The sequence below is a fragment of the Cupressus sempervirens genome, chromosome 1 (genome assembly GCF_028749045.1).
Source record: "Cupressus sempervirens isolate cs-2001-9-10 chromosome 1, ASM2874904v1, whole genome shotgun sequence".
NCBI lineage: Eukaryota > Viridiplantae > Streptophyta > Pinopsida > Cupressales > Cupressaceae > Cupressus > Cupressus sempervirens.
This window is the reverse complement of record NC_143118.1, coordinates 855,000,264-855,072,352: the sequence shown is the minus strand read 5'-3', so window position 1 is coordinate 855,072,352 and position 72,089 is coordinate 855,000,264.

Here is a 72,089-nt window from a genome sequence, read left to right as displayed (position 1 = left end):
AGTGCCTCTTCAAGGTTCTTCATCAACTGTTTCATATTCATAAAAATCTTACTCAACCTGTTAAGCCTCTTCTGAGTAATTGTGCTCTAATACCAGTTGTTAGAAATAGGAATTACTAAGAGGGTGAGGGAGGGGGGAGGGGGTGAATCAATAATTTACAAACTTTAGTCACCAACTAGATATTATTTTTACTTTAAACCATAAATAACAAAGAAATAAAGTAATACTGAATAGTAACAATAACCATCCACAAAGATAACTCATAATGCCATATTTTGTTAACTAGGAAAACCCTAACCAAGGGAAAACCCTAGTGGGGATGATACCCACTAGATAATATACTGATATATAAGTTCCTTGTCAGAGGATGGAACCTCTTAGGAGTAAATAAGAAAATTTAGTATAGAAGTCCTTGTTAGGAGACTTTGAATCCTTGTAAGGATATTTCAACCTTGTTAGGAGTTGAGCCAACCCTGTTAGGAGTTGTGGTCCAATAGATGCAAGATGAGCCCATTGCCCAAACATGCACTTCCAATTACAAGAAGAGGTCATTGCTTAAAAAAGTAATAAAACTTATAGAATGTAGGTACTATGACTTATTCCCTGACTAATCTCTAATCTTTAGCTCAATCTCGGATCACAAAATTATCTTTACAAAACTTTGCATATAATTGCTTTCACAAAAGTTCACAGGCAATCCTTCAACACAACTATTAAAATACTTCACACACATCTTATCACTAGAAGTGCTTTACATAAATACCATGCCTTTGCATAAATTATTGTTATGTTGGCTAAGACCATAATACACTTTTCCAACTTAGAGTAAGGGTATGTGCAGGATCACGGTGTACCAAACTATGGCCTTAAATGGTAGTGAAAAATTAGCAAATCAGGGTTAAGTCAACTTGACACATATTTTTAAAGTGCATATGGAATTTATATAAAAAAGTTGTAAGAAAATAATCTGTAGGAAATTGAATGTAGTTTCTAAACTACTAGGCCTTATTAGGAGAAAAAAATAATTGATTGGTCAAAAGTTTGAATTTTAATGCAGTACTACGAAAAAATTTAGGGCAAAAAAAAAAGTAGGTGTATGACTGACCACCTTAATCAAAATCAAATGATAATATTTTTTTAATATAATTATAGATATAAAAAGTGGGCTCATGCCTTGATGTGACACATATTTTTAGTTATTTTTATTCCAAATAGATAATTAAATATGAATTTTCTACCAAAACATTTTCAGAAAAAAGAACTCCCAGGTCTAACCACCTTAACTAATAGAAAGTCTTACCAAATTTAATTTTTAATTTTTTTTTCTTATACTAGAAAAAGCATAGAATGTGACACAACTTTTATATTTAAAAAATGTTATACCATTCAAAAGTTATAGCTATTTTTTAGTCAGTATGTCAATCAACACGTCACAATAATCTTCATTGATAATTAAATATTAAATAATTATCGAACTCAAAATTTGACAGAAATAATATCGATGGAATCTCAAGAGCAAAATTTAAAAACCTTTTTCATTTCATTCAATTTCGATCAAAATAACATTATCAAATGGCTACTTGAAGTCTGAGTGTCACTAAAACTCTCCTTAAACACATTTTTTGGGTTGACTAGGCAAGGTTGGTAAATACCAGGCCTAATCGAATATCTGATCTCAAAATCAGATATATGATTTCAGATTGGATATCTGATTTGGAATCGGATATTTGATTAGGCTCGGTGACTTCCCATGCCTATTTGGTGGGAAATTTCAAAAGACAAGTTTTTTTATAATTTTAAATATGGATGGAAACAAATTTACAGGCAAATGAACATAAAACAATAACTTTAGACTATTTTAGAAGAAATTATATATTTTGTGACTATGTGAAAATTAACATTATAATTATTATTACATTATACTAATATATATGATTATTATTATTAAATATAATATAGTGATATATATAATATATATTATTATTATATTAAAATATTAAATATAATATTGACATGTAATGGCTAGAAGGGGGTCATAGGTCACCCTATGACCCCCTTTGACCCATAATAATGATTCTAATATGTCCCTAGTGGTCCTAGGACCCCTAGGGACATATGTCATCATGTATTGAGTCAAAGGGGGTCATAGGTCAACCTATGACCCCATTTGACTCATATGAATGATTCTAATATGTCCCTAGGGGTCCTAGGACCCCTACAAACATATTTCATCATGTAATGGATCGAAGGGGGTCATAGGTCAAACTATGACAAAATTATTCTATATAATAGTATATATTGTTATTATTATTATTAAATCTATAATCTAGTAACATATATGATTATTATTGTTATCTAATCTAATAATATATTATTATTATATTAAAATATTAAATATAATATAATTATTAAATATAATATAATTATTAAATATAATATTGACATGTAATGGCTAGAAGGGCGTCATAGGTCAAACTATGACCCCTTTTGACCCATATGAAGCATTCTAATATGGCCTTAGGGGTCTTAGGAATCCTAGGGACATATGTCGTCATGTAATGGGTCAAAGGGGGTCATAGGTCAACCTATGACCCCCTTTGACCCATAAGAATGATTATAATATGTCCCTAGGGGTCCTAAGACCCCTAAAGAATTATATCATCATGTAATGGGTCAAACGGGGTCATAGGTCAACTTATGAATCCCTTTGACCCATAAGAACGATTCTAATATGTCCCTAGGGGTCCTAGGACCCCTAGGGACATATGTCATCATTTAATGGGTCGAAGGGACCTATGATCTCCTTTGACCAATAAGAATGATTCTAATATTTCTCTAGAGATCCTAAAACCCCTAGGGACATATGTCATCATGTAATAGGTTGACGGGGGTCATAGGTCAACTTATGACCCCCTTTGACCCATAAGAATGATTCTAATATGTCCTTAGGGGTCCTAGGACCCCTAGGGACATATGTTGTCATGTACCCTTCAACCCATAAGAATGTTATGTTTTCATGTAATGGGTCGAAGGGGGTCATAGGTAAACCTATGACCCCCTTTGACCCATAATAACGATTCTAATATGTCCTTAGGGGTCCTAAGACCCCTAGAGAAATATGTCATCATTTAATGGGTTGAAGGGAGTCATAGGTCAACATATGACCCCCTTTAACCCATAAGAATGATTCTAATATATCCCTGGAGGTCTTAGGACCCCTAGGGATATATGTGGTCATTTAATGGGTCGAAGGGGATCATAGCTCAACCTATGACCCCCTTTGACCCATAAGAATGATTCTAATATGTCCATAGGGGTCCTAGGACCCCTAGGGACATATGTCATCATTTAATGGGTCGAAGGGAGTCATAGGTTAACCTATGACCCCCTTTGACCCATAAGAATGATTCTAATATGTCCCTAGGGGTCCTAAGACCACTAAGGACATATATCATCATGTATTTGGTCAAAGGGGGTCATAAGTCAACCTATAACCCCCTTTGACCCATAAGAACGATTTTAATGTCTAAGAATGATTCTAATACGTCCCTAGTGGTCCTAGTTTGCTTAAGGACATATGTCATCATGTAATGGGTCGAAGGGGGTCCTAGCTCAACTTACGACCCCCATTGACCCATAAAAAAGATTCTAATATGTTCGGGCATATGTCATCATGTAATGAGTCGAAAGGGGTCATAGGTCAACCTACAACCCCCTATGACCCATAAGAATGATTCTAATATGTCCCTAGGCGTCCTAGGATCCCTAAGGACATATGTCGTCATGTAATGTGTCAAAGGGGGTTATAGGTCAACCTATGAACCCCTTTGACCCATAAGAACGATTCTAATATGTCCCTAGGGGTCCTAGGACCCCCAAGGACATATGTCATCATGTAATGGGTCGAAGAACCTATGACCCCCTTTGACCCATAAGAACAATTCTAATATGTCCATAGGGGTTCTAGGACCCCTAACGACATACATCATCATTTAATGAGTCGAAAGTACCTATGACACCCTTTGACCAATAAGAATGATTCTAATATGTCTCTAGGGGTCCTAAGACCCCTAGGGATATATGTCATCATGTAATGGGTCGAAGGGGGTCATAGGTCAACTTATGACCCCCTTTGACCTATAAGAATGATTCTAATATGTCCTTAGGGGTCCTAAGATCCCTAGGGACATATGTCGTCATGTACCCTTCAATCTATAAGAATGATTCTAATATGTCCCTAGGAGTCTTAGGACCCCTAGGGACATATGTCGTCATGTAATGGGTCAAAGGGGGTCATACGTTGAACTATGACCCTTAAGAATGATTCTAATATGTTCGTAGAGGTCCTAGGACCCCTAGGGACATATGTTTTCATTTAATGGGTCGAAGGGGGTCATAGGTCAATCTATGACCCGCTTTAACCCATATGAAGCATTCTAGTATGTCCCTAGGTGTCCTAAGACCCCTAGGGACATATGTCATTATGTAATTGGTGGAAGGGGGTCATAGGTCAACCTATGACCCCCTTTGACCCATATGAAGCATTCTAATATGTCCTTAGGGGACCTATGACCCCTAGGGACATATGTCATCATGTAATAGGTTGAAGGGGGTCATAGGGTTTAATGGGTTGAAAGGGGTCATAAGTCACCCTATGACCCCCTTTGACCCATAAGAATTATTCTAATATGTCCCTAGGGGTCCTAGGATCGCTAGGGACACATGTCATCATGTAATGGGTCAAAGGAGGTCATAGGTCAATCTATGACCCCCTTGGACCCACAAGAACAATTCTAATATATCCCTAGGGGTCCTAGGACTCCTAGGGACATATGCCATCATTTAATGACCCATATGAATAATTTTAATATGTCCTTAGGGGTCCTAGGACTCCTAGAGACATATGCCATCATGTAATAGGTCAAAAAGGGTCATAGGTCACCCTATGACTGCCTTTGAACTATAAGAACTATTCTAATATGTTCCTAGGGGTCCTAGGACTCTTAGGGACATATGTCATCATGTAATAGGTCAAAGGGACCTATGACTCCCTTCAATCCATAAAAATGATTCTAATATGTCCTTAGGAGTCTTAGGACCCCTAGTGACATATGTCATCATATAATGGGTTGAAGGGGGTCATAGGTCAACCAATGACCACCTTTGACCCATAAGAATGATTCTAATATGTCCCTAGGGATCCTAAGACCCCCATGAACATATGTCATCATGTAATGGGTTGAAGGGGGTCATAGGTCAACGTAGGGGTCCTATGACCCCTAGGGACATATGTCATCATGTAATGGGTTGAAGGGGATCATAGGTCAATATATGACCTCCTTCAACCCATATGAAGCATTCTAATATGTCATAAGACCCCTAGCAACATATGTCATCATTTAATGGGTCGAAGGGAGTCATAGTCAACGTATGACCCCCTTTGACTCATAAGAACAATTCTTATATGTCCTTAGGGGTCCTAGGACCTCTAGGGATATATGTCATCATTTAATGTGTTGAAGGGGGTCATAGGTCAGCCTATGACCCCCTTCGACCCATATGAAGTATTCTAATATGTCTCTAGGGGCCTTAGGACCCTTAAGGACATATGTCATCATGTAATGGGTCAAAGGGATAAGAATGATTCTAATATGTCCCTAAGATTCTTAGGACCGCTAGGAACATATGTCATCATGTAATGGGTCAAAGGGGGTCATAGGTCAACTTATGACCCCCTTGGACCCATAAGAACGATTCTAAGACATATGTCATTATTTAATGAGTTGAAGGAGGTCATAGATCAACCTATGACCCCCTTTGACCCATATGAATGATTCTAATATGTCCCTAAGGGTCCTAGGACCCCTACAGATGATAGGTCATAGGTCATCTTATCACGTCGTTCGAATGATATAAATAATTCTAATATTTCCCTAGGTGTCCTAGGACCCCTAGGGACATATATCATCATGAAATGTTTTGAAAAGGGTCATAGGTCATCCTATGACCCCCTTTGACCCATATAAATAATTCTAATATGACCCTAGGGGTCGTAGGACCCCTAGGGACATATGTTGTCATGGAATGTGTCGAAAGGGGTCAAAGGTCATTTTGTGACCCCCTTCGACCCATATAAATGATTCTAATATGTCACTAAGGGTCCTAGGACCTCTAGAGACATATGTCATCATGAAATGTGTTGAAAGAGGTTATAGGTCATCCTATAACTACTTTCAACCCATATAAACAATTCTAATATGCCCCTAAGACCCCTAAGGACATATGTCATCATGAAATGTGTCGAAAGGGGTCATAGGCCATCTTATGACATCTTTCAACCCATATAACTTATTCTAATATGTTCTTAGGGGTCATAGGACCTCTAGGGACATATGTCATCATAGAATGTTTCAAAAGGGGTCATAGATCATCCTATGACCCCCTTGGACCCATAAGAATGATTTTAAGACATATTATCATTTAATAGGTTGAAGGGGGTCATAGGTCAACTTATGACCCCCTTTGACCCATATGGATGATTCTAATATGTCTCTAAGGGTCCTAATACCCCTAAGGACATATGTCATCATGGAATGTGTCAAAAAGGGTCATAGGTCATCCTATGACACCCCTTGACCGATATAAACAATTCTAATATGTCCTTAGGGGTCCTAGGACCCCTAGGGACATATGTCATCATGGAATGTTTTGAAAGGGCCTATGACCCCCTTTGACCCATATAAACTATTCTAATATGTCCCTAGGGTTCATAGGACCCCTAGGGATATATGTTGTCATGGAATGTGTCAAAAGGGGTCAAAGGTCATTCTATGACCCCCTTCGACCTATGTAAACGATTCTAATATGTCCCTAGGGTTCCTAGGACCCCTAGAGACATATGTCATTATGAAATGTGTTGAAAGGGGTCATAGCTCATCCTATGACCATGTTCGACCCATATAAACAATTCTAATATGTCCCTAGGTCCTCTATGGACATATGTCATAATAGAATGTGTTGAAAGGGGTCATAGGTCATCCTATGACATCCCTAAACTCAAATAAATGATTCTAATATGTCTTTAGGGGTCTTAGGACCCTTAGGGACATATGTCATCATGAAATATTTCAAACCCGCTTCGACCCATATAAACAATTCTAATATGTCCCTAGGGGTCGTAGGTCTGCTAGGGACATATGTTGTCATGGAATGTGTCGAAAGGGGTCATAGGTAATTCTGTGATCCCCTTTGACCCCATATAAATGATTTTAATATCTCCCTAGGGGTCCTAGGACCCCTAGAGACATATGTTATCATGGAATGTGTTGAAAGGGGTCATAGTTCATCCTATGACCCCTTTCAACCAATATAACCAATTCTAATATGACCCTAGGGGTCCTAAGACCTCTATGAACATTTGTCATCATGGAATGTGTTGATATGACCCCCTTTGACCCATATAAATAATTATAATATGTCCCTAGGGGTCGTAAGACCCCTAGAGACATATGTTGTCATGAAATGTGTCAAAAGGGGTCATAGATCATCTTGTGACCCCTTTCAACCCATATAAATTATTCTAATATGTCCCTAGGGATCCTATGACCCCTATGGACATATGTCCTCATGGAATGTGTCGAATGACCTATGACCCTGTTCGACCCATATAAAAAATTCTAATAGAAATAATATTGTAAAATAATAATAATATAGTATAATAATGATGGGGTAGGCTAGGATAGACTAGCTAGTCTATGCTTCTCATCCAACAATAGGATCTTGGTGTTTTCTCTACACCTATATGGTCTATAGGATTTCTTGCAATTTAGAACATCCCTTGACCTTCTCTAACCTATATGGAGTAAAAAAATGTTGGGATACATGAGTATCCCTTAAAAATTCATGAAATAAATTTCATTCTTAGACATCACATGAGGCAAAACAAAGAATTTTCCAACACAAAGTCATCAACCCTTCTTGAATTGCATATATTGACTTCTATACCCGTATACATTATTCATAACTTTCAATCCTGGAATTTTCTTTCAAAACCCTTTGAATTATTTGTTCTAAATTAGAAATATTAAAACATATTCAAATTTGAGCCAAAAATATTCAATCCATTACATGTTATAGTCTCTGCATGTAGACCCATTTTCTCTATCATAAATCTAAAGTAAAACCAGTAACCCTTCCTTCTGTGTTTAATAACTATCTCAAAATGACTCCAAATAAAACTAAACTAATTTTCCATAAATCCTATGTGAGTCTAGTTTCTGAATATATAAGCCATTAAATTTTCCAAATCATAAATTGTTTTAGAAGCATCAATCATTGCCTATAACTTTAAAACAAATCCTTACAAACCAGTCTTCATTAAGATAAACATAACTGACACATATCTAAATGAAAATGACTCAAATCAATTGGAAATCAAAGCTGGTTCATATATCTTTCCAATGAATACAACTATAGTTTCTGTTTCATCCAGATATATCCGTGCCAAACATATAAATCCGACGATAGCTAGGCATCCTCAAATCTGCAAATAACCACTTTTAGAAAAACTAGCATAACTTCTTCAAAACTCATCAAAACCTTGGTTGGACTAGGTATTACTATGGAACCCATGTAGACCTACATATGCATTTTGGAAGAATTGCACTCCTAGGAGGATAAGTGAGTCATAGAGCAAGATTTGATCATTTCACCTGGTGGGAAGCTTAGGGAAGGTCAAGGGATGTTCTAAGTTGCAAGAAATCCTATAGACCATATAGGTGTAGAGAAAACACCAAGATCCTATTGTTGGATGAGAAGCATAGACTAGTTAGTCTATCCTAGCCTACCCCATCAATTATATATAAAACTTATAGATTATAATAATAATAAAATAATATATTATTATATATTAATAACATAGGTCATAATAATAATATATTATAGATTATAATTTATAGATGATAATAATGATGATAATAATAATAATATATATTAATAACACACACACACATATATAACGTTATTATACTTAATAGAAATATAGTAAAAATAATAATAATATAATATAATAATATATATTATATTTATAGATAATAATAATAACATAATATATTAGTATATATTAATAGTTTCGTTATTATATTAAATAATAATAATAATTTAATTTAATCTAATTTCATATATATATTAATATATGTTATATATTTATAGATTAGTCATAACTCATTAATTAGTCATATTATATATTTATAGATTATATATTATATCTTTACATATTTCATAACTCAAATTAGTCATATAACTCACAAATTCATTTTGTCCCTCCAAAATTTCTTTTTCCTTCCAATGTGTTTGTCCCGCAAGTATCAGATATCATAAATTCATTTTTCCCTCCAAAATTTCTTTTTCTCTCCAATGTGTTTGTGCTACTAGTATTGCATATCCTATCTCAAATCGGATATCTGATATGAGATTAGATATTCAATATCAAATCAGATATCCGATCTCAAATCGGATATTCGATATGAGATCGGATATCCGATATCAAATATCCAATATCGAATCGGATATTCGATCTCATATCGGATATCTGATAAGGCATGGGCCTTACTTTCTAAGCTTGGTATCTAGATAGGTGAAAAAAAGTCAAAGCGGATTTTGAAGCACTTTTAGACAACTTCAAACTTTTTTCTTTTTTACATTGCCACTTTTTGACACACGATGATCCTGCACATACCCGTAAGCATCTAGGATATCAGCCCTAATTGGTCAAGTAATTATTTTGTAAACAAAATAATTCCTTTCTTTTAATTCTACTATCTTGTTTCACTTAAACACAAATATCTCTATTCCATATAGTCCATAATGACTTCTGAGGTTATACACATAATCATCAACATGTATACTATCTCCATCTAGCTTTTCTAGTCATAACATGATGTCAGTAACAAGTTACATACAAAACAATAGACTATTGTATACGAAATTCATACTTAGACAATTTTTGGGTACCAAAAGCTACTTGTATCTTTATTTTTGAGGTTTCCTATAAGCATGTATATCATGTGTTGCCATAAATGGCAACAATTATATATCTTCACTAGCTAATTGTCAACAGTTTTATGAGCTTTATTACTTCTAGTCCTACTTTTACTCTTTCGGTTAGACAAAGTCGTAGACTTATGGTATCGTTGAGATCGAGTCTTCTTCTTCGTTCCTTTAGATCCCAAATGAGAATTTGATTCTTCCTAATTCTAATCCTATTATGTAGGAAATTCTTCTTGCTCATCTCATGATGAGGATGATTCTTTAAGAGTTCCTCCTAAACAAGTCCAAAACCTTTCAACTGAACTTGATAAAATGGGTAATTAGCTTATTCAAGAAAACCATAATCAAGATTCTATTCAAGCTATCAAGGCTCTTAAGAAAGTTTTTCATGATAGTGATCAAGGTATTAATATATAGCATGGTAGTACTCACCTTGTGAATTCCAATGTTAAACCTTTATCTCAAGAAGCTCAAGATTTAGGTTTGTTTCCTAGTGTAGAACCTTTTTTTGTTCCTTTACCTAGTGCACCTACTTATACTTCTTCTTTGGTGAATATAACAGTTCCCTCTATGATTGTTCCTCCTATGTCCCTTCCTATATCACAACCTTCTTATCATAATGTGCCTTTTACTTATTTCAATCCTCTTCTAGCTGTAGTTCCTAGTGTTTCTCTAATTGTGTCTTCTATTCCTATAGCTTCATATACTTTACATATTGTTTCTAATGTTTCTAGTTCTCCTATTTCTTCTAATGATTCAACAATTATTAGTTTTGCTCAAATTGTGTCATCTTTACAACAACAACTTACTACCTCAACTCAAAACAAGTTTAGTATTCATACTGGTGACATGGAAAGTCCTTTGTCTCAATATGTCATTCATACTCTCTTTCCTTAGCAAGCCAATATGCCTTGACTTGAGAATTACGATGATAAGGGAGACCCTGTTAAAATATTTCAAATCCTTTGTAGTGATTATGCTCATGATCAAAGGAGTTTATCCAAGTTGTTTGCTTGAACTTTTCGTGACAAGGCATTACAATGGTTTTGTTCCTTGACACCTTTTTCTATTAATTCATTTCCTCAACTTGCCAATGCTTTTATTCAACAATTTCAAAACAACATTGGCCCGCAAGTGTCTTTGACTGATTTGATGAATTCTAAACAAAATTCTAAGGAAAATTTGACTAAATTTATTGGTAGATTTAACATTTGCATGCTCAAATTTCTTATCCTGGACCTGATATTAATATTCATCATATGTTTATTTTAAATTTGCAAAAGGATATTAGAGATAAGTTTCTGCTTACTGAGTTTACCTCTTTTCAACAACTTTGTGCAGAGCTTCATCATTATCAGTTATAAGTGATTTAATAAGATCACCACTCCAATGGCTCTTATTCTTGCTAATAAAAGTTATGCTACTCCTAATCCAAATAAAGCTAAAAAATTCAACAACTATGTCAAGATAAACAAACAAGCAAATGTAGCTATTGATAAAGTTGTTACATCTCACATTGTCACTTCTGCATCCATTGCTTCTTGATTAAATCGTACATTTACTCCTCTTTCTGAATATTTATATTCTATCATGAATAGGTTGTTAACTACTAATATGATTACTTTACCTCCTATTCGACCTCTTTTACCTGCTACAATGGTGTCTAAATCTTTTGATCCTAAACATTTTTGTCAATTTCACCGTCAGAATGGTCATGCTAATGAGAAATGTTATTCTTTAAAACATAAGATTTAAGATTTAATTTATTCTAATTCTTTATCTATTGATAATTTTGATGGTAGTGGGAATAAATCTATTTCTCCTCCTAATCAAAATCTTCAAATCTATACGAAACCTTTACCTACACATGATACTAATACTATTTCTCAACCATCTTGTATGGATATTATGCAAGATTCAAAGATGGATGATATTAATCATGTTCTTAATCAAGTGGAGCATGTGGTTCAATTTGTATCTCCACCTTAACCTCAGGCTCAATCTCAAGTTTCATCTCAACCTCAATTGAAACCTAAGCCTTAATTGAAGACTCAACCTAAACCTTGAACAAAATAAGAAAAAATGACCTCAAGAAATTTTTGATTACCTTTCATGATTCTAAGACTATTAAAGCTCCTAATGGCCCCCTTTATATTTTTGCTAAGATAGCATAGATACCCACTTTTGGTCATCTTGTTGATCGTACTCCTTAGTCAATGTGATTATGGAAGAAAATCTTTTTATGAAAGGATTTAAACATGATTTTTATGAAACATTGGATGTGTGGATTCAAACTTGTAATGGTTTTCTTTATCCATCATTTGGTTCTATTGATTTACTAGTTGAACTTTGTGGAAAAATTGTGAACAAGTTACCTTTGTTGTTATTCCTTCTTTTGATTAATTTTTAGTTAAGTTTTGTTTACCATGGTTAAATTCCATGCATGTTTTCACTTCACCTATTTGTAAATGTCTTAAGTTTTTTTATGATGGGAAAGTGAAGATAGTTAATCATAGTTTATATCACACTTCTAGGCCTAGGGATTGTGCTATACTTGACTTCTTTTGGCCTTCATTACCTAATTCATGTCCTTCTTGATAGGTGATCATCTTTTCCATTCATATCAGGCCTATATACATCATAAGACTCTCAAGTTAAGTTTACCTCCTATGGATTTTAACCATGGACTTTTGCCTACACCTTAAATACCTCATTTATCTATGGCTTCTACAACTATTAATCAAGCTCCTCCTTTTTCTTGTTAGTCTGTTGATAATCCTATTAATCCTCCTATAGAACCTATGAAGGATCCAAAAATTGTTCCTCCTAGTTCTCAACACATTTCAAGCAAGAAAGAATGTAATCAATCTTCTAATGAATGTCATAAGAAGTGTTGTGCTAAGCTAAAGCTCATAATTATGTTCCTCAAAAACCTTTACCTTCTTTGGATATAACTATGCATGATGTGTTTGAAGAAGTTGTTGCTAATAATGATGTTAAGATGCATGATTCTGATGATTCCATTTGTATCTTAGATCCTATTTTTATTAATTTAGATGAAGAAGATAATATTAATGATATTTATGATGTTAATGATGAATATGAAACTATTGATATTGAAATTGATTTACCTAATATGCTTTCCTCACAATTGACACTTACACCTAGTATTGAACATTGTGATTGTCAAGAGGATCCTTGCTTGGAACTAGCTATGTTTGATATAGTCCCTCTTGTGAGTTACCCACCTTCCCTAAATCATATACAATGAGATGGGGAGAGTAGGTTCCGTGCTTGATTGGCTAGTCCTTCATGGAAGCCTTTTTGTGTGTTTGTCTATTGTACTGTGTTTTTCCCATGATGTGTTTTCTAAATATTATTAGATTCTTTTTTACAATCTTTTTTACTCTATTGGTGTAAGGTGATAAAATAATCAAACCTATTGCACTATTCCTCTATATGTATATCTATTCTTCCATATGTTGTTTTATGTTATGTTGTACTTGTGCTATTGTTCATACATGTTTCCTTGTGTAATAAGCTTGGATTGTGACTTGGTAGAACTGATTCTTTTTGGTCTCTAGGTCATGGTCATAAAAGATTCTTCTTCATATCTCTTATGTGATCTTTTTTCCTTTATGATTGTAGTTCTACTTTCTTTGGGGAATCATGTCAATTCATTTGCAATAATATCATATATACATATTATCTTATGATCATATGTACTAACCCCACAATAGGTAGATCCCTTCTATGTTCTCTGTATGTTCATATTGTATTTCCCTTGATTTGTGTTTATCTGTGGGCATCTCATAATGGAAACATAATCAATGGAGTTGTTCATGTTTTTGTTAAATCCATTGCTCCAATTAATCTGTTAGCAATGACTGCAACATAGGGGCATACACTCTACTCACCTATTGCACAAATGCACTTTTCAATAAACATATATTATTTTTCAAGATACATTTTCTCCCTTTTTGGATTAATGACTAATCCTTAAAGCATGGATTTATACTGTAGGATCTCTTGTTCCCTCTAGTTTCAAATATATTTTGATCCTGTAAGGTCGAAGGTGTCCTTAAGATTGGATCTCTTTTTTCCTTTTGGTTTTATTCTTATAGAATAGAATATTCTTAAGAGTAAATCCTTGATTGGTTGACTAGTGAGTAGCCATATTCATTAGGCAGTTCAATTCCATCTTTCTAGTTGCATAGTTTCCTTGTGTGGTTCACAATGGGACATCCATTTTCATTGGGTGAGATAATCACACTCTTTCTCCTTTTTTGTTTTCTAGAGATGTCTCTCTTATTTTGATCTTGGAGTTGACAAAGACTTGATTCTTTGGGGACTTGAGGATTTATTTGTCCCTTTGATTTTAATAAGATTATATTTTCATTATGATCTACTTTGCCAAGAGTTTGCATCGAGTCCATTCTCTTGCTAAAGCAGGTGTAGACACCTAAAAACTTTTAGAAAATAAAGTATTTTTATTTTTTGAAAAATTCCTGATGACATCATCATTTATTAATTAATTAATTATTTAATTAATTTATTTATTTTTATGCTATTAAATCCCTTTATCTTAATTAAAAATATTTAATCAAGGAATCCCTTCCAAAAATGTTTAAATCTTATTTAAACATTATTTCCTTATTTATTAATTATTTAATTAATAAATTGACCAAAAAACCCAAAATAAATAAAAAATTTATTTTCTGCCCAAAACTTGGCCAATTTCCTTAAGACCACTAACCTCTTCCAAAATCTTCTAATCCTTCTTTAATTTTGATTAAAGGCTAATCCCATCATTTCCTACCCCTAATCCCAACTCAAAATATTTAATTAAGATTAAATATTAACCCTCATGTTTATTAAAAAAGTTTTAATAAATATCTCCTCAACCCAAACCCTTGAAATAAATAAAACTTTATTTATTTCCTAAGAATCTAATTTATCCTCATCCTAAGAAGTTCTAGACTCTTCTAGAAAGTCTTCATCGTCATCCTAGGAAGTTCTAGACTATTCTAGAAAGTCTTTATCCTCATCCAAAGTCTAGACTCTTGTAGAAGATGTCTTTAAACCTAATCCTAATCCTCTCCTAACCTTGTCACATTCCCTAAACATGGGTTAAAACTTACTAACCCAAGCCAAAGTTAACAAATATCTCCTCCTTCACCCACCCTCATTAAATGCCATCCACTTGCCTATCCCTAAGCTAATCCTAAACCATCCTAATCCATCCTCTAATCATTTGCACAATCCTAAGCAAGATTAAAACCTTTCTAATCAAGCCCAAGTCGAAATTCCTCTCATCTCCTTCAAAATATCCCAACCATAAAACTTTATGAAGCCCACTAGGCCATAAATGACTCTTCCAAGCCCTTTTATTGCTCTTACAAGCCATTATGAGGGTCTTTATGAAGATTTTATCCCTTGAGCCTCCTTTGTTGACTCATCCTTCTCCTTTCCTCCATCCTCTCACCCTATGACATGTGTCACTCCCTAATTGGCTGTAAGAAAGCACAATCCATGTGCTCTCCTCTCATGTAATCTGAGCCTTCCATAAGCTTTTTCCCATCCTTGCATCCTAGCCCTTGATCCCTCAAGCCCTTTGCCTATTTAAGGAATCCTCTCCCAAGCCATTTTAACACAATCCATGAAGTAAAGTCATAATGCCATTTTAAGAAGCCATTTTACATCAAAACCATACACTCACAGCCAAATTCTAACTCCATTTGAAGCCCTTTTTGAAGCATAAAGCTTGAGCATACATCCTATCTATTTAGACAAAGCTACTCAACAAGAGAGCTTCTCATTGAGAGAGCCCATTAATGGCTCATTTTCTCAATTGAGAGCTCATCTTAGTCTATCTTGAAGTTTATGAATTTTTTTTTAGTTTGTAGAAGCTTTATTTAAATTTGGTTTCTATTAGCATACTAACATTGCTCATATACAACAGGGGCTAATATATCATCTTAAAATGGAATCACTCCCATGTTAAGAGTGTTTAGCCCTTTGAGTAAATGGTTTAGGGTCATTTCAAGCACCTTGAAAAGGTCTTTGCACAGATCTGACTATTTTTTCGCTATTCTACCTCTCTCTCTCTCTCTCTCTCTCTCTCTCTCTCTCTCTCTCTCTCTCTCTCTCTCTCTCTCTCTCTCTCTCCAACCAATTTTTGACAACTTTCTCTGTAAAATTGAGGATTTTGACTTTCTGTGTCAAGGACAACTTTTTAGGTCAAGTTCAACCTCAACCCTAACCTAGGTCATGAACAACCTTAACCCCAACCTAGGGTACGGTCAACCTCATGCCTGACCCCAAGTCCAATTTTCAATTTCTAAGAGTTTCATGATATCAGGCTTTGAAAAGTTTCATTTTCTCGCTTTTGGATTATCTGTTTTGGGTTTCAAAATGGTACACTCTTAAATTATATTTAATCTAGGTCCATTTCTAGGAGTTATGGTTAATTGGAATTTAGTTCTCCTATGTTAGCCCTCTCTAGAAGTTTGTGCCTTAAATCTCTATATAAGGAAGCCTACTTCCCTCATTTTAACATCCACTATCTATGAACAAAGTTATTATCAAATTTTCATGAGAGAATCCATGACCTATGAGAAAATTTATTATCAAGCATTCAAGCATTCAAGTGTTCAAGCATCCAATTCATCAAGGAGGTTCATTGTTAGCCATTGAAGGACTCAATCATTGTGGAGCCTTCTTGTTGAAGATGTCTCCATTCACATTCATCCAAGCCTCTTCCTATACAATCCATTCAAGATTGGTGTTGAAGACCTAATGACATTGATTTGAGACATCTTACATACATTTCTACATTCATTTGAAGCATCCGTACTTATGGATTCAAGGATTCGAATCCTCCACAAGATTTCAGCATAAGCAAGATGTATAGTTCCATTTACTTTGTTTATTAATATTGCAATTTCAATTATATTTCAAAGTTTATTCCAAACTGGGGTTTGACTAGGGAAAACTCTCCTTCCAAACAAAAAACCATTTTTTCTTTTAGTTATAGGTGTGAAACAACAAATTAAAGTGCATATTTAGATAACCTTTTCATCAAATTTATGAGATCCATAAACAAAATTTTTATTAGAGTGGTGCAAGTCAAGGTTAGCTTTTCGAGCTACAATTGTGCCCTAGGGTAAGATTGCACCCGTCTATCTAGGTCAAGTCAACCTCCCTTAAAAAGGATAAATTTTTTTTGGGTTTTCTCTATCTCGACATTTCTAGCCCTAATCAAGTTGCAAAATTTCCCAAAACTATGCAAAGACATTAGAAATTTGCATTTTCTAGATTTATCCTACTTCAAGGTGAGTATTTGTCTTCTATTGATTTCAAATGTCAAGTACCTACATTTCTATAACCAAGATTATAGTATCTTATCCTTTCTCCCTATTCTTCATTGCATGATCCATTTGTGTATTGATCACTTTATTGTGGTTAATCAATATGGATAATCCTATTGGGAATTTAGGTTGAGGATAGGTCATATTTTCACCCTATTCAATTAGATAATTATACTAAGATGTAGATTGAAGAGGTTGAACAACTATTAGATCAGAAAGTTGGTAAGAGCACAAGAGGAAAAGATTACCATGAATTCTTCGTGAAATGGAAGAATATGCTAGTTGAAGATGCAACATGGATTTCCCAATCTGAGTTGGATTCAACTCAGGTTGTGACATCTCAATGATTCCAAAGAATCATTTCTTTTCTTGGGTTGTATTTCTATCTTGCATGTTTGTTGGGCTAATTAGTTACTATCTAGTTGCAATGCTTTGCGTTGTCGAGTTCTCTTTGGTTGGAGTTCATGTATGTGTTGATGTTTTTGTGTTCCATTATTATTTTTGGGTCTTCTTTGATTTAGTTTTCTATGTTTGGTTCTAGTTTGGGCCGACCTTGCTTATTTAATTTTCAAGATATGTATTTGCTAAAAGTCAACTTGTGGCTTTGTTTGTATTTAATGTAAGGTTTATTTAGTTGGTATTTATAACAGGTCGACTTGTGGTTGTGCAAGTATTTAAAGGGGTCTTGGGTAGAGTCTTAGAGTAGAATGGTGGAGAGTGAAGAGTAGAAGTAAAATTGGAATGTGAATTTTATCATTGGAGATTAATGTCTAAATTGTAATGTTGGTTGTAACCTAGAAGGTCTTACAAACGGGTTGTATATTGATGATTTGATGGATCTATAAAACATTTTGGCTCTTCTATCTCCTTTAGTTGTTTTTATTTATGTTGTTTTCCACTGTGTTTACTCTTGTAGGTGGCTTGGATACCTACTTGTGCCTTTGGCTCTAGTTATCTCATGTCCTCCCTGTGTCAAAATCCATACTTAGACACTCCTAGTGTCTAGTTAGAATAGCAAGGGATTAGTCAAATCTAGCATTTGATGAGGTACCCTTTCCCCTCTAACAAATGGTACATTGTTCAACAAACTACATAACATCTTGGTATATTTTATGTCAATAGTAGGACCTATTTACTTGCTCCAATGTCATGTCAATGCCAAGTGAACTCCTAGATTAAGGCTACCTTGGTGTTTCTATTTGATGATATTAATCCTCATGCATATTTGAGTAATACACAATTGTTATCCTTTGAAAAGTAAACCATCCTGCAATAGATAGTCAACATAATCCAAATGAAAACTATTAGCAAAATCAAAACAGACTTTGTATGCCTCTACAAAATCCTTGTCCTCAATATATAGACCCTTCAGGTTATCCAAACCCATAGTTTGGATGTCTTGTACTTCCATCACTCTCTTGCTAAGGGAATCAACTACCTTACTTTTATTTCCCCTTTTGTGCTTTATGAAGGCGTATGCTTGAAGGTACTCTACCCACTTTAGGTGCTTTTGACTGAGTTTGTCCTACCTATTTAGGAGACTCAAAGCATAATTAATAGTATACATAATGAACTCTTTTGTGAGTAAATAATTTCTCCAATTTTTGAGTGATTGAACCATGGCATAGAGTTCCAAGTCATAGGTGGAGTATTTCTATTTGGCCTCATTGAGCTTTTTTGAAAAATAGGCTATTGGATGGTCTTCTTGGCTTAATACTGCCCCAATGGCTAGATTACTAGCATCACACTCCATAGTAAATGACTTGTTGAAATTGGGTAACCTAAGGCTTTGCAACTCTGCTACCTTCCTCTTCAAGAGTTCAAAAGTTTCATCTTCCTTAGGGATCCACATAAACTTGTATTTGACTCCCCCTTTTATGATATTTAGGATGGGTGCCATGACATGACCAAAGTTTCCTATAAATTTGATATAGAAGGAAGCTAAACCATGAAAAATTCTAACATATCCTACTAATCTAGGAGAAATCCAATTAAATATGGCTTCTACCTTGGACTTATCCATTTTAAAACTCCCTTGTGATACAACAAAGCCAAGGTACACATACACGTTATAATTAGTGATCTTGTCTTTGACATACACATTGACCACTTCTAAGATTGATTTTTCTAATCCCTTAACAACCAAATCCAATGAAGTATTCATGTTTCTAAAAATCCATTTATTAGGTTCCCACCAAACAATCGAGATGAAAAGAGCAAGAGAACATTCCTAGATGCAAGTAAAGTAGGATTTAGGAAAAAGATTCGGTTGGGAGTAAATAATGTCTCCACTTTTTGAGTGATTGAACCATGGCATAGAGTTCCAAGTCATAGGCGGAGTATCACTATTTGGTCTCATTGAGCTACTTTGAAAAATAGGCTATTGGATGGTCTTCTTGGCTTAATACTACCCTAATGGCTAGATTACTAGCACCACACTCCATAGTAAATGGCTTGTTGAAATCGGGTAACCTAAGGGTTTGCAACTCTGCTACCTTCCTCTTCAAGACTTCAAAAGTTTCATCTTCCTTAGGGGTCCACACAAACTTACATTTGACTCCCCCTTTTATGGTATTGAGGATGGTTGCCATGTCATGACCAAAGTTTCTTATAAATTTCCTATAGAATGAAGCCAAACCATGAAAACTTCTAACATATCCTACTAATCTAGGAGAAGGTCAATTAAAGATGGCTTCTACCTTGGACTTATCCATTTTAAAACTCCATTGTGATACAAAAAAACCAAGGTACGCATACACATTATAATTAGTGACCTTGTCTTTGACATATACATTGACCACTTCTAAGATTATTTTTTTAATCCCTTAACAACCAAATCCAATGAAGTATTCATGTTTCTAAAAATCTATTTATTAGGTTCCCACAAAATAGCTGAGATGATAAGAGTAGGAGGAAATTACCAGATGTAAGTAAAGTAGGATTTAGAAAAAAGACTTAACCAAGATTGAAACAATTCCCATAATGTATTTGGTAAGGGCAACTTGAGATTTAATTTTTGCATCACTAATTTCCAACATTGTTGAGCAAAGAAGAACTTAAAAAATAATTAATCAACATTTTCAATAGATTCACTACATAAGACACATTGAAAAGGTTGTTCTGTATTAAACTTATAAAGCCTATCACTAGTTAAACTTATTTTCTGAAGTGCCAACCAAACAAAGCAACATGCCTTAGTAAAAACTACTTTATTCCAATAGAGAGAGAATGCCCGTTGCTTTGTTTCATGCCACTCCACCAATTTCAATGCTCTATAACTAACTTTAATAGAATATTCACCATTGGATGAGGAAGCCCAAATCAACTCATCAATTTCACTATTCAAGAATATCTTTCTCTTTGACATGATTTCATGCAAATAACATTTCTACTTGTGAGAAGCAGGGAAAATACATCTTTCTAAATGACTTTACTTGAAAATATTTACACATCCAAGGTAGTCTACCAAAAAGACACCCCAATTCTCTTCAATGACATGAATAACATCTCTTAAATCATTATCAAATGCTAGTGGGGACAAACCATATGAAGAATCCTCCCATAATTTCATTGACTCTCCATTATGTGCTTCCCAAGGGATAATTTTTTTAATAAGTTCTCTAGAAGATATCAGAAAGTTCCACATATCTAAACCATTTGGAGGAATAGAAACTTATAATCCTTTTAGGATCCACAGAGCTCAAAAAAATTTCTTGTATAATCTTACACAATTTACTTTTAGGCTTCATAGGCATCTTCCATACAAACTTGGTACAAAAGCTACACTTCTGCTGCTCATATCATGTAATCCAATTTCAACAATATCTTTATTGGAAATCATTTTCTTTAAAGATATCAAAGGTACTTTCTTCTCAATAGACATGCTTTTGTTCCAAATAAATTCTCTTATAAGTTTTTCAATTTGTCTGACAATACGAATGGGTCTTTTAGGACAGACATGGTATAATTTAGAAGAGAAGCTAAAATTGTTTTGACCGACATGATTTTTACAGATAAAGAAAGAAAATGATATTTCCAATCAAAAATTTAACTCTTGATCGTGTCCACAATTGATTTCTAGTATATAACTTTGTTATCACCAATAAATTTAAAAATGAAAAAATTAGCATACAACAAATTCCACTCTGAACCTCTAAAATCTCTTTTATTCTATAAAATTCAATCCATATGAAATTATTCTATCAACAATTTTTTTAAAAATTACTTTCATTAATAATATAACTTACCAACAATTATACTCAATAAGTCCACACATCTCCACTCTTCCCCTTTCCCTACCTCTACTTGAAGCCCCTTCTTCAATATACCTTTCCTCTTTAGAAGCTCTTCAATTCTCTCACTCAAAAAATATCTCCCATAGGACATGCAACCGTTGTAATTATCGATTTCTCTTGAAATAGCTCAAGCCCATAGAGATCTGGAAGTGAATCTTCTAAATCATCTAGGGGAGTCAAGTTATCAACTGCAACTACAAAGCATACAATAATTATACTCAATTCTGACCACTTCAGATAATTTTGATCAGTACCAATTTAAATAACTCCATTGACATCTATATTTGCTTCATAAAACATATTTTCATTTAAAATTGACTCTGATCCATCAACTGCTCTTTCGATCATATCTAGCCCCTCAATGGTAGGCTCTGTAACAATAGACAAAATATTCTTAGTTCCATCTACGTTAAATTCTTTTCTTTCATTTCTATAGATCTAAGAAAACAATGACATAACAAAACAAAGTTGTAGTTCAATAATGAAATAATAAAAATGATATTGACGATTGTTAAATACGAGTTTTGAAATCATTACCATCAATGCATAAATGCAATTCTGCAATAATTTACTGCTGCAATGATAGAGTTTCATCCATTGTAATATGTAAAAATCTACAATACCTGATGAGCTCGGCCTGGCAAGACTTGGCAAAAAAGGGGACCTAACTGTGAGAAATAAAAAATCAAACTTAAACTCACAATTCTAAACCTAAAATTTTGCTCGGCACTTTAAAAACTGCTCGGCACATGAAGGTGTTGAGTGCCAATTTTGCTCGGCACTTGCTCGGCACTTGAAGGTGCCGAGTGATAGGCAACAGTTGCTGAGTAAGCTCAGCACACAAAGGAAAAGGTTCAGCACCAAAAGGATGCTGAGTGAGCTTGGCTCTCAAAGGAAATGCTCGGCAATAATAGATGTTGAGTGAGCTCAACTCCAACTAAGAAAGAGGATGCCGAGTGTTTTGTTCAGCTGAAAAAATTATAACTTAGAAATATTCTAATGTGAATGCTTTCACTATTAAAACAAGAGAGCCAAGCTTTAACATTTCAACCAAGTTTTTCAAATAAAATGAATAGAAGAGGAAGAACAATAGATTTAAGTATGCCTACTTGCATTTCTATTCAACTAAGATTTAAACTATTACAAAATCTGGGAGCATTTGGCTTCAACCAAAAAATCGTAAAACAACCCTAAACTGGTTATACTTTAAAAACTTTGAACCTGCAACTCTAATGGTTGTATACAATGGTGCCTGGAGCAATCACTACAATAAAAAACTTACAGAGAGAACAGGGGAAACATGTGCAATTGTAGGCACAAACTTCTTTTCTTCTTCCTTCTTTTGCTCTCCTTTACAAATGCTTGATCTCTATGAATGAATGAATAAAACATTCCTTTTGTAACATTCCATTTTCTCCCTCTTTTCTGATTTCAAAATCTCACCCACCATATTTATGTTTTCTATCTGTTCTGCTAGTTGTCAGGTGGTAGGTGGGCGTTTGGCTCTAGGGGAAAATGTCAACTACCGTATTAAATATTCCAACACTCCCCCTTTGTCCTAAGCCAATCAAAACAAGGATCACAACTGATCCACATCAACTACACCAAGACACTCTCTTAGGTGTACAAAAGTTCCAATGCCTAAAGGCTTAGTAAATATGTTTGCTAGCTACTGCTCAGACTTACAAAATTCCATCTTGATATCCCCATTCTCCACTAGCTCTTTGATGAAGTGATATCTAATTTCTATGTGTTTACTTCTCCCATGGAAGACGAGATTCTTGGACAATGCAATTGATGAGATGTTGTCACAATAAATCGTGGTTCCATCCTCTTGCCTTTCATTCAAATCTGTCAAGATCCTCCTTAGCCAAATTGTTTGACATGCTGCTACATTTGCTGCTATGTATTCAACCTCTATTATAGATTGAGCAACAATAGGTTGCTTCTTGGATGCCCATGAAATTTCACCCGATCCCATATGAAGCATGTATTCGGAAGTGCTCTTCCTATCATCTATACTTCCAGCCCAATCACTATCAGTATAGCCAACCAAATTGAATTCATTTGGTGCAGTATACCAAATTCCAAATCCCTTGGTACCTTTCACATACCTTAGGATCCTATTTCCCACTTGCCAATGGGAATCCTTTGGTGTTTCCATAAATATGGAAATTAGACTTACTGTAAGCATTAGGTCTGGCTGAGTTGCAGTCAAATAAATTAAACTTCCAACCATACTCTTGTATATTGTTGGATCCACTCTCTTGCTAGAGCCTTTCTTGCTCAACTTCAGACCTATTTCTATTGGTGTTGGGGCTGCCTTACTATTTTGCATTTTAAATCTCTCCAAGATCTGTCGTGCATATTTTTCTTGAGAGATGAAGATGGCATCATGCATTTGTTTTACTTCTATGCCTAGAAAGTATTTCAACAGACCTAGGTCTGTCATTTAAAATTCACTTTTCATGGCCTCTTTAAACTCACCAATTAGAGCATTATTATTACTAGTAAAAATCAAGTCTTCTACATACAAGACAATAATCAATACATTACCATCTGTTTCCTTGATGTAAAGAGTGGGCTCACCATTGCTTTTGCTAAAGCCATTGCTCATCAAATATGATTCAATCCTATTGTAACATGCTCATGGAGCTTGCTTGAGCCCATAAAGAGCTCTCTTCAATCTATATACTTTATTCTCTTCACCTGCAACTTCATAAGCACGTGGCTTCTCTACATACACTTCTTTCAATACACCATTAAGGAAGATGAACTTCACATCCATTTGAAATACCTTCCATTTGTGCTAAGCTGCAATTGCTATAACAACAAACACGGTTTCCATTCTTGCAACAGGGGTATACTTCTCATCATAGTTGCTTCCATACTATTGTTTGTAGCCCTTGACTACCAACCTTGCCTTATGCCTATCAATCTTTCCTTCAGCATTGCATTTGGTCTTATAGACCCATTTCACTCCAATTACTTGCTTTTTTGGAGGAAATTCAGTTAGCTCTGATGTCTCATTTCTTTCTATGGCATCTATTTCCTCATCCATGGCCTTACACCATTTCTTCTCCTTAATAGCTTCTTCAAAATATATTGGATCACTATGAGAAAATAATGCAAAATTAACACTTTCATCATAATCTTCATACCTTTCATCTTGGTATATCTCCCTAGGACTCTTGGTCTTTCTTGGTAATAGGGAGGAGAGTGTGGGATCAGAATCTTCATTGCTTCTACATTGTCGACTAGCTCAGTCTTCACTGGTACTCAGCACTGACACTTAATCATGCCTAGAGGAGCTTGACAATGTCTAAATTTGCTTGCCTTTCCTTCTACTTACTCCTTCTTCTTGTTGTTCATTAGCATCTTCTTCACTCATAATTGGCACTTTACTAGAAGTGATTGGTGACTCATCAATTGAACCATACCAAGACTGATTTTTAAGACACATCTCTTGAAAGAGTCATCTTGTTGTTCAATGTGTCATACAATCTGTATGCCTTTGGTTTTGAGCTATACCCTGTGAAGATGCACTTCACACCTTTGTCATCCAATTTTTGTCTTTTTTCTTTAGGCACATGTGCATATGCAACACATCCAAACACCCTTTGGTGTTCAACTATCCATCTTCCTTGTGACCATGCTTCCATTGGAATTTTGTCATGGACTACCTTTGTAGGACACCTATTAATTAGGTAAACTACTGTTGCCACAACCTCTCCCCAAAATTTAGTTGAGAGACCTTTTTCTTTCATCATGCTCCTTGCCATTTCAACAATGGTCCTGTTCTTTCTTTTAGCCACTCTATTTTGCTATAGTGTATAGCTGGGTATGAGTTATTTCTTTATGCCATGTTTTCTACAAAAGTTTACAAAAGAATTGGAGGTATACTCCCCTCCTCTATCTGATCTTAGGACTTTGATATAGTGTCCACATTCTCTTTTAGCCTGGGCTTTAAATTCTATAAATTTTTTGAATGCTTCAAATTTATTCTTTAAGAAATATACCCATGTCCTATGACTAAAATCATCAATGAATGTCATGAAATAAGTATTGCCCCCAATGGAAGTAACTTGCATAGGACTGGCTAGGTCAGTATGCACTAATTCTAACGGATATCTAGCCCTCCTAGAATTTCTAAAATTAAAGGGAAGCCTATGTTGCTTACCCAAAATACAAGCCTCACACTTGTCACATGAATTTCCTATATGTGGAAAACCTTCTACCATTCTTTTATTTGACAACAAATTTAAACCAACATAGCCTAGATGACCATACTTGAGGTGCTATAGCTATGACGGGTCTTCAATCACACTCCTTAGAGCTAATTGTGTGTGAGGTGTAGCATCAACTTGAGATGAGAAACATGTCTCTATTCTCAAAGGAAACATTCTATTTTTTGTTATTTGAACTACTGCAAGTAAGTTCTTGCTCCCATCCTTTTCATGGATGACACACTTTTCATTCTCCATCAGCACCTTGTATCTATTTTGAATGAGTTGACAAATGCTCATCAAATTGTGCTTCATACCAGGGCTCAAATGCACATTTTCTATTTCCTTCTTCTCACCTTTCTTGGTGCGGACCATAATTGATCCTTTGTGCACTATTGGTAGGGTTCCATTGTTACCCATCTTAATTTCTAATTTGAAACTCTTGTCAATGAATGAAAACAAGGTTTCATCACGACTCATGTGGTTTCTACATCCACTCTCAAGGTACCAAACCTTAGGGCTTCCTTCTTCACCAACATTACACATGATGAAGGCAGTGGCATTATTTCCACTTCCCATATTCACATCAGCTACATTTGCTTGTCCTGATTAATCATTTTTCTTCTTTCAGTATTCATTTGCATAATGCCCATATTTATGACAGTAGTAGCATTCTACATTTCTCTTATTTGAGTTGTAGTTTTTCTTACCTCCTCTTGAAGTATTTTGTGAGCTACTTGCTCCATCTGCTCTTCCTGAGCTTTCTGCTACAGCATTCCTTTGTCCTCCATTACCTCGGCCTCTACCTCTGGAGTTTCTACCTGAGCCATTTCTTCCTCTCCCCCTTCCTCTTGGATTTTTTTGAGCCTTGAATGCTTGCTCTTGGGAAGATGAAAAAGTAGATCTGTTGATCCTATGCTCATGGGTTTGAAGTATACCCATCAACTCATCCATTGTCAAAATAGTGAGGTCTTTTGCCTTTTCTATGGTCATGACCAAATTGTCATATTTATGAGGTAAAATCCTCAATATCTTTTCCACTATCCTCTACCCTTGATAGTCTTCTCCATTTGACTTCAGTTGGTTAATCACATTGGAGGTCCTTGAATTGAAGTCTGCAACTGATTCATTTTCCTTCATCTAAAGGTTCTCAAACTCCCTCCTTATATTCTGTAGCTTTACCGTGCAGAATTTATTAGTCCCCTTGAAGTTTGTCTCAAGGATATCCCAAGCTTCCTTTGCATAATTTGCTGCTGCAATCTTTGGGAATACTATCTCTGTCATTCCTGCTTCAATAAGACTTAATGCCTTAGCATCCTTCCTCCTTGACTCCTTCAAATGAGTCTTCTATGCATTTGTGAGGGCAGCATACTAAGTTGGATTAGTCACATCATTGAACCCATTAACTACAAACTCTCACAAATCATCTGCAACCATTATGGTCTTCATCTTCTTTGCCCATGTATCATAATTTTGTCTATTGAAGGGTGGTGGTTGCTACCATATCTTTCCTACATCTCCTGACATGATAATTATCCCAAGAAAAAAAATTTTCCTAAATCACTATGGATGTGGGGCCTCAAAGCTCTGATACCATGTTAGAAATAAAAAATCAAACTTAAACTCACAACCCTAAACCTAAAATTTTGCTCGGCACTTAAAAACTACTCGGCACATGAAGGTGCTGAGTGCTAGTTTTTCTTGGCACTTGAAGGTGCCAAGTGACAGGCAACAGGTGTTGAGTAAGCTTGGCACACAAAGGAAAAGGTTTAGCACCAAAAGGATGCCAAGTGAGCTCAACTCTCATTGGAAATGCTCAGCAACGATAGATCCTGAGTGAGCTCAGCTCCAACTAAGAAAGAGGATGCCGAGTGTTCTATTCAACTAAAAACATTATAACTTAGAAATATTCTAACATGAATGCTTTCACCATTAAAACTAGAGAGCCAAGCTTTAACCTTTCAACCAAGTTTCTCAAATAAAATAAATAGAAGAGGAAGAACAATAGATTTAAGTATGCCTACTTGCATTTCTCTTCAACTGAGATTTAAACTATTACAAAATCTGGGAGCATTCGGCTTCAACCAGAAAACCCTAAAACAACCTAAACTGGTAATACTTCAAAAACTTTGAACCTACAACTCTACTAGCTGCATACAATGGTGCCTGTAGCAATCACTGCTTCAATAAGACAAGTTCAACAATAACAAACTTATAGAGAGAAAAGGGGAAATGTGTGCAACTGCAGGCACAAACTTCTTTTCTTCTTCCTTCTTTTTCTCTCCTCTGCGACTACTGATTTGCTTGATCTCTATGAATGAATGAATAAAACATTCCTTTTGTCACATTCCATTTTCGCCCTCTTTTCTAATTTCAAAATCTCACCCACCATATTTATGTTTTCTATCTATTCTACTAGTCGTCAGGTGGTAGGTGGGCGTTTGGCTCTAGGGGCAAACATCAACTACCGTATTAAATATTCCAACACTAAAACTAGAAGACATTCCTACATAATTCCAATCAAACTTGTTAAAGTTGAAATTCACGATAACAAAAGATGCACAAAGACTCATCTCTCCTCTCTTAGTCGCAATTTGCCCTTCATTTAATTTTGGGAGACCTTAGACATTAACCACATAAATTCTATTTAGAAATTCTAGTAAAAGGTGAATTTGTGTTTGGCAATGCCTGGGCATCTAAGACAAAATTCTTTAAATTATCAGATGTTCCTAAAATATCTATAAGCTCTTTTAATGAGATTTGTAAAATTTATAGCTCTTTCAACTAGGAGAGCACCTAACATCCAAGATATATTTTCATAATTAGGCTCTTTTTAGTTTTAAAAGAAAATATCTGAGAGTCATCCCTGTTAGAATGAATGAATCTTAGTCATTAAAAAGATTTAGTTGTGGACTGAGAAGATAAAAAATATACCTGCATGCCATTCTCCCATAGTTTTTTGAGTTGTTGAGCTTTGTTCTAAATAGCGTAATTTTTGAAGAGGAATCCATGAAGGAATGCATGGTAGTTTTGTGGAATAGGGCATAATATGGAGCTATGGTAAAGAAGCTGATGCCTCAACCCAACAATTTGACTGGCATAAAAAGAATGAAACTACTAACCCCGTGGACTCGTGAAACATGGAATGGGAACACCTGATGTTGGTTTTGGTGAGGATAGTTTTGAAGCCCATTGAGCTCTACAAGCACAGAAGCAACTCAGATTTCTTTAACCTGTGTAATAAAATGTTCAGATTTGGCATGGTAAAAAACTAAAGCTAAATTAGGAAGGGTAACAAGCATACCAAAGTGTTGAGATGTTGAGGATGCCACAGGTGATGATGGGGGGTTGAACTCATCTACTAGTTCTCTTCCCAAGTCCCTCAGGTGGTCATGCATTCTTAATCCAATTTGCAATTGTCCAACCACAAATTAAAATTCTTCCAAAAGACACTTATCTTTCAGTGTTTTCAGTGCATGCCGTGCATTCCATTCTAATGCCTCCCATACTCTTTCGGCTATACTCTTCTTTTTGTACATAAAACAGCAAGCATTATCCATGAACATCTATTTTTCTTCTTCAACTAGTGACTCAAAACTTATTCTCAATCTCTTCTTTACATCTCGAGGCATCATTGTTTTAGCTTTAACCAACTCTAATTTCCAATAAGTATGATCTCTTCCATGAACATGCTGCTACAGGAGCAACTACATATATAATATTTTTATGGGGGTACTTATATGTTTTAGGGTATATTTTATCATTTTAGGGTATAATTAATAGTTTCTATCACTTAGGAAATAATTGTTGTTTAGGGCACATTTTAATATTTTAAGGCATAGTTTCATGTTTTGTTAAAGAATTGAACAAAACATGTACGGGATTGGTGGTTGCCAAAAACAGTCTTGACTATTTATCTTTTTTTATATGTTCTCTCCAAATTGATGATGGGGGGGAGGATTGATTTTGATTTTCTTTTCTGTGTGAAGAAGGACTAAGATGAATAGATGAAATAAATAATATTGTAGTGCTTTATTGCTACTTGGGTATTGGTTTTATTTTATTCACACTGCAAATTGATTAGGGATGCATATCATATCCATTGGTTTCTGAATAAAGTAGAAGTCGCATTATTTTTTTGATTTAAAAGTTATTGATGTAGGAAGCCAAACTAACATAAGAACCTCTGGAACTTAATTTGCGAAAAAATGCCTCTTGCTCGCGTGAACACCATGTGAAGTGGCCTGAGTGTGGTGGAGATCAGGTAGGAGGAATGCACATTACTTTCTTCATGGCCATTTGCAGGAATGGGCTACAGTTTGAAGAAACATGTGTTTGGTAAGGCTGCATCCCTATGTGCTTACCATGAATGAACACATGTAACCTATAAAGTGTTGTTCATATTTGGTGTTTTCCCTGTAGTTTTTTTTTCAGTTTCTTCTTTCAATCCAATATTGAGCCTATTATAGGCTTTGTCCTTGTTATCTCCTCATCTCATGCCAACCTAGAACTTGAAGAGACAGCGGCAACCCTCCACAAGCATCTACAAAATTTTCAACAAGCACCTCATTCCCTGTATGTGCATAGGTTGGCCAAAGGCATGCCAACAGAAGAGTTCTCTTTCGTGTTTTATATTCATTCCTCTTAGAGGATAACCAACAGTAATCCCCACACTTATAACCACTCCAACATCACAGGTTGTGACAATAACAAGACTATTTCTTGATTTGGCTAAGATATCCATGATCAACAAAGCATCTAGTTGCTCTATGTGATCGATGTCATCTAAAACTATTAACAAGTCTAAAAAGTGGCTCCTCTCTGCGCAATCCTTGAGATAGCTTGCTCCTTCCTCTATACCTATAAAATTCAGATTTTCTTCATCAAAGAGATCATTGAGAAGCTTACTTTGCATTTTAGGTAGTTCACTCTTCATAGCAGCTTCTAGTACATCAAACAAAAATGCTGACTTAGAATACTTTGATTGGTTCCTGTTAAACAACTATTTGGGAAGAGTTGTCTTGCCAATTCCACCCATGCCGAAAATACCAACAATGAAGGCTTATGCTTCCTTCCCTGCAGCCTGCACTGGTTTTCAAAATCATGTAGAAGCTCATCGAGGCATCACCTTTAGAAATCTTTCACCAGATTGTTGAGCCCTACTAGATATTTGGCAACATGCAAGCATCATTTCCTGACGACTTCCTTTTGTACTACTGCACCTATGTTTTCATAGTCCCTAGAACTTAATAAAATAAAAATAGATTTCCATTAGAAAATAGTGAACCAGATTTGAAGGGAAAATAGATTTATTTGCAAAGTAGATGAAACCAAAAGCACAGAAAGATTACTAGTGAAATTCTTCTCTAGCTACAAATGAAATATTTTGAAGGGCTTCCTTCCACTCGCTAAGCTTATCCAGATATCTGCCCTTCTCCTTAAATTTAATGAACAAGACAGCATATTGTCCCCTTTCTATGTGGCGGAGTTCCCATGGCTCTACCTCATAAAACACGAGAATAATTTTTGCCTTATTTTCTAACATTTGGACCAGCTCCATCCAAAACCAAGGTGATCTGCATATCCTTTGGAAAATATGGCAATGTGTACCTTGGTAGAGTGTATGGATGTCTTAATAGTAGATGGAAAAGAGTTTCCTAATTATTTCTCTCGAGAATCAAGAAACGCCCAAATCCTTAGCTGCTAAAGGGAGTTGTAAAGATGAGTAGCAAGAGTAAGTTTGACATTAGGGCCTCTATGGTTGATGAAAACATCAAATGATCTCGAAGATTCCAAAGCCTTCCATCTTTGGCTAGGGGGTTCAATTCCATAGAAGGCATTGAACTCCTCTTTTTGAGTGTTAGATGAAGAAGAAGAAGATGCCATGCATTCCAAAGAAAATGCTAAAAACACGTAAAAGAACATAAATAGAGCAGCAAGAATGTGTAATGAAAGATGAGTTTATGAAAGAGGAGGAAGGCTCATGTGGAATATATAAATAAATATGAGCAAGATGAAGAACCCATTGTTTCCAAAGCAAACAACAACAACATGTTAAGAATTAGAAACAAAGCTAGGAGTTGATTGCAGTATTCGTAATGAAATATGAGTTCCTGATCAACCGCATGCAGGAACTATTGAGCCTTCTCAACTATTTCCTTGAGAAAAATAAAAGGGAAATGTACTAAGAAATGATACAAGAAATGACATGTAGAAAATGCTTAGAAATTTGCATTGGGCCCTTTCCACGAAACATCAAAGACAATAAAAAAGAAAATCACAAGGTTAAAAAGGAAACAACTACTTGTTGTAAACATGGATGGGAGGAGAAACTCAAACATGAATAATTAATTTACTTTTGACACTACTTTCATAGACTGAAAGGAAAGTCAATTTGACTCACTTTATAGTCTGTCTTTCAGCCACAAATAAGGAACAAGAGCTATGGTCAAGCTTGAGTCCTTGCCTTGTGAAGGGCGGGGAATAATTAGAGGGGGTAATATGAGGATGTATTTTATGGTATATTGGGGAGGCAATTGGTTAAATGTTTGGTATTGTATTTTATGGTACATTGCATCACATAAGTTGAAAATGACATGCTTTGACAAGGGCCTATACAAGACAATTCTATATTTTAAAAGTAGGTGTAGAATTGATCAAACAAATAAGTAACTTTAAGCATGAGTTTGGAAAATAAACTTTCTAGTTGAAAGTACAAAATAAGAAATACACATTGTATGAGCTAGTTTATAAGCAATCAAAATCTAAAAAGAAACTTCAAAGATTTTTTTTTAAAAAATTGTCAATATAAGATGTGTATTATTTTATTTCACAAGCCATTGCTTTATATACACATCATTAAAATGTAAGATTGATTGTGTATAATTTTATTTCAATCTTCAATACTATGAGACAAACTCTTGAATCATTTTCACATACTCTTACATAGTCTTACACGATGATAATAGAAGAGAACTCATTTATCATGACATAAATTGTGATAAAAAATGTCTGATAATCCAATTCACAAACCAAAGTAAGACAAGTTAACAATTTCCCAATTTTGTCTTCACTATTTGACTTCCATTTTGAGATGATTACCTCATTTGGTTTTATACACTCATGGTGTCTCTAGATTGGAAGTTAGTGGGCACACAAGGTTTAGATAGAAACAAGGGAAAGAATATTGCTTTTATAAACCTAAAAACAGCTCACAATTGTCATTTACTCCTCAAAATCCTATCAAGCAGCCATGTTATTTGTATGACTACTTACAATATCCATTTCTTTCTTCATCTTGATTTATGACCCACTAATTAAAGCTTGTGTATGACTTTGTGAAGCCATGTAACCCCAACAAATAGGCACCATAAATACAAACAAAAATAAGATCTTTTTGTACTAGGTACTTTCTCATAGAAAAATGCTTAAAATAGTTGAACTAAGATTATGGTAATGACTAAAACCTATTTTTCTTCCTCTCTCCTTCCTTGTAATGGCCCTTTGAAATTATTTGTGTGGTTAAGTAAGGCATTAACCCGAGTTAGGTGGGGGTGTGACCAGGGTTAATAGGGGAGAGTCATAGATAAGGAAGGTAAGGAGAATATAAGAAATGAGTTGGGTTTTTAAATTTTTTTTGTAATGTAGTGCAATGGCGTGCTTGAAGAAAGAGCAACTTCATTATCATTTGATTTGATGCATTTGTTTTCAATTTTCATCTTTTTCTACTAGGGAAGCTCGTTGAAATTATTCAACTCCACATCCCGTTCAAACACGGCTAAAAAAAACAATAAAAATTGAGTGTACAATGTTCTAGAGTGTGTTCATACAAGCTCTATTTATGAATCCAAAGGAGGCAAGAAAAAGATTGGTTCAATTTTGGGGATACTCATGTCTGCATAGAAGTAAAGCATACTATCAAACATGACAAATTTCATCGATAGGGTTCAAACCACGAACGTCTGGTTTGCTGAATTTGATGATTGAGTGGGAGGAAATATATGTTACTGGTGTCAGCCATGGCAAACAATGAGTATGAACAATTTCAGGGGGTAAATAAATGAAGAGAAATCTAGAACTAAGAACATTCTAGAATTCATTTTCCTAATTTTTGTGCTAAAAAAAATTAAATTTATCTCGCAACAAAATTACTATTAGCCAATCACAAAATAAGAATTTTTGATTGAAAATTAATTTAAAAAGAAAATCATTTTTTAACTTTAGAAATGTACTAGTTTTGATGATAAAAATTAATTGTTTAGGGGTCAACAAGAACATTAGTTCCCTGCCTATATAGGCAGGGACTAATAATGCGAGTTTGATAGTTTCTTGACATATTCCAAACCCAAATTCCATAGCGAAAGAAAATAGTTAGAAATTTGTGTTCATTCTTTTCCACGAAGCATCAAAGGGATAGAAAAAAACAACAATGAAGTTTAAAGTAGATAAACTGGTTCATAGACGAAAAGGAGGTTGGAATTGACACTCTCAGCCAATATAAGAGAAAACTGTCAGTGGCATGTTCAGTGGAAAGAACCCTCTTGCCAAGCACTTTTCTTTTGTACAAGTTTATATATCTCATCATATTATCATAGAAAAAAATAAAATTCATTTTTAGGTTATATATATATATATATGTTGAATAGTCAATTTCTATTAATAAATAATACAATAAGATTATAATTCACAAAAAAGGGTCTGAGGATACAAGATCACCCCACAAAAATTTCACACGGTCGTGGCCAGAATCAAACACTATTCATAAATAAAAAAACATAAATAGCAACTTTAGGTGGCCAAAGTAGTGCCTACTGAGGGTGTTGGTTCATCACGATCATGAAAATAGCAATCATCTTTGGGATTGGGGGGTGGCATTAGTAGCAGTAGCAGTAGGATTAGTGGAAGCCTCTGCATCTTTAGTCTCTAGCCATGGAGGAGAAATTGCTAGGTCTAGGCAAGGCCATTTCCTAGAAAGTGCCCACCGAGCACTAAGAGGAGGATTCGGGGACCAGTGAGAGCCACCAGGGGGTAGGGAAGCTAAGCGACACCTCCATCCACCATTGTCGCCACTAGGAGAGGAATGGTGAGAAGCCTCAGAGTGCGGGGTGTGTGAGTGGTGACTTGAGGAATGACACTATGAATGGTAGCCTCAAGGCATTGAGGTATCAGCTGAAGCATCTAGAGGAACTTTGGTAATAGTGTAACGGGAATTGCACTAGTGGTTCAGCAGCTCTTGCAGGTGAGCCATCTCCAAGGCCAATTTGTTAGCTTGCACCTAAATTTGCATAATTACATTAAAACTGAGTGAAAAGAGCAACATTCCTATCTTTCCATAGAGTAAAGAAGATCTCCATCCTAAAAGTATGCCAAATCTATGTGAATTTCCAAGGAATTCTCAGGGAATCACCCAATATAACCATGTGCCAAGAAAAAGGTTCAGGCCTAAACTGCTTGAAGAAGTCATGAATCTAGTGCCAATAATTTTTGGCATGCCTCCAAAACTAGCAGATATGCATGAAAGACTCTAGTTGCCCACAAAAAGGGCATCTGGGACTTGGAACCCCAATATGCTTGAGCTAAGGCCCAAGGAGAAGACCTTGGAAGGCAAAACACTAAGCAAAATGGAAAATCTTGGGTTTTTTAATAGAACTCCATATAGTGTCAAAGTGTTTTCTCCAGTGAGAAAGAGAAGATTACAAATGCCATCTCTGATTGAGCATATCCACCATTAGTAGATTGGGAGAAAGCCATTTATATCCTAGACCTGACTTGTAATTGGAAAAAGGAGTGGTATGCATACCACTTCCAATCATGCCACCATGATCTAATAGACTGAATACCCACTTTAGGAATTAAGTGAACTGGAATTGAAGACATCAATAAGTCAAAAGTCTATCGATCTGAATGGATAACATGGTACTAGACTTGCATATCTTCCCAGGAACTAAAACTCATGGTAACCCTAGAGAAAAGATCTTTGGGAGTTTTGATGCCTCATTTGAGAAAATGCAGAGCACTAGCACCTTGGGTCTTGGCAATGTGAGTAACCTGAATGGAAAATAGGGGAGACCATCAAATGGTTTGTTGATTCAAGGAGAGGCCATTGCAAAACTCATCACTAGAGCTTCCCAAGCCTTCCATATGCTATTGATAACTAAAGACCCTTGTATGATCATTGGCTCATGCATGATAAGAAGGGTGTGGAAACCAATCCCTTTCCAAAAAGGCCTATTGATGGGAAAGTCAGAAGAGATGCAATGCTGAACAAAAATCTAGGCTTCATCTCTAGAGATGGCATGAATAATCCATTTGGCACAAAGAGCAAGGCCTTGTTTCTATGTGGAGAGAAGGCCAAGGCCGCCCGATTCTTTTGGGAGACAACAAAAATCCCAAGCAACTTTGTAAAAGCCATGATGATCAGAACTAGAAGCCCACAGAAAATCTCTGAGGAGTCTTTCCAACTTCTGGTAGGAGGGTTTAGAAGGAGCCCAACAAGAAGAATAGTAGCCATGAGTAGTTGCAAGAAATTTTGAGCAAATCTAGAATTTTCCCATAAGGGAGAGTGGTTTTGTAAGCCAATAATCAAGCTTCTTGGTGATCTTGACAAGCACAGCATTCCATAGTTCAATAGGAAAAGCTTGAAAAGAAAAAGGAATGCCAAGAAAGTGAAAAATCTCCCCATGAGTAACCCATTTCCATTCAAACTACCTAACCCATGGTGGAGCTTGCAAGAATGACTATCGGTAGCAAAGCATTTTATGCCATTGAATAGCAGATCTAGAGGCTTGACAAAAAGTGTCCATGAAATTTAAGGCATTTTTGATGTTTTGTTCATCCTCCAAAAGAGTGAGGAAGGAATCATCAACAAAATGACCATTGACTAATTGGGAAGATGATTCGGGAAAGGAAATGCCATGAACTAGTCCAAAGGACACAAATTGAGCTAGCACATAGCCAAATTCTTAAGTATGAATTTGATATTTCATTTATTTATAATGGCATCTAAGCTTTTAGTATGATAGGCTTTAAGATAAACTTTGCACAGATCAAGACCTATATGCTTCTAGAGGTGTTTGGAAAATTCATAGGGAAACCCATCACACATAGGGGATTTATCATCAGCCATCGAGTAAACCACCTCCTTAAGGTTTCTGAGGGAAAAATGTTGCTCATAGAAAGCACATTGCTCAACTGCTATGCGGTTTGGAGTAATAGAGATACACTTTCTGAGAACTTCCTCCTAAGCAACCAAATTTCCCTATGAAGCAGAAACATTCTCATGGTGATGAAAAAATGCTTGTAGGATGTTAGGGAGATCAGAGAGAACAATAGTACCCTGTTTGAATTTTTTAATCCCAACATTGGTATGATGGGCTCAAAGAGCCTAGAAGAACTCCTTCAAAGCCTTATCTCCAACCACCAACCAATGAAGACAAGCTTTGAATTAGGCTCCTTGAGTGGCATAGTTATCAGTAACTTGTTTATCATGGCAAAGTTTGGCATGCTGGATTTGCAAATCCACATCAAAAGGATTAGGCATGAGAGGCTAAGAGGCTTTTTTGAGTGCAAAAATAGTGGCTTCATAAGACTGCTTTCTAAAAATTGCCAACTACCTCCCATAAATGCGCAAAAAGTGAGCAGTTCTAGTAATGGCATCATTCCACCATTGGATCCATAATGTTTGAGATTGTAGACATGGCACCAGGTAATAGACACATAGGATATGTGTGATGGTGGAAAAATGTGTTAGCACATACATGTTGAGGAAGAATTGTGACTTGACAACTTTATGGGCAGCTCTTCGCCATGAAATGACAAAATAAATGGGATAGTGGTCTGATAACATCACATTTGGCAAGGGAATGATAGGTAAATCACAATCCTCAAAAAAGGAGAAAAAAGATTGACCACTAATCATGGCATGATCAAGATGCTTTAAAATGCAGTCAGAGCCAGCTCAAAAGTTGGACCAAGTGTGCCAAACCCCACTATGCTAGTAGCGGTTAATATTGGGATCAAAAAGGCCCAATTTATTGTGCATGTAGTACTAGGCTTCCCTTTCCCCAACTATCCAAGAAAAAGGGAAAAATTTCATCTTTGTTAGAGGCCACTTCAACCATATTGAAGTCACCACACATAACCCAAGTAGCTGGAGGCCAGTTGTCAGCTAGCCAGCCCCACATCTAGGATCTTTCCACAACATCATTAGAAGCATAAACATTAACAACTCCAAAAGAATGATTGCTAATGGAAAGAAACAGTCAAATAATTCTATGCATGGGGTTAGAACCATGCGAAATAATAGCAGAATGAAGATGAGGTGACAAGAGAGTAACTACACCACCTCTGCCAGCTTCATGTTGAGAGGAAAGCATAATACCATCCTACCATATGATGTGGCCAGAGGAAAGCATGAAACTAGAAATCTTAACTTCTTACATACAAAGAAAATCTAAATTACCAATTCTATGGTGGGTGTCCTAGACATATTACTTTCTGGAGAGGTCTGTAAGACCTTGTACATTCCATGAAAAAAAATTCATGAAAATTCTTTCATATCTTCCTCATCCTCAAGAGATGAGTAGCTATTTTTCAAGAAGGTAGAAATCAGGTTGAAGTTACAAGATAAATCTTCTGGACTTACAACTTGCTATTTCACCTCTAGTTTCTTTGTACATCTGAGAAGACTACAAGAATGTCGTGCCACATGTGGTGCTATGGAAGAAGCAACAAGAGGTGTACGAAACACAGCCAAGGTGGAAGCCCTGGTGGTTGCCTTAATCCCTTGCAAACCAATAGGGTTTGAAACCTACAAGACACTTGGAATAGGTTATGCAGAAACTACTTGCATCCCTATGCTAGCTAGGATTTGCACTCCTATTGGGATAGGAGGGACTATTGTAATTCCCTGCCAAGGGATCCAAAAGAATTAACGTTAAGTTTTTACTAGGTTTTCCAAACTTTTTTTTTTTAAAACAAGAAAGATAAATCCTTCACATCAATCACATAGTAGTAGAAGCAATGGCATACAATCAACTGTAAACATACATAACATGTTACATTCCTTAAGGATCCCAAGATGTTGAGTCACATTTAAATTTAATTAATTCTAAGTCTAACAACTACCACATCCACATGAAAGAATAATAAGAAAGCCCAATGTCCATTTAATATACATTTGTTCTAAATGCCTCTTGGCAAATTAATTCAGAATGCTCAATCATCCACTGTACATGTCATGAGGTATGAAAGGCTTAAAAGAATATACATAAGTAGAAATAAAGATACATCATCCTCCAAGAATCCATTATAGAAAGTATAATAAAATAAATGAAACCATATACCATACATGATTCATCCATCCATCATAAAAGATATAAACATCCAACATGAAATACAACTATCCATCTATCATAAAACACAACTACTTTGGTTCCTTCCAACCATTAATAACATCATTAGACCATCATGGGCCCTAGCCATCCCCCACGCATAACATCCCAAGCCACCAAAAAGATCATCAATACTATCATAACAGGGATGTGACACCTAAAACATGCTACAACATATGCATAAATAATTCTAACATGCTACAATAAAGCATAAGTAAACAACATCATCTAAACATGATAAACAAGCATACCAAGAAGCTCCAACCATGGTGAGTACATACGGATCTCAAATGGTAAGAGTGAAAAAATCACTACCACCCAACCTTGTGGAACCTAAATGGTCCACTCCCACCACGCTGAGATAGTCTCAAGTCCCAAATAGGATATCAAATCACATAACACAAGTACTCTTTAAGTCCAGGAAATCTTAAAAGTATACTAACTCAAAGGTTCCAACACATAGATTCACATCTAGACCCAGAGGCACCACAAAGACACATAGGAATCTACTATATAAGAGGGCAAGTGTCATTGCACAAATCACGTTTGGAGTTACTCGAGTAATCCCTTAGGAATGTTGGGTCCCTAGTGATCCCTACGGCCACTAGTATCCTCTCATACTAATGAGGCATACTACAAAATGCAAGGTCATAACCAAGTGTTCTCTCTACTCCCACCCTAGTCTATACTAGCACTCGAGGCATGGGCGAGAACATACAATTAATCTTGTTAGGTTCATTTTACTCTCATTTAGTGTAAATGTTATCACTTATTAAAATGACTTACAATGAGCTACCCTGGTAGCCACTTAGGGCCCCAGCCCCCATTGCAAGCCACTTCCTAACACTACATATAGATAACCTACCCTAAGTTCATGAAATCACAAATCATAGAAAAATCACCTCAGTCCTATACAAGTGATTGGAAAGCATCATAAGTATAATCCACAATAATCACATCAGTTCTCCATAAGCAACTGAATAGCATCAAATGATAAATCACAATATCCATCGGTTCTCCAATGAGAAACCAAAAAATATCCCACAATATCCATTGGTTCTCAATGAGCAACCAGAAAGCATCCCAAAAAAATACTGATCAAAGACTCCAAAATGGTCAAGTCAAACATGTCACAACATGACATCATCAAGACCAAATCATCATAAACATCTCAGTCCTCTCAAAGAGATTGGAATGCAAATCAAATATAATTGATCGATGACTCAAAAATGGTTAAGTCAGGCATCTCATAAATATACACCTCAGCTTCACACAAAGAAATTAGAAAGTAATGACACACAGTAAATACATCCATCATAGAGCATACTCAACACATCACCATGGTTGGGTTTAGAAAGATCGAGACCAAATCATCATAACATCACATTCACAAACCCTTGAGCCTCTGGTAACAACCTAGGATTGGTCAATGCTAGGACAAATCTCGAACACCGCATAATATAGATAACACATAGAAATATAGAATAGTCTCACAATTTGGTTTATTCTTGATAATATAATGTTAATTCAGATGTACGAGTTTCTATTCTCATTTCCAGTGTATAATCTAGGCACTTATGATTTACAATATATCCCTTAACCTGTTCTTATATTTAATTAGAATCAAGCTATTAACCTAATTCAATTTTAAATCAATTTTCTAAAATTATCTAAAGACAAGTTACTTATCAAAATAAATAAGTAGTTTATAAATTTACAATTTTCATTTAACTATATACATCATTAATCAATTTTAATTAAACTCATTTTTAATTAAATTAACTAATGATTATCCAACTAAGTACCAACTCAACAATTACTAATTATAATAATTAATAACAATTACTAACAACTTTATGAATTAAAAATAAATAATATTTAAATAAATTATTATTTAAATTAATAAATAATAATAAAACTTTATTAATATCTATTATTCAAATAATAACTAAGAATTATTAAAAATCTAATTATTATTATTAAATAATAATTAATTATATTATTCAAACCTTTTTAATAAATATTTTTAATTAAAATAATAAAAAAATAAAAATTAATATTATTAAAAATTATTAACAAATTTATTAATTTAAAACTTATCAAAAAAATCAAATTGCATTCATATTAAAAAGGGCATGCATTAAAATTTCTTTTAAACATATAACAAAGCGGTTAATAACCGCTGCCTACATTGTACGCAGTGCAAGACTGCTGTCGCAGTCGTCTTGCGTCAGTAGATATGACTGTGTACAACGGTTGCCTATTGTACTTATGTATAGTAAAGGGCTAGGGGTTGGTTAAGCTGCCCCTTCCCTATCCACTTTTTTTTTTTTTTAAATTAATTTTTTTTTAATAAAAACTTTATTATATGTTATTATTTATTAAAAAAATTCTTAAATATATAATTTATTTATTTTATAAAGTTTATTATATTATAAATTTTATAATTATATAAAATTAATTAAATAACCTCTATTTTTTTAATATATATATATATTTTTTAAAATTTGATCTTCATATTGTTCTGATAGAAGAAATACTACTAACCATCCAAAATTTTTAATCTAGAATTTTCATTGTAAAATTCAACACCTTCCCAAATATATCCTATTTTCTTTAATCTAAAAGACAGTTTTCTTTTAATTGATTTATTTTTCTTATAATCATACTATAACAATATACTTATCATAGATTCAGAACCAAGGCATAAAAGATTCACACAATGAAATCTAGAGACTTGATTTTTTTAACAATCACAAAGAAGACAGGAAAGGATAATTGCATAATTAATTAGCGATCAAAACACAAGACCCTACCTAAGCCTGATGCTAATATGTAATCCCCAAAAATTGTGAGAGAATTCACTCCTCTTCAAGAACTTTTCTATAAAAATCTTTCCTAGATTTCTCCTTCTAAAATCCGCTTCGAAAATTCATCTCCAAAATCTATCTCTTGAAATTCATCAAGCTCACATCCAAATTTGTCTCTCAAATTTTATGTCTCCAAAATTCTTGTCCATCAAAATGAACCTTCCATCGATAATAAGGAGTTCTCTCTCCTTAAATTAGGGAACCAACTATACGCTCACCTGGGATAACTCTGTGCTTACAAGACTCAACTCCAAATTTAGCTTTTATTAATCTTTCTTTTATCTGTTCATGCATGTTATGTTGATTATTAAATAACTTTATTTAATTTTCCACTTGACTTCTATTTTGAATTAATTTATAAAATTTGGTTCCATGTAATTAAATATCTTTATTGAATTCACATGTTTTATCTTTTAATTAATTTCTATTATTTTAATTTCATGCACATATCATGTGAACTAAAATCTTTTTAATAATTTAATATCTTTTTCACTCTTAATTTATTTTTAGAACTTTAATTGATAAAATATTTATTAACTTAAATAACAATAATATTTAACATTTATTTAAAAATGAACTCTAAATATATTATTATTAAATTAAATAAATATTATCACGTTCTAAATTTAAACATATAACTTTTATATTCAAATTTAATTCCTTTATACTTAATTAATATCTTAATTAATTAAATATAATTAAATATTAAAATATCATAATAATTTTGAATTAAATTAAATCATGAATTAATATTTTAATTAGACTTAATTAATAGAAAATACATCAAAGACTCATAAAACAACATACGGAAACCCATCATAGAAAAACACATACCAAATCAAACAAAAGGGTTATTATCACGAATTAATGTCATTCGATGCATTCAGAGGGTACTGACTTAGATACTTGTCCTAGTTTTCAATTAGGATAAATGGCTTAAAGGTTTAGGATTTGGACTTAAGAATTTATCTCCTCTCTCTTACAATTGAGATAATGTGATAGGGTACGCTCATCCTAGCAATTCAGGGAAGTTGATACTTAGTACCTGCAACCTGCATAAAATCCACACATGTACAGACACAATATTCTAAGCTAGACAAAGAATGGTAGGAAGTGGTGCATTGTGTAGATCCTGAATAGTAGGTGACTATGACTCCCTTCCTTAACCACATCAGAAATGCCATACATAAAGAAAATAAACATGCACACCATACACATGTAGTATGGGGTAAGTATCCATAAGAAACACATATTATAATCCATCTAACTTAAACATCATCAATAACTAAAATCTCTTGAATAATCAGCATACATACATGAAATGTAGAGTACCAAGTAATCTCATCATATAATCAACTAAATCTGAAACAATATTTGAAAATCTGAAAGTAATGCTACTAAACATCAAGCATAAAACTGGCTTAAAAGGGTTTGGCAATGAAAGAAAAAATGTGAAGTAGGGGCAAGCACTACAACTATAGTGACCACCACATATGACTATTTAGGAGCCAAAGGAGTCAAGGAAACCATGCCCTTGTGCCCAACAGTAACCCATTCTTATTTTTTCCCTTTGGTTGGTTTAGCAGTAGCTTCTTTAAGCAGGGGTTTAACCCTAGGCATAGCCAAAGGGCAATCCTTGATCTTATGTTCTATAGAATGGCACCTATAATAGGTGTTGGGGAGGTTCAAATAGAGCACCTTTTGAGAGAAGGTTTGATCCCTAATCTGGAATTCCGCAAAATCCTTAAGATCCTTGGAAAGATCAACCTCGACAAAAATGCATCTTTGTGGGTGAGCATTGAAAAATTTCTCATGCTCCTTTGTGATGACTTTGTCTAGGGTATTGGAAATGGACTCAATAAAAGGCCAACATGGCAAGGGTAAACTGGGGAACTTGACCCACATAGGAAGCCTAAGGTTTTTATCATTAGAGACTATGAAGTCTCACGACCATTTTTTAAAAACAAGCATAGACACTTGGGGTCATTGTTCTACTTGCGATCGATTAGCAAAGTGAAATTTAAAAAAAAATTTGTTAAGGTTTTGCACATCATTAAGGTAGACTCCATGAGGAGTCCATTGCTTGTTAACCCATTCTTAGAGCATAGCTTCAAGAGGAGTCATACCCACAAAATACCCTATTAAGATAGGTTGTTCTAACCAATCACATGCAACATCAAATTCTTGTAAAGGAAGGATAATATCAGGATTAACTCATGAAAAACCTTCGAGATGAATTTGCAAGGGCATTTGTTCTACAGAGGTGACATGGCTATCCAAAGCAACATTCTGAACACTAGTAACAATTAGGTCACTACTGGCCCAAGCCATTATAAACTAGCCTAAAAGCTCCCACTAAAATTGTGGTGTGACAAGTGGAAACAACATAAGGAGAGCTTAGCCAAAGAGTCATACGTAAGAAAATTGAAAGTTTGCATGAAACCCTCTACAAATGGACATATTGTCCAACAAACAACGCTTACAATTTTTCTTTCCTAATTATTTATATTTTAATTAATAAGAATTTATATTATTTAAATATATATAAATTTTAATATTTAAAAATTATTTTAAAAAATAATTATGTTACAATTGTAGAAGGTACAAAATTCTAATAAAATTATTACTAGTCATGGAGAAAAAGTCATGACACTATTGGTGCTCTTAATTGATATGAATATGGTGTGAGTATTACAAGTGGTGAAGGTATAAATTGCATAAAATTAAGGAGAACCATTGTAGAATTGAATTTTATTGTTTAAGCAAAAGGTTTAAAGATCCAAAATTTATTTGATGCTTCTAAGTTATGACATTATTGGTGTTACTAATCAATATAAATATAGTGTGACTACCATGAGTTGGTAAAGGTATAAATTGAGAAAAATTAAGAAAATACATTTTAGAATTGATTCTTTTTTTAAGGAAAAATATCTAAAGACCCAAAATTTACTATATGTGCTCCTAAGTCATGACATTATTGGTGATGTTAATTGATCTAAATATGGTGTGACTACAATGAGTTAGTGGACATACGAATTGAAGAAAACTAACAAGAATTATTGTAAAATTGACTATATTGTATGTGACATTGGATTGGAATTTCAAAGAAGGCATTATTCATTGATTCAAAAAATTACTAACTTAAAAACTATCAAGAAGAAAGGCTTCAAATCCCAAGGGGGACATTGCAAGTATTTAATAGAGTGAAAAATTAGAGCTCAATGAATATAATGTCATTGTTATTGTATACACATGGTTTTGTGGCACATGATCTTACTTTACCACTAGTTTTATTTGTGTAAGTTTATGTCTATAAAAGAAAATACATGTTGGTGGTTATGGTTGGCTAGTGGATTACCTTTTTATTATTGAGTTGTTCTAAAGGTTGTATTTTTTCAGTGTGGCATGGGGTATGTAGATACACGATTCAACACAAGGGGTTGCATTAGAGACTTTGGTGTTTTAGAGATGTTTATTATAAATCTATAAGTTCTTTTTGCTTTATTACTAGATAATACAATAGAGTATGGATTCTTTTGGAGACTTGATTTCTTTTCTTTTTGAGTGTATATTTGTATCTAAATAATTTGAAATCCTCACTTGAATAAAATAGGATGACCCTAGTTTTTAATAATGTGAAAAATTCTTTGAAAGGAACTCTAAAACCCTTTTACAAAATAGAACCATATACATTTGTTTCAAGAAACAAAATTTTTTTGAATATTATTTCAAAATTACATATATTAATGATATAACTTATCAACCATTATACTTAATAAGTCCACACATTTCCACTATTCCCCTTTCCTTTCCTTTACCCTAAACCCCTTCTTTACTACTCCTTTCCTCTTAAGAAATTTTGCAACGCTCCCACTTAAATTATAAGAATATCTCCCATCATGACATTAACCATTGTAATTATCTATTTCCCTTGACATGGCCTAAGGCCATGGTGACATGGAATTGAATCTTTTATATCCTCTATAAAAGTCAAGCTCTCAACTACAACTACAAAGCATATGATAATTGCACTCAATTCTGAGCACTTGGGATAATTTTGGTTTGTACCAATTTCAATAGCTCCATCCATACCTATAATATTTGCTTCCTAAAATAGATTTTCCTTTAAATTTGAATCCACTCCATTGACTACTATTTCGATCATATCTAGCCCCACTAATAGTAGCCTCTAAACCAAAATATTGTCAGTTCCATCTTGTTGGAAAATAAATAAATTATACCAAGTACATTCCAACTACTTTGACCACTGACCAAAGAGGCTTCTAGACAATTAAAAAATCAGCACTTTCTAGATTATTCTTCCAATCTCAAAACACTTTCTATAGTATTCTTCTAGTTTCCAAATTTCTTTATTGATGTACAAATTGATTATAAATTAATGAAATGGACCTATAATGTCTGAGCCCATTTTGGGTTTCCAATATGGTATCAGAGATGGTGGTAGGTAGTCTAGGAGACTAGAGAGAAAAAGAATATTGAGAAATTTTTTGTTGTTGTTGAAAGTGTTTATAAGTGTGATTGGAATCTTCTTCAAGTGATTTCTCAAAAGAAGAAGAAAAATGGACTATTTTAGGTGAAGAGGGTTGCAAAATCTATTGTTTCTAAACATTAGAGTGTCTAGTTTAATCAAAAAATATTGTGAGATGAGGTGTGTTGCTACTCTAGATCACTCCAATCAAAGTAAAAAATGATGTGTTGTCATAAATCATGACATGGTAGATGCCAAAGATTTCAAAGCTACTAAGACAAAGGTTTCATAGTATCAACTAAAGAATGGGAGGCCACTGGTAGAAGATTTCAGAGCTTTCAATTTTTAAAGCTAAAGATCACCACAACTAATACATGTTTCAAGATTGGAGGGGAATCATTGGTTATTAGTTTATGTTTTAGATTATGGTAAAAATAGGTTTTGAAGGGGGCCCAAAACCCGAATATAACAACAAAAAAGATAGAGCAATAAAGTCCACTAGGTCCTACTAAAGAAACAGTTGTCAAAATCAGGGTTTATAAGGACTTGAAACCATTAAATAAGTCCCAATATGAAGGTTTTACAAGGACCTAGAACTTGGTAAAAGACAAAGACTAGAAAATAGTACCAAAAACAAAAACCAGATTCCACAACCAGAAATTGAGACCTAAACCAAGACAAAACTAGAAAATAGAACCTGTTGAAGACTACTATTGCAACTCTTTAATCATTTTGGTGACCTCTTTTCCAATATCTATAGTGTCTAGTATAGAATCAGTAGCCAAAGAAACAACAGTCTCTAGAGCCCTCTTCCTTTTACTCTACCTGGTCCTCTTGCTTGGTCCTCCTAGAGATATAATTTCCTCATTTGCCTGCTTGCCAAGACTAGCAGCAACTACACAGATACTTGAAGTCACTTGTTCCATTTTAGTCCCACTTTCCTTAATGAGCATCCATAAGTTTTGTTCATACTCTTTTAGTTTATTTGGGATATGACCCACTTGCACTTCCATTTGGCTAATAGTGACACGATCAGCTTCCTGGTTATGTTGCATAATATCCATTTTCTTTTTAAGACCCATAATTTCATTGTATATCCATGAATCAACCTAAAGCATGGAATCATATTTGAGCTTGATTGAATGCAAAAAGGATAGCTTAGTTTCTCTCTATGATGAATCACTAATATCCTATTCTACAACCTCATGAGGAGGTGAAACCACCTTCTCTGTCTAATCCTCAACCCAAGTGGTGGTCAGGTCCTCATTCAAAATAGTGTCTGCAATAGTCTCTTCTTTATAAACACCAGATTCAATCTTATTACCCTCATCACTAGTATTTCCCTGATCAGAATTATCTTCACTATTTTCTTTCAAGTCCTCTATCCCACCTTTTTCTTTAATTTTTGGATAACCATCTAAATTGGAACTAAAATCCCCAACATCCGTACCTTCATCTTCCTCAAGGATTTCATTATCTTTACTATCAGTATCTATAGATTGAGAGTCATCTTCCATCAAATTTTTTTGAGAATGTGAAGTATTGTGTCTTATCCTCCTCTGTTTGTCGTTAAAATTCTCATCCTTCTTGCTTTTTTTGGAATGAGAGCTAGAGATAGAACCCTTCTATTTGTCCAAAGAAGGAGTAGAAATAGTGGACTTGTTTTTGCAATAACCCTCAATGAGGAGAATCAAACATTCATGCAATATAGGATGAGACTCCTTTTTTCTATGGGCATGCAAATTTTGAAGCAAAGAGAATTGCAAATAGAAGGGAAAATAAAGTCTATCCATATACCTAAAATGATTCAGGAAGACAAAATGAAACTTATGAACTCTTTTATTTCTACCATCAAGGATGAAATACTCACAGGTATAGGAGAGCACATCTTGCCAAATTTCCTTTATTTGGTCCAAGTTGTAGAAATATCCATTCTTTGCTAAATTTTTCTCCTCAGCCTCTATCCTTGGAAATTTTTTGAATGCTACATTTGAGATGCTTGTCTACTTAGTGAATTTGATACCTTCCATGGGTAAACTTGTGATTTCAGCTATGAAATCATCCATTAATTTCACAATGACACCATGTAGGGATACCCTAGCATTAGTCCAATTTTTGAAAAAGGCCATGGTGACATGCAGTTTAAACCCATGCAGTCATTCTAAATAGTTGGTCACCTTTCCTTTTTGTAAGATCTTCCATATATCCTTCGGATCCTTCCAGACATCACATTTACTGGGTTCTTGTTTACTCGATTCACCTCCCACATGCAAAGTATTACTTAGAGACCCAAAAATGAGAGGAAGCCAAAAGCAGAGAGCAACTAGGTAAAGCTAGAACCAAATTTTCACATCAAATAAAACCCTCTTTGGAAATGATACATGAAAAGCCCATAATGTAATCACATAAGTGTACCTTTTCGGGGAAGGAACGCTAACAGTTGTAGCCCCACTATCTAAAATCATTAGTTTTCTAATCTTCGCATATCTTTCCCACCTTTGATTGAATGACATCATAATTAATAAGTGCTTTTAGATCAATATTCTTATTAATTTCACCGACCCACATCATCTAATATCCCATTTGGAATGAATGGTTAGCCACCCAATCAACAACCCCATTGGCCTATCGATATGTATGGGAAAAAATAACTTTTTCAAATTTATTAAAAAGAGATTTAATCTCTATGACCATTGTCTCAATCGATCATGTAATTGCATTTTTATTATTAAGAGTATTTATAATATTCAATGAGTCACCTTCCAACCATAGCTTTGGGTACCCCATATCAACTTCTAACTTCATGGTATATAGAGTAGTAGTAGCTTCAACAATATGGCTATTTGACTGACCTATAGGAACAACGATGGCATCTATTACATTTCCTGCATGATCTCTCAAAACTCCTCCACATCCAGCTCTTCTTGGATTATTGTTAGCAGCCCCATCAAAGTTTCCTTTTCTCCATCCATTAGTAGACATATTCCATCTTATGGTCAATCTTGGATTATCAAAATTCAAAATAGGACCTTTTGATCGCAATGGATTATCAATTTGAAAAGTTTGATCAGTTTTCCTTTGAGATTTAAAGTTCTCTTTGATTTCTCTAATAGTATTTTGTCCCAGCACCCATCCTGGCAAATCCTTATTTCTAAAGATTCTATTATTTCTTTCTTTCCAGATACCCCACTAGAGATGAGGAAGAGTTGTTTTCCAAAGAAATTGAACCTTAGGATCCTTAGAAGGACATTTCCAACTTTTGAAACAAAGTTCAATATTATTTATGAACCTAAGTCATATTCTAGTAATTTAGAATCTCATTCCAAACTTGATGACTATAAGAGAAATTCAAGAATAAGTGGTCTCTATCTTCAAAACCATATTTTCATAAGGTGCATCTATTAACCACATTAATTCCTCTTTTTTGTAGATTGTCTTGTGTCAAGATTTTTTTTGGGAGCATAATCCAGTAGCAGATGTTTATTTTAGGTAAGAGGCCCTTAATCCAAGCTAGGGACCAAAAGGGTTGATTTCCCTTCTCCCTTGAAACAAAGAGAGTAGAAACTTTAAATTGGCCACTTAGATCAGCATTCCATATCATCTTATCCTCATAAGTGGGATAAAGAGAGAAGGCATTCAAACTCAACTGTATGTTATTGAATCCTTGATCAATATTTGTCAGTTTCACCCATGAAATATTATGCCAGTACTGACAAACAAAAGTGTCATATCGTTGCTTACATATCTCAACTTGATCATTACCTAGAAAATCAAGAATTAGGGGGTGATCCAATAACTAGATGTCTTCCCAAAATCTCACCTTTTGCCCATTTACCACTTTCTAGGAACATCCTTTTCTAAGATTATTCTTTGTCCCTTGAACAACTCCCCATATTGCAAAAAGATAAAGCACATCAGGAAAGGAAAGGAAATCAGCCAAGGAATTCACATTGAAGAGGTACTTATGTTTCCAAATAATACTCCATTCTTTGTCATCATGATAAGTTCTCCAACATTTTTTTGCCAAAAGGGCTTTATTCATACTTCTTATTTTCCTAATTCCCAATCCGCCTTCACTAATAGGTTTACAAACTAGGTCCTAGGAAATTAAGGACATTCTCTTTTTTTCCTTAGTACCAAATCACAAAAAATTCCTTTAGATTTTTCAATAAAATTAGAAAATTTCATAGGAATTCTAAAGAGGCTTAAGGCATAAGTAGGTATGCTTTGAAGACAAGCTTTGAGGAGAGTTAATTTACCTGCCTAGCTTAAGAGATTACCTTTCCAACTTGCCAATTTTTTATGGAATTTATTAATTAGATCTTCCCAAAAGGAATCAAGGATGTTCAAGCCAAGAGGTAGACCCAAGTAAGTGGAAGGGAAAGACCCAATAGAACACCCAAGGATATTAGTAATTTTATTTTGTCTTGGAATGGGGGTATTAATAAAAAAACACTGCACTTTTATTCCAATTAACCAATTGACCCGAGGCAAAAGAATAAAGATTAATAGCTTGCTTCAGGTTCTTGGCTTCCCTAACTTCAAATTTACCCATAAAAATGGTGTCATCAACAAAATAAACATGATAACATATGAGAGGACAGGAAGAAGGTTGCAAACCTTTAATAATGCCTTTATGAACCAAGTCCCCTATGTGTCTCCCTAGAAAGTCAACCATAATAACAAAAAAGATTGGGGATAAAGGGTCTCCTTGTCTCAGACCTCGGGAAGGATTAAAAAAATGAGAAGAACAATCATTGACTAGAACAACTATAGAGGAGGTAGAGATTAGCTAAAAGATAACTCCAACAACCTTATGGTCAAAGCCAAAAGCATAGAGAATCTTAGAAAGGAAAGACCAATCAACTCTATCATAAGCCTTAGCTATGTCCACATTCATAATGAACCCCTAGTTATTAGAACAAGATAAGGAATGAATATTCTCATGGGCTGAGATAATAGAGTTAATAATTTTTCTACTTGGAATAAAGCCATTTTTTTGATCAGCAATAATCGTAGGAACCACCAAAAGAAATATTGAAGTAAGGACTTTGGAAATAATCTTATAGAAGGAATTACATAGACTGATCAGTATAAACTAATTAGGAGAGTCAGCTCTAATTTTTTTTTGGAATCAAATATAGGAAAGTAGAATTAATTTCCTTTAGCGTTTGTTTAGCTCCATAAAATTCCTTAAAAATATCACAAACATCTTTTCCGACAAGTCTCCAAAATTTCTAAAAGAAAAACATAGGAAAACCATCTGGACCAAGTGCTTTATCTCCTCTAATGGAACAAACAACTTTGAGAATTTCTTCATCCTTAGGAATAGAGCTTGACATTTTATTCTATTCCCTCAAAACTACAGGAGGGATCATTCTAAGAAAATCAACCTAATTATCTAGATTAATATTGGGATCAGTAGTCATTAAGGAAGAGAAAAAAGTAACCATTTCTTCCATTATGTCCTTTTCCTTAGAAATCTTCAGGTCTCCCTTTTTAAGGTGTGAAATGTGGGTTTTGGCTCTATGTTTAAGAGTTGAGAGGTGAAAAAATTTAGTATTTTTGTCTCCTTCACTTAACTAGACCGATCTTGGCCTTTGTCTCCAATAGATTTCTTCTTTGGTAATGATATCATGATATTGGGCCAACCTTTCATTTTCTTCCATAATGAGATCAAGAGTGTATCATTCCTTCAAAATTTTATCCTAAGTTTTTTGCATATCCTCCTTGATAGTAGACTCGTTCTCAAAAATATTACCAAAACAATTTTTGTTCCATATTTTAACTTCCTTTTTAACATTTTTGAGCTTAGAAGCTACTCTAAAGAGAGTAGTACCTTCAATATCTATACACCACCATTCAACCATTTTACTTTCAAATTGTGGATGTTGTATCCACATCTTTTTGAATCCAAAAGAAAAATTCTTCTTTAAGTTTATCTTTGCAGTAGTAAAGATGAGAGGAAAATGATCTAAACCTATTTTTTGGCTGGCTTCCAGCTTACATATAAAATCTTTAGTCCAGTCAGGGGAAATAGGAGCACGGTCCAGTCTAGCCTAAATACATTTAGTACCAACTCTCTTGTTACTACAAGTAAACTAGATACCATGGAGATCCATATCCAATAAACCCTCCTTGTTTATAAACTCCATAAGATCTAATCTCCCTTCTAGAAGAGTCACATTTCCACCTTTTTTTTCATGATTATAGAGAGGAACATTAAAATCGCCCATAATGATCCATCGACCAGAATAGTCATTGCTTTTTATATTGGAGATAGACTCCCAAACTTTTTTCTAAGGTTCTTATTGTTGGCAGCATATATATTAACAATATACCAACCCTCCTTAAGATCATTGCTAGTAAATTTTGCAACCATTAAATATTTACTAGCAATAAGAATTGTACTAGAGTAACAGTTCTTCTTCCATAGCATTGAAGTTTCTCCTGAAGCACCTTTTGAACTACTAGCATTTATTGAATAATTTTTAAAGGCTTTAATCTGCTCATCCTTCTCTTTGTCCATTTTTGTTTCTTGCAACAAAAGAAAATTAGGCTTATGATCTCTAACGAAAATCCTAACCACATCAAGTTTATGAAGACATTTCAATCCCCTAATATTCCAAGATATAATTTCCATTACTACCTATTTTTAGGGGTGAAATCCAGAATAGTTGCTTATCTTCCAAAAACAATATTCTGCATACTCTCTAATTCTCCGGTTTTCCTAGAGGACCTTCTCCCAAGTTTATCTGGGGAACCAACATTTGGTTTTACCTTATTTTGCTGATCCACTCTTCTTCCAAGTTTTTTTGGGGTAGGAACATGTGGTATCACCTTGACCTGCTAATCTATTTTGCTACTTCTAGTCTCCACCACATTTGAAGTTGTATTGCACTTTTTTTAGCCTTTTTCCTTTGATTAGGTTTATGCTTAAAGTCTTCTCCACCCTCCTTTATAACTTCCATGTTCTGAAGATCATTCCTAAAAGGAACAAAATCATCTAGAGATTCCAAAGGAATGAATGCCTGGATCTCCATAGACTAAGTATTATGCAGATCTATCTCCTCTAAATGGGCCCCAAATGCAGCAAGAATTTCCCCTTCCTCCAACATGTTCTTCTCATCTAGATCTCCCCATCTATCTTCCATTTTTCAATAAATAACAATTTGCTTCATTAAATCTGCCAATTCATCTATACAGTTTTTAGTTATCATAGATTCACACTTAGATCCATTCTCTTCTTTTTCAGTATTCTTAGAAACAAGTAGAGGTATATTCCCTTCCTCATGAGTATTCAAAAACTCATTATCCACCTCTTAATGTTGAGCTTTAGAATCCATGATTTCCAAATACTCTTTAAGATTAGAAAGTTTAGGTTTCCACACTTTTTTCTACTGAACATTGGCCTTCTTCCCCTCCTTTTCCAAGTTTGTATGCTTTTTACATTTATTGTGACAATTTTTAACCAAATGACCTAGATTCTTACATATAGAGTAGGAATTAGGAAGATCTTCAAAAATAATTTTGTCTTTTTTTACCAAGCTTAGAGATTAATTCCACCTTTTTTGGAAGCTGATTCAAGTCTGTCGCCTTAACATAAAGTCTAGCACTATGAATTTTGGTTTTTGTAGATATAGCATTATCTAGGGCCACCAGTTCACCAAACGAACTAGCAATACCTTTAAAAATATCCTCATGCCAAAACTCCAAAGGGAGGCCAGGGAGTCTAGCCCAAATAAGGGTGGTTAAGAAAAAAGAATCTGATAAATCTATATTTGGCTCCCATTTTTTAATAGTGAGGGAACTTTTTCCAAAAGACCATGGTCCTCCACAAAGAACCAGATCCATGTCTTCCTTGTAGTTGAAAATAAATAAGAAAAACCCATTTGACATGGGGGCAATATCTACATCTCCATGAATAACCCATTTCCATTTGACCATTTTCCTTAGAGATTCTAAATCTGGTCTAGCCCCTAGAAATTTACCCACTAGAGTAAAATCCATGGAAGACATAGAGAAATTAACTAAAGGATCTAGGATAAAGATAAGAAACTCACCTTTCTCCCAACAAGACTTTGTAGTCACCGACAGAAAAGAAGATTTACCATTAGGTTTCTTGCCAAAGAGGGAAGACCATGCCCTTTGCTCTAAAAACCCACCCTTAGTCCCTTTAGAGAGCTTATCCTTATTGGTCTCAACATCAACCAAAGGGTCTTTCTCCTTCTCAGAAACTTGCCTAGATGCGTGAGAAGTAGAAGAGGAATCCAAAGGAGGATCACAAACCCCACATCTAGTGTTTGATTCACACCTAGACTTTACATTATCCACGTTGACACTACTTTTTGTCCCATCATACTTTAGTAGATCCTTCTCGAATCCCTCTATAGTCCCTCTAGGATCAGTTCCACCTACCAGGTTCTCCCCAATCAGTTTCTCACCTTCCTGCAAACTAGCCAATTCAAAAATAGTGAGAGCACCCATTCCTGAAGTTCCCATTGAGATTTGATTGTTGATTGTCACATTATTAGTTTATGTTAAGTAGCTCATTTCCCCCTTTTTTTTTCTAGATCTAACCACCTTATTTGAAAATATTGTTTGAAAGATGTTCCCCAAGAATCTGATGTTTTAATCTTATTAAATTATTAAAATGATATCTTTACCCAGTCCATCTAAGGATTTGTCATAAACTAAAACCACCTGCTTGGGCAAAAAACCCAAAGCATAATGATGAGGAATTTTTTTTTAAATGATAGTGATAAAGGAAACCAAAGTTTTATGTTGTAAGTGCGTACCTAACAAGACTTAATGTCAAGATCCATCCTATTTGTGAATCATGGGGGCATAGTTATAAATTTTGGTATAATTAATTTTGGGGGAATGTTGGAAAATAAATTAATTATACCAAGTACATTCCAACTACTTTGACCACTAACCAAGTAGTCTCACTTAAAAAAATTAGCACTTTCTATATCACTCTTCGAACCTCCAAACACCTTCTAGAGTATTCTTCTAGTTTCCAAATTTTTGTATTAATATACAAATTGATTATAAATTAATAAAATAGACCTATAATCTCTTAACCCAATTTGATTTCTAATAAATCTATTGTAAGTTCTATTCATTCATTCATAGATACAAGAAAATGGTGACATAACAAACAAGGGTTGTGCAAACAGCTCGAGTCCCTACTTGTAGTATAGGAGTAGACAAGACATTAGAAAAAGGAAAATAAATATATATTTTATACTCCGCTACATATTAATAGTTGAAACAATTGTTGCAATTTTAGGTTTCTGATATTCTATACAAATATCACCATATGACAACTAATTATTTTATTTTAACATTTATAATCCTTACAACTATAAATATCAATTGTAAACAAGAGCTCTAGATTAAGAAATTAAGAAATTACATGGCAAAGGCTCTTTTAGGAAAAAGGTATTTTATGATAATAACCTACTTATTCTTTTGTCACCTTTATTTATCTTCTAATCTGTCCTCGGGAGTCTTCCCTTATTGACCCCCTTGTCCTTCGGTCCATTCCCCCCCCCCCCCTTTTTTAATGTTTCTTTTATTTATATTTATATTTTATTTATTTTCTTTCTTCAACCTCGGAGTGTGTGCTATCTTTCTTGGCCTATTCCCTTTATATCTTTCTTGAGTCATCCATTATCTGCAATATACTTTTGTGCTTCTCTTGCTCTTCATCCTGATGATGGATCACGTAGTGTGATTCGAAACGTTGATGGTAAAAATCTTAACACAATCAAATCCAGAAACATACTAGTACAATAACCTACTTGTTTAATAGATATGTCTAATTACATGGAGAAGCATCTTTTACCTAGGCTCATTGTTAATCCGCTTGGGTATTTCTAGTGCAATAGGTTTCTTTGATCAATTTTATTCCAAATAATTTTTCTTATATTAAACATAAAGCAACCAATATTTTATGGGTGGATAAAATAATGGTTTAGTAGATCTAATTATCATTTAAATACTACTCTCCTTAAATGAAAAAACATCACGTTCAAATTTCTTTTAACATAAAAAATACTACCAAAGTATTTCTTAAAATTACTTTGACTTTAAGATAAAATTAGTAATGCTAATAGTTATAAGTATATTTTACAAAACATAGATATTTATTTAGCCATTTGGTTACATTTGAGAAATTCAAGTCTAAAATATACAACAAATTCTTAAAAATTTCCTAATTATATTTATATATATATATATATATATATATATATATATATATATTGGTGATTTATAAATAATTCATTTAAAACATTTTTTTTAAAAAAACTTTAAGTGTTTATGACAAAAAGAATATTATACATTCTTACAAATAGCATGAGAGCCAATTGGATTTCTAATAATATTACATGAAGAATGATTAATTTTTTAATATATAAATTTTAACTAATATTTTTTTCGGTGATTTATAAATAATTCATTTAAAACATTTCTTGCTATAAACTTTGTGTTTATGACAAAAAAATATATTAGAAATTCTTACAAATAGTATGAGAGCTAATTAGATTTCTAATAATATTAGATGAAGAATGACTAATTTTTATAGATATAAATTTCAACTAATAATTCATATAGGCCAAATACTTATTAAATCATATTAATCTTTTTAACACAAAATCTCTAGATAATATACATAAAAAGATCTCATTTCCATAAATAATTAATGTTCATAAAATGTCAATTTGATTAATGTTCTTAAAATTTTGATGAAACTAACTTTACACTAAGTAAATGATTGCCTATGAATCTTGTACATCAAATAAATATTTAATTGGCAGGTCACATTGATACAATGAGTGTTTCATCTCCCTTATCATTTAAGAAACACTGGTGCTAGATTATTTACTAACTATAAGAAACATTTAAAATTGGTGCTAGATTATTAATTTTACATGAATTTATGTGCTTTTGACTTGACTAGCTAAGATTAATATTATAGTAGAAATCAAATTATTTGATCTACTTTATACCATTTTAGTAGAAAGTGAGAGTGGTATATTAAGACCACATATCGCCCTTTGTTACCACACATACAATTTCATATTTATTTCTATAAAGGGATGGTTTTATTTTATTCTACATTTCAACAAGGGTTTGATTATCATGGTATGTACTAAATCAACCAAGTTCAACTGAGTTCAATATAGGTGATGTTTAGAGAAAGAGAGTGAAGATCTAAGTTGTGTAAAGCTATCGTACTTTTTCATATTGCTTTAAAGAAAATACCTTAAAATATATTATAAATTACAAAATTTTGAAAAATTGATTGAATAATGAGTCTGGGCCTTTGATTTAGTATAAAATAGATTCAAAATCTAAGAGCTTCAAAATAGATGATTACAAAATAATTTAGACAATTTTAAATACAACAACCAAAGAGGACTGAACAAACATAAGGAACATAGTTCACCTACAGCTACACCTACTGGACTGTAGTAATAAAGAGTCTAGTGACATTTTGTAAACCAACTAGGTATGTGGGAAATTGGAAAATGGGTGTACCAATTAGAAATAGAATTAGAAGAATGCACTAAAAGAGATAATCCAAAGTTCAAAATTATTACTTTAACTATAGAGAAACCTCGGCTAGGTGAATTCCTTTGACTTTGTACAAGTGGGGCTAGATAGATTTAATATATTTATATAGATGACTTTGTTACTTTTTCTTCAATGATTATGTAGAAAGAGAGCAGACACAAAGAAAGATTTGGTAGAACTTAGAAGTAAACAAAAAAAAGCCCCAACCATTTCAAATGAAAGTATTATTTAGATAAAAGAATAGGATATCAATGGTCTATGCATTACTATAGTATTCATTTTAGCATAGCCCTTAATGTGAGAATGTTAAGTCATCCAAACATACAGCGATACAAACCAACAACAACTACTATAAATAGAACAAGAAGAAGCAACTAAGAAACTAGGTTTATCTATCATTCTTATAAGTGGACTATTTTAATTGATGATGTGTGGAATATGTGATCACTCTATACATTCAAAAACTCTACAAATCAATGCTCATAGAAATTAGATGGATAATGATGTCACCCCACAAAAATAAAATAGGTTTTCAAGATGACAAAATGATGATTATAGTACAAGTTTCTCCTCTCGATATAGGGCCTTGCACCTAAAATGTACAAAAATAGAAAATGTAGAGATTAATCCAATGTTAACAAAACAATATTAGACATACTTAGCCTTCCTAAAAAATCATTACATAGACTAAGATCAGTGTAACATAAACATGAAAGCAAAGAAATGCTGAGACAAATTTGGTTTACTAACAAAATCATTGTGATTGCGCATGGTTTACAAATTCACTTAGAAAAATCATTAATATTATTACATCAAAAACCTCATTCAGTTCCAATAATATTTCATGAACTTCATATCGTGCTGCTCTTGCAGCGAAAAAAATACCATGCTTTTAAATTGGTAAAATTGATGATGAAAGATCTATCAACAATAAATCAAACTTCTAAAAATAGAAAGTGATATGATCTAGGAAGAACAAACAATTAGAAGGGGAAAAAAAAGCAACAAACTTACATCAAAAAATCACCCAAATTGTAAATAGCATTGTTAAACATAAATGCATAAAGCAAAAATAAAATAACAAAATTACTTGAACGATAATATTCAACAAACAATATACAAAAGGAGACAAAGAAAGCTTTATATTTATAATCTTGTGGCTAATTAAACATTGGAAAGAGTTTAAAGGATATTTTCCCATAATTCCAAAGTTTATTCATACCAGATAACAAGTGCTCCAAAACAATTCCACTAAATGATTAATTTATCTTATATAGAGGAGGAATGAAATAGGATCTAATTTATCTAAAATAGCATAGATCACAAATCACAAATCATTTATATATAAAAGTTTCCTTTAAAACTTTTAGTTTTACAAAGTTACTTGGAAATGGCTCCACGTAAGGGTACTTCCAAGTTACACTTAGTGATCTTTTTCGACAAACCACATATCGAGTTATTTGACTATAAGTCTTTTGCTCCTACTCCCTCAACAAATAAATGGCTTCTGAAAATCACAAATATTAGTTTCATATCTAATAATATAACATTTAATCTTCAACTATATTGGGATGCATCTAAACCCTGTTGAATGAAAAAAAAAACTCTCTAAAATGATAGTGGAGATTGAAAATTGAAAAATACCTACCTTCATATGGATATAAAAGAGATGTTTTAAGGAATAAGATTTAAATTAAACATGTGCGAAGACAAAACCCAATCAAACTAATTATTAGAATTGATGTGAATCTAGACATAGGTCTATTTGCTTTGCTAATTAAAATAATACCCATTCTCCTCATGTTAATCAAATGTCAAGGAAATAACTAACATTAAAAGATTTTCTATTTGGCTACGGGCATATTTTTTTTGACGACTACAAATTACCTTAGAAAACTAAGTGGGCTTATTCTGGAATCATAAACCTGACTAGATGATAGTATCAAATTTTTGGCAATCACATCCAAAAATTGGCACTCCACTTTTTGACGACAACATCCAATCCTACCGTTGGCACAAGTGATCTCATTTTTTGATTAAAAAAAGTAGACTATTTAGTTTAAATCAGTGTTGCATCCCTTTCCCAATGAATGTGGGATTTATAATAAAAATTGACACTCCAAAACTTTATCTGGTCACCACAAACATTGAGTTCTCAGTGATGTTTATATAAATCGATGGCCTCTCGCGCTATCAAAGTCCTATGCTTGAAAGAACCTTGTGGTGATGGGAAACTATAAATTGGCGATGTTTTTTAATATATTAGTCTCTACGCCCATATCTGCTTAGGGACATGAGTCACCCTCCCTTTCCTCCATGTGGCAAAAGGATTCGTTGCCATGTGTACAAAGGGCACATCACTGAACTTGCCACACAGGACACCAGCTATTAGTATCATGTCCAGACATGTTAGTGGGGTTGTACTTTGCCACATCACCCATCCATACGATTCATACACGATGATATCATGCTGATGTGATCATAGGCTTGAAGGTTGCTGATATCATCATTTTACTAGCCTAAATTTGATGACCTTCTAACCATCATTCTAGGGCCATTTTTAACTATTGCGACGGTTGTATGACCATCAAATTTAAACCCATCTTTTGCTGATGCAACCCCTCTCTAGATTGATTTTTGATTTTGTAGTCCAACTTTGGGAGGCCATATCTCAGTCATCCAAACTTCAAATTAGGTGTGATATTTTTTGAAATTGGTTAAAATTTCCTAAACTTTTTAGTGGTGTAGCTCTTTTCCTATTTTGGTACAAGGATTCGTTAGAATTTGCATTTATTGGCTATTGTACCTACATAATCCTACATTTTACAACTTCAAATACTCCATACAGGGACATCTAGAGTCAAAAATAGGTTCCATTATTTTTGAAAGTTCATTATTTTTTGTCTAGTTTCTAGATCTGCAATCAAATTATAGGGTTGTGTGGACAAAAGTGTCACTTTTAGAAATAGAGCCTTTCTTTGCTTTGTATTGCTTCAGAATTGTAGCACATTGTAAAGTTTTAGATTTGTATTTCATATAGAGGTTGTAACAAGCAAAATCAAAAGTCCACAAAGACCAAAATTGGCAAGTGGCCATTTTAATCGCACTACTTATAAAGTGCTAAAAGCATTTATTTTGGGGAGGGTTTCTTGATTTAGTGAAAAAAGAGGGATGTTCTTGGTGTTGTGTTCTCTCTTTTTTTGTAGTTTTCTTTCATTTTCTGCATTATGGGAAATTTTAAGTTTCCAAAATTAACTCCACATAACTATGCTTCATGGTCCATCAAAATGTGGTATCACTTAATGCATAATGGAGTTTCTAAATATGTAGATGGTACTCTTCCTAAAATAGCAGGTGATAATTTATCAACAAGTGATATTTTAGCTTGGGTAGTATTGGACAAGAAAGCCCTAGGTGATATATGTTTGGGGGTTGATGACAAGATCAAGAAATGTTCTACATCGAAGGAAGCTTGGGATACCCTCGAAAGCCGCTATGGTAAATTGTTTGAAGAGGATGTTTTCAAAATTGAAGATGAGCTTGTCTCCTTAGATCCTAAGTCATTTAATTTTGCACAGGATTTCATCATTAAGGTGAATGAACTAAGGAAAAAGCTCAATAATTATGAGAGTTCTATCAAAGATGATAGATTGATCTATCTCATTCATTTAACAAGCTACCATTGGAGTATTCCACATTTGTTTCCTATTTTAAAACCTCAAAGACTACATTGGGGTGTACCTATAAGAAAGTATCCTTTGATGAATATGTTGATCTGTTGGATACCAAAGATAAGAATTTGAAATCAATGGGGATTCTCAATTCACCTAAGTCTAAATCATGGGTGGCCAACAATGAGGGTTCTCAAAATTAAGTTAGACAATCTTCAAATAAAGGAAAGGGTAAGAAAAAGAAGTGGAAGAACAAATTAGAGGATGCAAATAAGACAACACCACAATCCAATCAACAAGCCAAGTCTTCCTCAAATTCCAACAAGAAGGGGGATAATAATAAGGAGAAGAAAAAGTGTGCTTATTGCAAGAAAATGGGTCATGAATAACACGAGTGAACATTATCATAAAAATATTGATGAGTTGACCGACATCATGAAGAAACATAATGTTCCACTGCCTAATGCTTATGAGGATAAAAGGTCTTCTTTAGAATCCAAGGACAAAGAGCAAGCACTCATGGCTAATTTAAATTCTTCAAAGGAATGGATTCTTGATTCCAATGCCTCCTATCACATGGATTATTTAAGGGAGGTTTTTTCTTCAATGAAGTGGTCAAAGGTACCAGACATCTTCATGGGAGATGATACTAAAATGGAAGTTGAAGGGAAAGGAAATGTGGAAATGGAAAATGGAGAGTTCAAAGATGTTCTCTATGTTCCAAACCTAAGTTCAAATCTCCTATAAATCTACCAAATTTCTCATAGTAGAGATGGACATCGAATTGAGTTCCTTCCAAACTCAGTATAGGTGCACAGTCTTAAAGATGATTTCTTGGTTGTAGTAGGAAAAGTGAATCATGACAAAATGTTGTACCCTTTCTCCCATTTTGTGCCCAAGTCTCCTTCAAAGGCCTTGTTGTCACAATCAAATTCTTAAATCCAATTATGGCAAGAGCGATATGGACATCTTTCGTTCCACTACCTTCAGCAACTTTGCACATACAAAATGGTCAAAGGTCTACCCAAATCAACTTTTCCCATGGTGAATGTTCAACAGATTCAGTGGATATGCATCCAGAGGGGAAGTTATAGAAAGGGAAGTCTTCAAAAGCACTAGTTGTTCTACAGATTGTTCACATGGTATTAGCAGGTCCTTTTACAGTCAACCAAGGTTGCTACATACTTACTTTCATTGATGAATTTTCAAGATACACTTGGGTCTCCTTTCTTCATCATAAGAATGAAGTGTTGGACAAGCTTCTAGCCTTCAAGACTCATGTTGAAAATAAATCTAGGAAAGCCATCAAAGTTCTAAGAATGGACAATGGAAGCATGTATGTGAACAGAAGGCTAAAAGACTTTTGCACACTTGAGCGAATTGATCTTTAGAATCTACTAGCATTCAATCCGCATGAGATAGATGTCATAGCATTAAGGATCTAAACTTTTAAGTCTTTGGCAAGTTGCATGATATAGGCCAAGTCTCTAGATCCATCACTTGAAGTCGAAGCAATTAGTAGTGCCACTCACATTCTAAATAGCTCTCCTCATCCAACCTTAGATGGAAAGACTCCTTTTGAGGCATGGTGCAACATAAAACCTATTGTGACACACTTTAGATTCTTCGGTTGTCCTACATTGGAAAAGATATCTTCTAGGGGATGCAAGGTACAATAACCTCAGCCTTGTACTTTCATTAGTTATGATGATGGTATGAAGGTATATAGACTATTGAATCCTAAGAAACATCAAATTTTAGTGGAGAAGGATGTACACTTTGAGGAAAGTTCACCCAACTTGTCCTCTAACCCTCTCCACACATCATACTATGTGGAAATTGATAGTGACACTAGTGATAGTGCTTTAACAAATTCAGACATGTGGGGTTCTATTGACAGTTGCAGCAAGAGGTTAGTATATTAGTCTAATCCACATGCATATATCACCATAGTGATAGGTCCAACACAATATGGTACATCTAGTCTTCCAGGTCCAACTTCAGCAACAAATTTGGGGGACAATATTGATGATATGCCTCTTCTTCTTAATGTAGAATTAATTTCTTCAATTGTCATGAGGGCTCCATTTGACCTTCTTGTTCATTCTCTACATGGTCAATCATTACAAGTTGAAGTGATTTTGGATACTTATGATCAATAGTTTTAGTATGGTTCTTTATTAGTTGAGGAGACATACAATTACTTGAGAAATATTCTTCAGCTGGTTGTGCAGGTTTCAAAGACATCACTTATCTATGAGATTCTTTCCATGCATAGTAGAAGTGTCTCATTTGTACCTTTTGCCTTGTTTCTTCCTAAGGGGAGGAACACCATTCTATAGTCTTAGATCAGCTTCTTCATTGGAGTAGTCATTGGGAAGCATTCTTCTTTGGGGGGAAGCCTATCATGTCTCTCTTCCTCTTCTCATTTTTCTCTTATGTATATACTAGATGTATGTTGTAATTCGGGGGTCTTAATTACTCCATCCATACATACATCATGTTTTTTTCATCTCTCTTTTTGGGGGAGGGATTTTCCAATGACGTTTTCCCTCATTTTCATCTTTATGAGAGATTGCATTTCATTATGTGCATGGGTACCTAACATGACCTAGTAACTGGGACCCATCATGTATTTCATCCTAGATTTTGTAAGCTTAAGGGCATTCCCCTAGGTTGCACTTAAGTGGGGGGTGTTGGTGTAAATAAATATTTACTATTTACACTTTACTTAAGTTTGCTTAGGTTAATGCATTATTTTATTAAATTGTATTATTTTATTATTTATTTAGGTGAGGCACTTAGGAGTTCATGTACTCTCATGAGTTGTCATGTTGACAACACAGAAGTATACATCTCTAATTTAGCACATGGTGTCTGCAACACTAGAGTTTGCATCATTCACTGAGTTTTCATATAGACAACACGATTATTCATACTCCTAATTTAGCACATGTTGTCTACAACACTGATTTGTAGGCTTATCATCTCATCATTGCATTTACTTCTGTGCTTAGTGGAGGATAACCCATATCTAGTGGACATGTGCCTAGTTGTATGACTTATCTTGATGCTAACTTCTATGCATTCTAGAAGCTCTCCAGAGGCCTTTATATATAGGCACTCCTAGTGTACTTTCATATGGCATATTGAATGAGTATATCATCATTCTGATCATGCTCTCACTTTGGTCTATTGTTGTGCTTGTGTTTCAGTTCCTTGATCTTGGGTGAATTCTTCCCTAAGGAAAATTATTACAAAGTTAATAAACAACAAGTAATTGTACATTTCTTATGTATCATATTTAGTACTGCAAAGTGAACAAATGATGTGCAAATTAGATAAATACACATTAAAACTACAACATTCCAAACAACTCAAAAAGTATGAACTCCATCAACAATGTGCCCAATAACAAGTGAAAATAGAAAAGGATCTTACAACCACTCTTACAATCACCAAGTAAATCATCAAATGCATTGAAAGAAAATAACTACAAAGAGTTTTATCCCACCAAAACTATAATGATGAGTATCCAAATTAAGCAAGTGTAAGTGTAAAATGTTGGAATATTCAAATATGGAAAGAATACTTATGAGAGGGGGGGGTGAATCAGAAGTATCACACTTTAACCAATAAAACTTTTAACTGAAAGTAAATTACATGCATGTAAATACATCAAGTAAACATGAAACTAAGACATGCATCAACAACTCATAACACTAGAGTTTGGTAACCTAGAAACCCTCCAGGAATAAGAAGGTAAAACTGGGGTGGGGATGATACCCACAAAAATTTACTACAACAATATTGTGCAACCACTTCTGATGGTCTGCCCTGTTAAAAGCTTTACACTGTATTAATAGTGACCTAGTTAGAGGCTTTACAAACACTTTACATGAAGTGTCACCCTGTTAAAGGATTTAATCACCTATTTAAAGGATCTACGAAATAGCTTTTAAGCTAACCTAACACCATAGGATTTTTATTCTAATACAATTGCTAGAAAATATTAGGTATAATGAACTTGATAGATTACAATCCTTGATTGCTAAATGCAGGCACTTGTTCTGCTTTCTCTGATCTTGATCCTTTTGTGATCTGATAACCCTCGCTTTTGAAAATAGATTTCCTTGTGCACCCTTGTATGTCCACTCATATATTTTACAATGAAATTCCATCTTCCTTATAAAGACATTTGAGGATTCAGGGTTAGGTATGGATCTACAATCCATATTCAATCTCCATTTTTCGCTTATTATTTTCATTTCTTCTATTGGTTGCATGCCTTTATCATTTTTCTTATTGGTTGCATGTAGATTGCATAGAAAAGATAAAAGATTTGATCTCATCATTAAATCCTTTGAGATTTACCTTATATCAGCTACAAAATATGTTTGCATCATAGTTTGTGCAATTACAAACTCTTATGCTGATATTCTGAGTTACTTGGCTCTTGAAGTATTGCTGATACTTGGCACATGATGTTTCCTAGATAGCTCAGCACTTAAACAAAACTGTATCACTCGGCACCTTATGTTACTCGTCACTTGTTAACACTGGGCATCTTATGTTGCTCGGCACTTGTTAACACTCGGTACCTTATGTTACTCGGAACTTACACTTCAGTTGGTATCTGATCTTCACTCGGCATCTGAAAATTACTCGACACCTGAAGTCTTTCCTAACTCGGCATTTGTTGTGGCTCAGCATGCATGGTGTACTCGGCTCCAATACAGAAAGTACATAAGTGTATTGGCACTCAAGTGTCAAAAACCATTATGAAGTTAACATAAAACATGCAACTATCTTGATGCATGTATGAAAAATGTCTAGAACACACATAAGACACATGACACATTTACAAAATGTCAATTATGAGGATTTAAAGAGACTTTCCACCTAGCTAACAACCAACCAAGTTTATTGCTATTTTTTCAAGCAAAAAATAGAAATTACTATGAGGAAAATAGGACATAGCCAATAGGAAAAAAGAAATAAAAAATCCAATATTTCAATTTAATAGAAAAATATTCTCAAACCATAGGATAAAGGAAATTATTTAGAATTTACACAATTTTTAAGACATGAATGAAGAGATAAAAAGCAACTCAAAAACTATAGTCTCTTGCCTAATGGAAGGGACTAACAAAGAGTAAGGTCTATTATGAAACAACAAAAGTGTTATTGATAATTTCCTTTGAAATACAAGTATTGAAAACCATTACCTTCAATGCTCAAATGCAGTTCTTTAATAAAATACTGCTACAATAACAAAGTTTCATCCATTGTAATCTGTACAACTTTGCAATGCTTGATATGCTCTCACAAGACCTGATATTGATGCCTTGTATAAGTTCTTGTCTAGTAAGACATGGAAACTCAGGACAATGATAAATGTCAACTCATAGCAAGACTTGACACACTTTTCAAATTTTTGCAATGATGTAATCAAAGATATTGGATCCCACATCCATTAATTATCAGCCTCTCCAGACAACTTGGACCTTTAATATGTGGCATCTGCTTAAGCTCAAGACAACCCTGAATTCTTAATTCTACAATCTCTTAATGACCAAAACATCATTGTTTTTATATTTTAACAATCACATTTCTATCAAACAACACCCTTGGTAGAAAATTGATACACCTAAGACACAAGTTCAATCTCAGGCTTCCCAATTATAGAAATCTTTAGTTCTACAAGCTCTGCACGATCAGATATTCTTGACAATCTTTTCAATTTTCTACAAGCTTTGATCTCAAGACAATTTCATGTCTCTACTACTCATAAATCCACGTCCTCAAGATTTCCCATCTCATTAAGTTTGATAGAGAGAAGTCTTGGATAGTGCATTTCACTAATTCAGATCTTGGTTACACAATGTTTATAGTTGATCTCCAATTTTTCAAGGGCACTAATTATACTAGAAGACATTCCTACATTAATCCAATCAACCTTGTTAAAGTTGAAATTCACAATAACAAAAGATGTACAAAGAGTCATCTCTCCTCTCTTAGTTGCAACCTACCCTTCATTTAATGTGGGAGACTTCATTTCTAACTGAGAAGATCAAAATACCTACATGCCATTCTCCCACAACTTTTTGAATCATCCACCTTTAATAATCAAACACTACACTTTATGAAGAGGAATCTATGGAAGAAGATGATGCCATTGTATCTAGTTTAAAGGCTACTAGCTAACACATTATGAAATAGAAATAGAGAGGAGGCATCTCAATAGAATTGAATTACAATGTTCGTATTGAAACATGAGTTTATGAGGAAGGAGGCTAGCATTAAATTAATAGATCATTCTACATGTGGGAACAATACCTTTCTAACTATTTCCCGAGGAGAAGAAAAATGCTAAGAATTAATAATACAAGCACTAACCACATTCAATTATTTTTCCCCACATTCGAGACATATAAAGCATAGTTAAAGAAAATACAAAATAAGTCCTTTAAAGTTCACCCATATGGGTGTTTCTCTAGTCAACCCCTAGGGGTGTTTCCCTAGTCAGCTAATAAGGTTGTTTTTTTTAAGAAAAAAAAATTTATATAAATATGAGTTTTATTTTTTTCAATTTACATTTATGTGAAATCAAGTTATTGGCTTTTGAATTGGGAAGAAAGAAATATTTGACAAACTTTAACCTATTTTTGAATTTGGAGGAAGAATTTACGACATGGGCAATAAAGATAAAAGAGCAAGTAAATATGGATGAAGAAGAACTAAGGAACAAGAAGATGAAAATCGTCAAAAAACACTAGCAAGATACTATCTTAGATCAGGTACACATGCACAATCTTTTTTCCAATTTATTTAATTAGTTTATTTTGTTAGAATTAGAGTTTCATTCCAATTAGGAATATTATATTTATCTTAAATTAGCATTACTATTAACTTAATATTAAGAGTTTATTTGAAATTATGTTCATATTTAGACCATTAGGGTTTATTCAATTATGTCCATATTTAGTCCTTAGGGTAAATATTACATTATGAATAAATTTAAATTATGAAATTATTTAGCACAGGAATTACCTTGTTTATTCAATTATGTTAATAATTTATAGTCCATTAAGGTTTATTAGATTATGATTAAATTTAAATAAATGAATTTATTTAGGATGTACTCAACGAGGACAACCTACCAACATTGGAGAAGGTTCATCCCAAGTTCAAACAGGTACATGTGCATCTCTTGCAAGTATATAATATAGATCTCTCTAGATTTCTAGGTCTCTATCAAACTTTGTATCTTTAATATTTAAATTTAGCTAGCGATATTTCCCCTTATAAACTTACTTGATTTTATTTGTTATATCATGCACGTGCAACTCTAGTAGATGATGAAAATGTTGGACATGAGGAAATTGAAGATGAAGCAATGGATATTGAAGAAGGACCATCTAAAGGTTAGATAATTTAATCAAGTACATAATATTTCACTCAAGTTAAACATGTATATATGTATAAATATATGTCCCCTAAAGAGATTATACATAATATTTCACTCAAGTACATAATATTGCTCATGATGTTGTTGAGTGGTGCAAAACACATTTTTTGGTGCCAACAAATATAGATAACACATCATCACAAGCGGATCGAGTCGTACCATTTAGAGTGTTTTGGGAGGTATCAAGTATATATAAATTAATTGGTTAATATTTTTAAATTGAATCTTAAATTTATATTTAATATGTTACCTTAGGTGATCTCTAACTAAATTATAGACCCTGTGTACATTCAGATGTTGATAGAAGATCAATGCATGCATGCAAGAGGGTAGAGAAGACATGATCTTTGCATTCAGTTATGAGTACAAATAGTAATGTGTGGTCATTGTACACAAGAGAATACTCATTTTTTTGTCTTGATTGTATTGATGAAGACAATGATTGTTGCATTAATCAAGAACTTAGATATGTGGGTGAATGGACTTTGGTGCCACTAGATATTATTAATACAAATGAGTTTGAGGATGAAAACTATGATGATATTCCATTGATTTCTAGTGATTATAACCATATTTTAGGATTGGTCAGAGTTGGTATGTATGAACTATATATATACCTGGATCATGTACATGTATAAATTTTTCATAATTTTGGTTAATTTTTATTATATATATGTACTTATGTACATGACATGTATCCAGAATTTTGACATATATAAGTTTGTGTAGGAAATGTTTTTTCATGGAAAAATCGAAAAATGTAGAAGGTATTAGCTATTATTTATTACGTTGCACCATGGAAAGAGAGAAGCTAACAAAGAGTGAAATAAGTGATGAAATTTTTTTTCCCATAGGTTATTATATAGTTGAATTATGTACATGTATGTCAAGTATCTATGTTTTTTTATGAATTCAAATTCTTTGTCTTAAATTCGAGATTGATGTATTTTTTAAATGTGTACATGTGTAGGTTTTGTTGATGTATAGGGAACATATTTGAAGCAAAGAAAAGTACTTAAAAATGGGATTCATTTCACCGATTATCAACCTAACAATAAGGTATATCAATATAGTAACCATGTTAATGCCACTAGTCTAACTCTTCATCTAGTCGAAGGACCTAGAATACATAAGTGGAGGCTCCATATTGATGATCATGAGAAAATATTAAATGTTATCCAAGAATGAGCTGATCCACTTGATATGAGATAGAAACAACTCCTAATTTGAAATGGAATTGAAGAACAATTTGAAATTTGGTTGAACAATCATTTGATCAATTTGAAATTTGGTTCAAACTATTTGAAATTTGGTTGAACAATCATTTGATCAATTTGAAATTTGGTAAAATAACTATTTTCTAAATTGAACTTTTACTCTTTCATTTTTAACTCAATGTCTTGAATTTAAATTTTCATAAAGTAAATAATTATAGAAATTATGAATTTATATGTATGTGTGTATACTAATTAACTGACATGTGCACCTTGAGGGAAAGAAATTTGAACACCACTTGTCTTAAGGGGATGAAATTAGGGGTCTATAAAATTAATTATATTGAACTTTCTATTTCATTTAACTTGTCAATTTTAGGACACATGTACACTTTCAATTTAACTAATTAGGACATGTGCTTTCAATTTTAGGACATGTGAGCTTTCGATTTAACTAATTACCTAACATGTGAGCTTTCAATTTTAGGACATGTGAGCTTTGAAGTTCAAATTGTGATTTGTTTAACTAAATTTTGAACATGTACAAGCTTTAAGTTGGACTTGAATTAGAACATTGGGCTTAAGGGGATAAAATTCTAGGATATGTGTACAAATTAAAATTTCTCTATGATTAAAATCCCTCCAAAAAAGCATGCATGGGAAAAATTGTTGGAAGAGTTTCAATTGAAATGAAAATTAAAAGTTTCTATTGAAACAAATTTTATATCCTTAGATTCGATCGAAACTAAAATATTGTACTAGTTTCGATTGAAACTATGTGCTTAGTTTCAATTGAAACTAAGCACAACTCGCGGGTGGTTGAGAAACATTGAAGGGAATAAAAGCAGAAAATGCAAAGTAAAGAACTAATCAAGCAGGGATGGAAAGGAGAGTAGATTCAATTTTCTTTATAGTCCACAAGTAAAGAATAATGGAAGTTCAATACTCTCCTGACACATTCTAGGCTACTTAAAAAAAGCACAGAAGGAAAATAGGTGGAAATTTGGGTTCATTCTCTTCCATGAAACATCTACCTAGAAAAGGAAAAATGGTAAAGTTAAACATAGATAAAGCCATTGATAGACGGAAAAGAAGTTGGAATTAATATTCTAGGCCACCTTTAAAAAGTAGTTTGTAATGCCCCGCCAAGGGATCCAAAGAATTAACCTAAAATTTCACTAAGTTTAGTAGCATTTTTTTTTTCATGAAAGTAAATACCACATATAACTTATGCACAATAATGGAAGCAATAGTAATGTCCATCTGATAGTAAACATAACATACATAACAGATTACATTCTTTAAGATCCCTTAACGTTGAATTACATCTACAGACGTCTAACATATATGAATCCATCTAGTACAACATCCACATGAAATAATAATGATAAATCCAATGTTTATACATTACATTTCAAATACTCAATCATCCACTGTACATGTCACAGGATATGACAAG